Source organism: Gossypium hirsutum, chromosome A11 (assembly GCF_007990345.1).
Source record: "Gossypium hirsutum isolate 1008001.06 chromosome A11, Gossypium_hirsutum_v2.1, whole genome shotgun sequence".
In the NCBI taxonomy this organism is placed as follows: domain Eukaryota; kingdom Viridiplantae; phylum Streptophyta; class Magnoliopsida; order Malvales; family Malvaceae; genus Gossypium; species Gossypium hirsutum.
In genome coordinates, this window is record NC_053434.1 from 108,195,983 (window position 1) to 108,268,071 (window position 72,089).

Sequence of the window (72,089 nt, forward strand, 5' to 3'; positions counted from 1 at the left end):
TTTTTTGGTATCACGCAATTTTTAATAAATAGATATCCATATGTAGTTGTCGTATTGGTAGGTGATTGGGGTAACTTTTCGTGTTTTTCAGAGCGTTTTTTAAGTACACGAAACATTTGACACCGATAAAACGGAAGTTTAATTAATGATTTATACTACTCTTTTTTTTTCATCAACTAAGAAACTCTTTAAAATTTTCTTGCCAAAACTTTTCCGGAGTGTTTGTTGTGTTAAGACGATTTAGTGAAGCAAGGTTTTCTTGTGAGTTCTTTGCTTTGCTTTTCTTCTTTTCTTTTTTAAGGTTTGATTCACTATTTTAGTTCGCAATGTGTTTTTAAGGTGTGGGTCTTTGCTTTTTTGTTTGTAAGAGTCTTTTTTGGTTTTTATTTTGTACTTGAGAGTTGTGGTGGTTGACTTTTGGGTAGAATGGCTAGTGATAGTAAGATAAAAAGAAAGAGAAAAGTTGTAAGGAAGGAGGCAAAGTAGGCATAGAGTTTTAAGGGAATTTGATGTTTTCATGGTGAGAAATATATTTAGCTGTAGGGCTAAAGATGAAGTGATGAGGAGTATGTTACATGTAAGGGGAATCATAATGCTGAGATGCAAATTTTAATTTTTGATTCTTTAATGTGAGCGTGAAAAATAAAATGTTGGTAATAACAATATATAGCAACGAAAAGAGAAATAAAAATAAAGAACATACAGATTTTTACGTGGAAACCCTTTCGGGAAAAAAATCACTGGCAGAAGAGAAGAAAATTCACTATGTCGAATTCGAATAATTACAAGAGGAGTAGACTATGTCTATTTATAGGCTTGTAAAACCATATTCTAATAGGAGTGCAGTAAGATTAAAATACCTTATTCTAATCAATATCAAATAGATAAAGTTTAATTAGGTTTAAAAAACCTTATTCTAGAATAAAATAAAAGAAGTGTAGTTTTATATGGATTTAACTTTTATTTTATTTTACCATTGTACTTTATTTAAATAAGGATTCGGGTCACTTAATTCTAGCAATCTCCACCCTGACACAAATTCTCAATGAACAAGTTCTTCATCGTGAACTCTCAACGAACAAGTTCTCCACCTCTTCCATAAAACCCCTTAAGGGTTTAACTTCAACAATGAACACCAACCAAGTTTAAGCAATGCTCAAACTTGGTTATAGGAGGTGACTTAGTCATCATATCTGTAGGGTTTTCATGAGTACTAATTTTGCTCACAACAATATCACCACGAGCAATAATACCACGAATAGAATGATACTGAACATCAATGTGTTTTGTTCTCTCATAAAGCATTTGATCTTTTGTAAGGAAGATAACACTATGACTGTCACAAAATACCGTATTGATTTGAAGGTCTTCATTACCTTCAACCAAATAGCTTCTTTACAAGCCTCAGTAATCAGATGTACTCAGCTTCATTGGTAGACAAAGTGATTGTAATTTGCAAAGTGGCTTTCCAACTGATTGCACAACCTCCAATTGTAAAGACATAACCTGTGAGAGATCTTCTTCTATCAAGGTCTCCAACAAAATCAGCATCAATATACCCAACGATTCCATCTCTAGTTCTTCCAAACTGTAAGAAAACATCAGTAGTACCTCGTAAGTATCTTAAAATCCACTGAACTACTTTCCAATGTTCTTTACTGGGATTCCCCATGTATCTGCTAACTGTATTGACTGCATATGATAAATCTGGATGTGAACAAACCATAGCATACATGAGAAATCCCACTGCACTAGAGTATGGAACATGTGACATGTACTCAATCTTATCATCTGATTGTGGAGACAAAGCCGATGAAAGTTTGAAATAAGATGCTTAAGGAGTACTAACAGGCTTAGCACTCTGCATATTGAACCTGCAAAGAACTTTCTCAATGTACTTCTTCTGACTTAGGTACAATTTACTTACTTTTTTATCTCTGAGAATCTCCATACCAGGTATCTTCTTTGCTGGTCCCAAATCTTTCATATCAAATTCTTCACTTAGTTGGGCTTTAACATTTCTTATCTCTTCTTTATCTTTCGCTGCTATCAACATGTCATCAACACAAAGGAGTAGATACACAAAAGAACCATCACTGAGTTTCTTAAAGTAAACACAACTATCAAAGCTACCTCTTTTGAAATCATGAGAAGTCATAAAGGAATCAAACCTCTTATACCACTGTTTTGGTGACTGTTTCAAACCGTAAAGGGGCTTTTTTAGCAGGCAAACATAGTCCTATTTTTCTGAGACTATAAAACCTTCTAGTTGTTGCATGTAAATATCCTTCTCAAGTTCTCCATGCAAAATTGCAGTTTTTACATCTAACTTCTCAAGCTCCAAATCATGCATGGCTACAATACCAAGCAAAACTCAAATTAACTATGCTTTACAATGGGAGAGAACACATCTGTGAAGTCCACTCTTGGAATTTGACTGTAACCCTTTGCAATATGCCTTATTTTATATCTAGGTTCTTCAACTCCTAGAGTCCCTTCTTTCTTTTTAAACACCCATTTACAATGAACAATCTTTTCCCTTTAGAAAGTTTCACAAGATCCCATGTTCTATTTTTGTGAAGTGATTTCATCTCCTTTTGCATAGCAAACATCCACTTTTCTGAGTCTTCACAGCTAACCGCCTCAGAATAATTAGATGGCTCTTAGTTTGCATCTATATCTTCAGCCACATTTAAAGCATAAGCAACTAGATCAGCCTCGGTATACTTCTTTGAAGGTTTAATTTCTCTTCTAGTTCTATTTTTGGCGAAAGAGTATTGTGGTGAAGAAGCAACTTTATTCTAAATTTTGTATTGGCTTAAAGAGTCAAACCTATTGTAGATTCTAGATTTATATGATGCTCCACTTGCTTTTGATTTTCTTTATTAGAAGAGTCTTTAAGAGATAAGTTAGGTAACATAGCAGTTTCATCAAAAACATCTTTGCTAATTACAACTTTTCTATTTTCAGGACACCATAGCTTATACCCTTTTACACTAGCTTTATAACCAAGAAAAACACATTTAATAGATCTCAGTTCCAATTTTCCATTATCAACATAAGCATACGTAGGACATCCAAAGATCTTTAAATCAGAATAGTTAGCAGGATTACCAGGCCATACCTCTTGTGGAGTCTTTTTCTCAGTGGCAACAAATGGAGATCGGTTAATCAAAAAACATGCAGTAGAGGTTACTTCGGCCCAAAACGAATTTGGTAAGTTGGCATTTGAAAACATACATTGAACCTTCTTTATGATCATTCTATTCATTCATTCTGCAATGTCGTTTTGTTTTGGAGTATAACGAACTGTCAAGTGTCTCACGATCCCTTCTGACTTGTACAATTTATTAAACTCATCAAAATAGAACTCTAAGCCATTGTTTGTGTGGAGGTATTTTATTTGTTTTCTGATTTGTTTTTCAATCAAGTTTTCCAAGACTTAAATACGAAAAACACATCGCTTTTCGGCTTCAGGAAGAACGCCTAAACTTTTCTGGAAAAATCATCAATAAAAGTTAGCATACAATTAGCTTCACTTCTCGAAGGCACTCTTGATGGCCCTCATAGATCAAAATGAATATACTCCAACATTCCCTTCGTGTTATGGATTCCTCTGGTGAATTGAACTCTCTTTTGCTTCCTAAAAATGTAGCGCTCACAAAACTTCAGTTTGCAAATTCCTTGCCCATCACGAAGTCCTCTTTTGCTCAATTCTGTCATGCCATTCTCACTCATATGCCCTAGGCGCATATGCCAAAGTTTAGTAATATCATCATCTGACAAGAAAGAGGAAGCAACAACTGCATCACCAATAACAGTAGAACCTTGCAAAACATATAACTTGGCAATCTTTCCCTGCCCTTTCATCACAACTAGGGAACCTTTGGAAATCTTCAAAACCTTACTTTTAGCTGTGTATTTGTAACCTTTTAAATCAAGAGTACTTTACAAAATTGAATTTCTCTTCAATTTTGGAAATTTCGTATGTCACTAAGTGTTCTGACAACTCCATCAAACATCTTAACTTTAATTTTTCCAACATCTGCGATTTTACATGAAGTATTATGTTCCATCAAAATAACACCTTCAGACACTGTTTCGTAAGTTGCAAACCAATCCCGATTGGGACTCATGTGGAAGGTGCAGCCCAAATCAAGGACCCACTCCTTGCTCACTTTATAATTTTTGACAGAAGCGACTAGAAGTTCACCATCTGTATAGTCTTCTACAGCATCAACTTCACTGAAATTTTCTGGTTGTTTTCTCTTTTGATTCGTAGCCTCCCTTTTGATATTGTTCTATAGCTTATAGCACTCAGATTTAATGTGTCATTTCTTCTTGCAGAATTTACAAATATTATCTCTGTTTGAAGACTTCGATCTACCCTTAGATTTACCGACAAAGATTCTGTTCCTGTGCCCTTACACAATCATCATCAGCATTCCAATCTTATCTTCCACGAATAATGAAACCCTCTCCTTGAGAGTCAATTTGAACCACAAGATGCTTCATCTTATCATATGAGGTTAAAGAATCATAAACCTCATCAACTATGAGAGACTCACGGCTATATAAAATCTTGTCTCTAAAGGTTGAATATGACAGGGGCAATGAACAAAGTAGAATCAACCCTAGATCTTCCTTATCATACTGAACCTCTATGGCCTCGAAGTTTGAGAGAATTTTTTTAAACATTGTTAAGTGTTCATGTACAGATGCACATTTCTCCAAACGATGAGCAGAAAGACACTGCTTCATATGCAACTTGCTGGTTAGAGTTTTCGATATACATATTTGTTTCAGCCTCTTCCATAATGTAGCGGCAATCTTCTCCTTCATCACATCCTGCAAAATTTTGTTAGACAAATACAGATGTAACTGTGTTAATGCCTTTCGATCCTTACGCTTCTTCTCTTAATCCGTTAATGTCAAAGGCATCTTATCTATCCCTAGCAGGGCATCCTCCAGATCCATCTGAGTAAGAACTACTTGTATCTTAATCTGCCACAATGCAAATATAGTGTTGCGATCCAATAGCGAAATTTTATACTTCAAAGACGCCATTACCGTGATCAAGATGAACAACCCGGAAGCTAGGATACCAATTTGTGAAAAATAAAATATCAGTAATGACAATATATCGCAAAGAAAAGAGAAATAAAAACAAAAAACACACAGATTTTTACGTGAAAACCCTTTCGGAAAAAAAATCATGAGCAGAAGTGAAGAAAATTCACCATGTCGAATTCGAATAATTACAAGATGAGTAGACTATGTCTATTTATAGGCTTGTAAAACCATATTCTAATAGGAGTGTAGTAAGATTGAAATACCTTATTTAATCAATATCAAATAGATAGAGTTTAATAAGGTTTAAAAAACCTTATTCTAAAATAAAATAAAAGAAGTGTAGTTCTATATGGATTTTACTTTTATTTTATTTTACCATTGTACTTTATTTAAATAAGGATTCGGGTCACTCAATTCTAACAGTGAGAATTCAATGAGTGATGTGGAAGAACTTAGTCATAGTTTTCTTTCTTCCACTTTACATGTTTTATGTGCCTTTTCATCTACCATTGAACCAAATTCTTTTTGCAATGCCCTATATGAATATGAAATAACATTTTCCATCAATTATTATAAGTGAAGGGAGCCACCCATTTTATGTGTCTTTTGAAATATTTATTGGCTTTATACGACAATGGGTAGGTACCAAAAGGGGATGGTGTTTTTTTTTTATGGTTCATCAACTAAATGACCTATATTAGTGAACACTACAAGCAACTTTCACCTTGATAAAACAAATTATATTTTTATAAGGCATAAATTCTATGAAGTAGTTGGCTTTCAAACAAAAATTGACTTACCTTTTGGCTTATCCATGTTAGATGATCCTTAATTTAAAGGACAACTATGCCAAAAAGCAATATATGAGATACTACAAGGGAACCCTTTGAAAACTGATTAGGTAAATATGCATAATATTTGTCAATATTATTTAGGACAAAGAAATCCAAATGGTTTGAGGGTTATTAACATATAAAGGGGTTTTGCTAACCTTAATGAATGACTTATGTATGACCAAGCTTAACCCCACAATGACATAGATAAAGTAGGTGGAAATCTTAACTAGCAAAGAGCTAGAGTCTAAGGATTTTTTCTAAGCATATTGTAAGTGTTGTAAAGAAACTAGAAATATAGGGAACCCCATGGTAAGACTTAGTGGTACTAACATGATTTAAATCAATAATACTAATAGAAGTAAGATGTCAAATACAATCAAAATGTAATCTAGATATCAATTTAATTAAACTTGCATTTGAAGTCTCATGTGTCAATCTTCAAACCATATTTCATTTAGCATATCATATATCAACATATAATATCTTTTATCATCAAATCACATTTACATATGTTTCATATCATGTAACTAATTCATTTCATATTCTCTTTTTTATCTTGAACCTATTGATTCATTTCTTATCCATATCAGCCCTCAGGGCTCATTTAACTGGTTCGCATGATCTTTCACATGCCATCATTTGTTACTTAATATTAATGTGTAAAAGATACATAATTTACTATTAACACTTCATATCAAATATCGGTTACAAAGGTAAATTTTTTATTGTTCCCATTACCAGACTCAGAATCAAGATGAAGACACAAATAATCCAACCATCACACCAGTATATTTGACACCTAGTGCCTCATCGAAACATTAGAAGTATAATTTGCACTTTGCGCCTCATTGGTATAATCAAAGTAATGTGTGCTCCGCACCTTATCAGAACGTCCAAAGTATAATTTGTGTTCCTACCTCATCACTTAAACCGAAGTATAATCTTGTACACTAATCCTATGACATGCCAACTATACCCGACTCTACCCGATACTGCTAATAATGTAATTAATATTTCAAGCACACATACACTCATGTATATTCATGATCACATATCATAGTTTCACGTAATACCAAGTATATCATGCTCAATTCAATTCAATTCAATCCATATCACTGTATATTTCACAAGTTACTAACCATGTAATACTTACCAAGTTCATGAGACAAGTAAGGACATTACCTTAATCAAGCTAGTTTGTAAAAGGTCATATAAATATAAATATAGGGGTTGAATTTAAATCATTGTAGCATAAATAGTATTATATATTCGTCTACGAATCTCACATTTCCTTTCTCTTAGGATGACCCAAAAATGTCTTTAGCTATGCTCAATAATTCAATTATAAAAATGGTATTAGTTCCCACTCAATCATATGAAAAACATATAATCAAACATAATTTGCATTTTATTCATTTTAGTCATTATATATGAAATACTCATATTTTTTCGATATTTAACATTGGATCAAAATCCAACTTCATATCCTTTTATTAGGAACTTTATACTTTTAATCTATAGTATAATTTATTAACAAATTTTATTTTATTCAATTTAGTCCCTAATGTCACAAAACTAACTATCAAGCCTAGTGAAATTTCTAATCAATTCCTTCAATTTTCACTACTTACTAACTTAGTCCTAACATGCTCAAAACTCATACTTCAATTTCTCGTCCAAATTAAGTTTAGTTTCATTAAATACCCTTTAATGGTAACTTGATAGATATTTAAAAATTGAGAAATCTAAGACATGGGTAAACTTAATCAAGCTTAGATATCATGAAAACATAAAAATTTCAAAAAAAAATATGTTTCCCTTAAGCTTTTGGACCGGTTTGTAAACAAATAAAAAATGAAAGTTTTCCTCCTTTCTTCTTCACTTGGACAACAACAATGAAGAAAAGAAAGATGAATACTTTATCTTTTCCTCTAACATTTTCTATAAATACTTAATAGTGGTGGTGTAATTAAGCTTAATTAACTTAGATTATTAACTATTAATCATGCTTACTTAATAATTAACCTTAATTAATTAAAAGCAAGTACGTGTACATCAAAGTCCACTAATTCATTTCACATTAATGGTTAAATAACCATTTGGTCCTTTGGTTGATTGCTAATTGGGTCCTTATGCATTTTTTAAATTTAAAATCTATAGCGATTGAAATTTTACAATTTAGCCCTTGAAATTTAAATTAATGATTTTCCCTATTTAATTACTTAACCGTTATTTTTTCATACTACATAAATCATTCTATTCTTAATATCACTGACTCAATTTACAGAATTGAGTTCCGAAACCGCATTTTCCTACACTATCAAAAATTTATGTCGTTATAGAATTTATCAAGCAATCAAGATGTCTACAATAGTATCTTCCTTGACTCATGTTGTCTTTAGCCAAAGATTTGTTGTTGCTTGGTGTAACAACCTGATTTTCAGTGGTACATAAAAGGTAGTTTTAGAATCCCATTTTTGTAAATCGAGTTTGTAAATATCAAATACAAATATTTACTAGGTTAATATAAAATTATATCAATCTTTGGTCCATCAATTTTGCTAATTAAATAGTTAATTTAGATACAGGGACTAACCTGTAAAAGTTTAACTGTTATAAGTTTTTAATTGGCCAAAGACTTAGGGATTTAAATTGCAATTAACCAAAGGTTCAAATTGGTAAACTAACCATTTTTCAATATGATTTAGTGAAATATGATAACATATTCCACTATTGTTAATTAAAAGCTTAATTATGTTAATTAAAGTATGGTTAACTTAATTAAGCTAGACTTATTAGTAAATAATCATGGTATAAAACGAAAGTTAGTGGACAAAGTGACTATTTTCCTTCTTCCTTAACTGTCCACCAATTTTCTAGCCTAAGAAAAACTCTCCCAAGCTTGTGAAGCTTTCGACCACTATTTGGTTAGAAAAATTTAGTCATTTTCTTGTAATTTTTATAGATTTGAGGTCATAGGAGCTTAATGAAGTTCTTGTTAGTAAAAAGAAGGTACCTCTTACTTTTACATCCATTAATGATTTGTTTAACATACCTGATGTTGAAGAACATGAGTACTTTGCCATGATGATAAATATCAATTGGGATTTTCTTCAACAAGTACTTAATGTTGTCACAAATTTGGGATCCTAATAGTTAATAAAGAAGCACGGCATTCATTCTTGCAGAAGGGAATATTTAAATCTAGTGGCTAAGGTATGGTTCTATTTTATTCGATATAGCTTCATGCCTATCTCACATAGTTCCACCATCTTGATAGAACGAATGTTGTTGTATGCAATTATGACAGAAAAGTCTATCAATGTTAGGAAAATTATTCTTAAAAAAAATCAAGATTGTGCTTAAAAGAGGGCAAGAAGTGTCTACTTCCCATCATTGATTACTTTACTTTGCTTCAGGGCCCAAGTTAAAACAAAAGCAAACCTGAAGGGTCATTATGTTCAAGGTTGCATCACAAGACATGATCTTGAGGGGTTAGTGGAAAATGTTGGACTTTGAACCAATTCGAGCCAAACGAACCAGAGACTGATGAGTCATCAACCAAATCTGAACCAGAAGCTAACTCAGTTAATGAAACATAAGAGGCAAAAACTAAAGAGGAACCAAACCCTGAACCGAGGGTGGAGCCTAATATTGCTGAACCAGTGGAGTCGAGTTTTAGTCCTAAGTTGACCATGCCAATGCCTACTTCTTCAAACACTATGAAGAAATCAAAATTTTCAACTATGATGGATATGTTGAAATTCATGTAACCAACAACAAGTCTATTAGAAATATGCAAAAATTAGAGATGATTCAATTCGAAATACTTTTAAGAATGTCTCTAACACTTTTTTTTCTTGAGTTTCAAAATTAGATTTTTGAGACATGGCAAGAAGAGCTTGTGGGATCAAGTGCAACTTAGAATGAAAAGGAGAAAGACTTAGAGGATGGATCAAATTAACAAGGGGGAAAAATTTTTTCTTAGTAGTTTTAGTTATTTACTTTCATAATTAGTATTTTGCTTTCGCACAATAAAAAAATTGCAAGCATGAATAAAATAAAGCCTATTCTCTAGTAACAAGCTAAGTAGTGTGGTAATGTGAATGAATATGTCTAGGATTGGATAGTTGAGAAAGACTTGGTACTTAAGCAGTATTTATGACTCACCTCTCTTTCTTGCTATCCTACCTGGTGTTAAGTTCTCATTCATTACTTTGCTTACACAATGAGGACATTGTTCTTTTTAAAGGTGGGGGTAGGGTAATATTAGCATGAAATTTATTTAGAGTAGTAGTAACATGAATTTTAAATTTTTTTTCTTAAGTATGTTTCAATGATTACACATAAGTATACTAAAATAAAATGATGTTCAGAGAAAATTTTTGTTCATAAGTTAGCTCAAATGCAAGTATGTTTTTTTGATTTTATCTGAGTCTTTTTATGCTATCTTGAGTGATAGAATGATTTTATGTTCTTTGGTCTTATGTAGCCTTTTATCATGAAAATTGAATTTCCTTATAGATAGACATCCATGAAGGTTTAAGTCTTTAGAATTGACTTAGTAACTTTCTTGAAGCGAAATCCTAGGAGGCATAAGAATCTAAACTTGATTTAGGCACATTTTCTTTGGACCGTTTGAGCCTTTCAAGCCTACCATATGAATTTGACCATTGTAACCTTAAATTGAGCCTTTGAGCCTATTTTTGATATGTATCTACATCTTAAGCCATGCTACCATCTTTTTAAATTTTATCTTATTTTTGCACCTATCTTAACTATACTTGTCTTGGTAAGAAGAGATCAAGGAAAAATTCAAAAAGATGTGCATGTTCTTCGTTAAATAAAAAAAGAGCAAAATAAATACTCAAGACATTGAGAAATTTTGTTGGGAATAAAGCTTCAAATTAAGTTTGTGGTGGTAAAACCTGTTAGTAAGAAGGATGTACCTCGAAAATAGCCAAGGCAAAGCTAAGGTTAAGATTACTGAACCTAAAAATTCACTTCTCTTTTATCCTACATTGAGCTTAGCCCCATTACAACATTATAAAAGACCAATTTATTTGAATAATTGCGTCGACTACATTAGTGGAGAGGAATTGCTAAGTTCAACATATAGGACCGTTAATTAAACCTTGTGATTGTTTTGTTTAATTGTTAAAGAGACTTTGATTGAATGGTGAATGATATGTAAAATCTTGAAAAGCATGCACCCTATGACTTATGCTAGCATTTTTCTGCACTTAGAATAAAGTTTTGAAATAATGTTTGCATATGAGCGACTTATCAATAAAAAGGGTTTGTGAGCATGATTTTGTTGATGTACGCTTATGTGTAAAAGTTGATGCTACTTAATAATTTTATTTAAACTGATTACAAGAATGCTCTATCTGAATTTTTGCTTTACATTACTCAGGATGAGCAATGGATTAAGTTTAGGAGTCTATAAACTATAAATCATATAGGTTTTTTTTCTAGTAAAATTTACCACCTTTTTACTTAAAAGTAATACTAATCCCGAGTATTTGTCAATTTATTTAGTGAATTTTGCTTAAATCTTGATAATGGACATGAATTTATAAAATATGCAAATTTGTGCTTTATTATATGAATTTTGTGCATAAATTAAATTATTTCATGTTATTTATTAATGTGTTATATTTAATTGTGAAGTGGGACCATGAAGATGATTTAATAAAGAGCTTATTATAAAGTTGCATGAACATGAGCTATTTATTGCCTATGTTGGACTGGAAAATCATGCTAAAAGGGTCACTAAGATGTTATTTTGACCTGGTAAAAAAACACAATACATGATGGACAAGTCTGCAAGCTTAATGGGTTATGAAACCGTCTAACCAAGGAGAAGAGAGGCCAAATCGGCAAAGACATTTGGGCAGCTAAAAATTAACTTTTGGGACAATTATTTGGAGGTCCCTACATTTGAAAAATCATTAAAAATCAGGACATGAAGTTTGTTTAAGAAACCATCCAACCCATGCCTAAATTAAGCATGATTCCATGCTTGAATTAAGCAACCAACTCACCCTCATTTCCACTTGTTATGGTCGGCCATTAATGGGAGAAAACCAAGGGATCTTTAATGCTAGTTTTAGTAAATTCAACCACCAACCTCAAGTATAAACACCACTTCACTCTTACTTTATCCCTCCTCCCTCATCTCTCCATTCCTTACTCATCTATTCATTCTCCTATTCTCTCATTTCCTTTCTTCTTTCAACACCTAGCATCCCATATTTCCTTTCATTTTTAGCTAGCAAAGTCTTGATAAGGTTATCTCTTGGTCGGCCACTATGAGGAGCCATTAGCAAAGGAGCAACACAATGATCAGAGGAAAACATCTTCAATCGGAGTTCGTGATATTACCGACTCAAATAGAGTTTATTATGCCTTTTACTTGTTATTTAATTTTAATCATGTTTGCATGTGCTTTATTATCTTGTCATCAACAATGGTAGCTTAAATTTGTTTAGCTAGGATAATTGCATTAATTCAATGAAGTTTGTTTAAATCATGTTTATAGTGTTTGTGCCTCAATTATTCATGTTTTCAATTAAACTCAAGTATGTATTACATTCATACATGATTGGATGCATTTGAATTAGTTGAGCGATCCTGACCAAATGATAGCTAATGGATAAAATAATTGAAAAGTGCATACTTAATTTAGATCTTAACCCGACTAAATTAAAGGTTCATAATAACTTTGACGAGTTCTATTATCTTGTATAGTTTTTAGATTTATGTGATTAATATTGTTTCAAACTTGACTCGTCTCTGTTACTTCACATGAATTCTAAGAAACTCTTAGTTTAATATGGTTAGTAAAATGCATGTTTTACTAAGTAAAAGATTCCAAAAGGACTTAATTTGGTTTCTAAACTCATGAAAGATCAAGTTGCCATAGAATATTTTCCGAACATTATTAAACATGAGAAGAATGAACTAAGTTGAAAGATATAATTAATTATCCTAGCCTATTCATGTTATTGATTGTTGAATTTTGTGTTTTTGCTGCTAAACCCATTTCATACTTTGCATCTAGATTAAATTGCATTAGGGATCATCATACATTTAGTTTAATCATCAAACATCTTAATAGTATTGTGTTTTTATTACCAAATTGTTAACTTATAATTTTACATAGTCCCTCTGGAGACGATAACTTTTTTACTTACTTTATTACTTGATCATGACTATGTACACTTACACAAACCGAGCATTACAAGGGTCGGATATGAGGTATGGAAAATTTATGGCACTATAACAGTGCGAACATAGCTAAACCCCAAAAAAACCACATAAGGACAAAACACATTGATATAAAGTATAAGGAAACGATAGTGTTTGACGGAATAGTGGATGCAGTCATAGACCGCATCTAAGGATAAACCCTAGGGATTTTTTTTTTCCTAGACTCCACTAGCTTGAAAGCTCTTAAGGAAACATATAAATGGCATAGGAATACGAAACATGACTATCTACTTAAGTAGGACAAGTGGGGGACTATTGGATATGATTCCCTAAGTGTAGTATTTTCGTTTTGTACACTTGTAATTTTTTTGAGCACATTTAATAATAAAGTTATTCATGAATTACATTAATACTTTGTATATTGTCCTCACATGAAAATGGAGAAATGTAATCATTTGGAAATAAATGTGGCTTTCTCCAAAATAAAAATAAAAAATAACCTAAAAATGAATTTATGTTTTTTAAAGTTTGAAAATGAAAATAAATTATTTGGTCATAGTGAACCGTTAATTGTGGAAATACTAAATATATTTTCTCATAGGTTCTTTTACGATAAAGTCGTCATGATTTTAACGGAATTAGAATTGGGTTAAGGAAACTTATTTAATTAGAAATATATTGAAGTTTATTTTGGAAAACAGAAAAACAAATATTGGGTTAGATCGAATTATAAAGTATTGAGTAAAAAGCTCAAAAAGTACTTGTATTTGGACCTTATATGGAAGAGACCCGAAAGCCCTTTATGTAAAAAATGATGGACAACAAACCCTAATAAAAATAGTTAGGGTTGCTCCCACTTATACTTTTAGTTAGAATAGAAGTTCGTTTTTCTAGTTGAAATAAACTTCTACAATTCAACAAGGGTACTACGTTCTCTCCCTATAAATAGATTACATCGATAGAGCTATAAAGATAACTTTCAAATATTGTTATTTTACCCAAAAATAGAGAGATTTTTATTTTTTAAGAATTAAATATATTTTCCAGAATAATGATTCTGCCAGTTTCTATTTGATAAGAGATTTTCGTTTTCAGATTTAAGAAAAGAAAACTATTTCAGTTTTTGTGTTTGATTCAATTCGTTTGAGCCTATACTTGAAGCAATTTGTGGTACAAAAATAGTGGAAAAGATCACTTGGTTGAAAGTCGGGGAACGATAAGGATCTGTGTAACTAAAAACACATGTGCGAATTCGATCTAGGGTTTATTGCTATAAATATCACAAACCGAGTTAGCTTTCAAGATTTTATTTTTCGGATATGCAAGAACATCGTTATTGAACTAGATGTTTTTCCAACAAGTTAAATTTATACCAAAATGTGCATTTTGCCAAAAGTAGGGGCCACATCTCGACAACCGGCATTTCTCGTTGTGACGTCGACTGACAATAAGTGACATTGCGATGTCGAATTACATGAAGTTGCAACGTGACTTACTGTGTTGGCGATGTCACGATGTGGAAATGATGAAGTCGTGATGTTGGTCCAAAAATTTTCACTATACAATCTGGTCATGTTTCATGCTCGGGTTAGTAAAAGAGTTTCCGTAAACTCATATAAGACCCAGAAATGATTGTATAATATAATTTGAATGTGATTGATACTTATTTACGTGTAAGAGTGATTAAATATTGTTTAATGGGCTACAATTGCTTTGGAAACAAATGTAGAATTCTACAACTTGAATCCGACGATCAGATTGGGCGAGGACTGTTACCCTTCTAACTTGGACGCCACCTGTTTAGGGCATACACAAATTGGTTCAAGTTTTGATCCTACTCCATGCAAGATTAAAAAAAAAAAAAGAGGCCATGAAGAAGACATTACTACTCATTTGGCTCAAAGAAGCTCTCACGCCCATTCATCATCTCCTGAAACTTCTCGTATCTATTATTATTTTCTATAAAAGCCCTTTTTATTAAATATAAATTACATAACCGGTAATGTCCTGAGACTAGCACGATGCAATCCAAGCAAATCGCAATACTGTAAAATTGTGTATAATTCAATAAGTTTCCATTAGAGCAGCTTTGGAGGAATATGTAAAAGCTCAAAGCTACAACAAAGCAATTAGCTTTAACAATTTGATTTATTCAGTCTATCAATTTATTTTTTTAACAGTAACTGAAAAAATTGCAAAGGCGACAACCCTATCAATGGAGACTTCACATAAAGCAGCAATAGTGTTGGCAATGCCCAATGAAGAAACTAGCGAGCTAATAAGGTGATTAAGGGGTTAGGTAAAGGTCACGGGTAAATGTGCGGCAAAAAAGTAGCGACAATTTGCCTTAGTAAATTTTATATAGCTAAAGCTGATGCTAGAGCCTATGATGAAGCCGTGTAGAGATTCAAGGGGAACAGAGCAAAGCTAAACTGAGAAAAAAATTTACGTGGATGGCTAACTAGGCAATCCGTTAAGTGAAAAACAAAAAATATAACGAAAGTGTTATTTTGCATAATTATTTTAATTGAATAACTAAATGGAAAAAAATAGAATGACCAAAATAAAATAAATTTTATTCTAAAATAATTATCATTATCCTTCATATAAAATATAATTAGTTATTTTGGTTGAAAATTTATTATGGGATCAAGTATGGTCAAAATGTCAAGACATTAAAAGAATCTCTCTCTCTCCCTCAAAAAGGCGCTACTTTAAATTTAGACCATAATTAATTCATTTTATTTTTTTGTGTTGAATAAGACTAATTGCATCATTTCCAACTTATTTTGGTTAATTTATGCAATGAAAAGTTTTTACTTCAAAAATATTTTCATGTTAAATATTAAATAAGTTGTTGAACTTTTTAAATAAATATTATATTTTTATCATATCTAAATAAACTCTTAATCTTCAATATTCATTTTAAATAAAAAAATAGTAATCTAAATATAAATTAAAGATTACAAAATTATTTGAGTCCAATCAAATTCAAGAACTTATATTTAAATACAAATTAAAAACAAAATTTTATTTCATTATAATAAAAGGGAATTTTATTAGTATTATTATTTGATCTTATTTTTATTAAAATTAAGTGAAACATAATTACAACGCAAATATTTTAAAGTTATTAAATTTTACAAGTAGAATTAAAAAAATAGTTAGTGAAAAAGTTACTAGAAAAATATATGAAACATAAAATTGGAAGTTCTTTTATTAGTATTATTCTAAATTAAGTGAAAAATAATCACCATAATGAAATCTTTAGATTTTACAAACAAATTTAAGAAATTGAAATATGAATATAAAACTTAATTAAAATAAAATATATAAAATAAGTATACACCCTTCTTATAAAGTTAATATTTGTATAAAAGAATTACCTAATCGTAAAATATACAGTGTATACTTGGCCAGGCCGCCTAGGAAATGCATCTCACAAAAGAACCAAGTTGCTCCTTGCTAGTATGTGAGGCAACAATCGGTCAGTTTTCATATTTAATTAATTTGTACTTTAGTATGAAATTTTCATGTAATTATTGAATGGGGAGATAGGTTTTTGACGACAAGCTTAATAACTTTAATTTCAAATTTAAAATACAAAAAAAAGAAAAGACATGAGGTTCATGCACATTCCCAAAACAATATTAATTAAAAAGCATGGGCAATAATTTATGGAAAATAATATATTATTTATTGGAGCTCTTCAATTGAACTTTTTCACTGTTTTTCTTGTTGGGGTACCTTTAACACTTGTTCAAACCCTCGAAATCTCTAGGCCACTTCAGTATTTAGATGTCCCTTACAAATTAGAATTCATGCCCACTTGTTGTTTTAGCTAAGAAGATGAACTTGGACAATATTCTTGTTTGTCATATGATTACAAGACTTTACCAACTTTTAATGTAAATGCTTGAGTTTGAAACAAATCAAGTAGGGTTACCAAAATGTTGAATGGAAATTAATTTGACCAGACAACAATTTTCTTGTTGACCACTTCTTTAGTTTTGTATTTCTGTCTAAATCACCCCCACTCGTGCAATATGGTGGTGCAAAAGTTTTTTTTTTTTAGTAAAAAAGCTTATAAAATAACTTAAAAAAAGTTCAGCTTTTCAATCATGGGTATTATTTAAAGTTTGGAATTGTAATGCTTTTGAGACCACATAGATGAGGCTAATCCACAATGGAAAAGGTGAAGTTAAGATTCATGGTTATTAAAATGAGATTTTTAATTGAGGTAGATTCAGTCTAATGGTAAGACAAAGTTGGTATGCTTTTTGGTGAATAAATTGTATTTAATTATCCAAAAAAAAAGAAAATCAAACTTGAATTGTGAAAATTCTCAATTTTGATTTGACATTTTTCAGTCGTTCTACATTCAGACTTATCATCTGTATCTTCCAGAACCATCGCAAAAACTATTAACACTGGACTATATAGGCATTTAGATGAAGTAATTAACATGCAATCCCACCATTGTCTTGCCTTTGCTAGCTTCTAGTATCAAGTGGGCAAAAGTCCCCTTTAGCCCTTAGCTACTAATGAAATCATCAAGCTGACGAAAGATACTGAAAAAAAAAATTGCTCTGACCTGGCCGCCATGGCCCCTTTTGGTGCTTTGACTCACGTGTAGCTTCCTCATTTGAGGGTCCGATTAACGACCCAATAATGTTGGTTTGAAACCTTTTGTATATTCATGTATTTTACCACTTTTTCACCCTTCATCTGCCTATATAAGGTATCTCTCAAGCTTTGAAATGTTTCTCCTATGACCACCAAATATAACCAAATACAAAGAGTTGCATAAATGGATTCTTCATATTTCCAATACCCATATTCTCATTTCTCTCCTGAATCATCTTCTTCCTATATTTCACTAGACTCATTCAATTACCCCCATAACCAAGCTCTTCCTTTCAATGAAAACGACTCTCAGGAGATGCTTCTTTTAGGACTGCTAAACCAAGCTCCGGCAAGCTCTAGAGATGATCATGAAGTAAGCTCGAAAGCAAATGAAGAGGAATCGTCTACCAGGGAGGCTTCTTATAGAGGAGTTAGGAGAAGACCATGGGGGAAATATGCAGCTGAAATAAGGGATTCCACAAGGAATGGTGTTAGGGTTTGGCTTGGAACCTTTGATACAGCTGAGGCTGCTGCTTTAGCTTATGACCAAGCTGCATTGGCAATGAGAGGTTCCATGGCTATTCTCAATTTCCCAATGGACAAAGTCTACGAATCACTTCGAGAAATGAACTATGGGTTTGAACAAGGTTGCTCACCTGTTTTAACCATGAAGAAAAGATACTCCTTGAAAACCAAGAAGGGGTCGTCCATGATGATGAAGAGGGCCAAGAAAGAAAAGGAAATTAACAATACGGAAAATGTAGTAGTGTTGGAGGATTTAGGTATTGAATACTTGGAGGAACTTCTTACCATCTCCGAGAGTTCTAATATTTGGTAAATTACTTTAGAATAACTTTGATTAATTCATAATTAAAAAATAATAATAATTGTATCAGTCAGTTAATCCTTTTTCCTGTTTAGATATCGAGGAATGAGAATTTTTTCTTGATTTTGGCTTTTTGTAAATGCAAGAAGGATTAATGTCTTTTGTTGGATATAGAGAGGTATTTTTTATATGTCAACTTGGGCTAGTGGACAATATCATTATATGGTACCATCGTTTTCAGTTTCCATTAAGCTGGAACATGATGATGACAATTATTTTCACAGTTGTTGAGCCTTTGCAATTAGAAACTGTACTTAAATTTATAACTGATTGGATTTGTCTGGCTAATTTTGAAGACCATATTAATCATCCATATATATATAAATTATTGTCAATTTCTTTTTCCTATACCAACCCAACAATATGCATTAATTAAAATATAGATATAAGATATTGCTCCACAAGTCCCCACAATTTAGTCCCAAAAATCATTGATATATGCATTTTGAATCTTAAAATCTTATAAAATATAAGATGACATTGAAATCATATTGAGATCTCATAAATTGAAAATCAGCCTCCTTCAAACAAAATATATGGTTTTTGCATATATTAATCCAGTCATAACTTACTTGGAACCAGAAGATGGAAGAAATTAATACAAGAAGGGACAACATTTAACAATTACTGCACAACTGGTTGACTCGTGATTCATCCCAATGCTTTTAGATATTCTCACGTAAACAATAATTATTGTTATGTAATTTTAATTTCGTGTGATTTTATACATAAAATTTTAGTTTAATATAATTTTTACAAATCGCTAATATAATATTATAGAATTAACACAATTTTATATTGATATATTGCATACACAAATAATTATATTAATCCAATATGAAAATAAATGTGTGTATTCATTTCTTTGAACGTATTCAATTAAATCAAAATCAGAATTTCATTTACATATATGAATGGCAATTATAGTTTTATGTTTACAATTACACCAAAATAAAATTCATATATCAAATCATATATTAAACCAAAATTGTTATATAAATTTAATATTTATATTCTTTTATGGTGAATAATCTTATGCTTTTTTTTTACGGAAAGTAGAGGCTTTCATGGAGGGTTTGGAGCCTGTCATGGCCCATTGAGCGAAGAACCTACCACCTTGGCTTCAAGAGTAAGGTTGTGGTTAGTTAGGTGGTGAGTTATTACACCTTTAATCTTGTATAGTTAATGTGAAATCATTCGATTAACTAACCCCTATTGAAGAGTGTTTAAAGACTATCAAAGACCACACAAAATGATCAAAGGATGAAAGTGCACTAGGTCTTACTTAAATTGATGCATGATAGAATCAACCCCTTTTAAAGAGGGATAAAGTAGTAGATAAGTTTTATCCAAAAATTACAAATCCCATTAATAGTTACAAATCAAAATCGTCAATATTTATCCGATTGAGTCTTAGTTTGATTGGCATGAACATTGTTATTAATATAGGAGAACGTGAATTCGAGTGCGTTGAAGCACATTATCCTTCTAATTATGGGTTAGGGAGGAGAACATTGTTGTCAATACAGGAGAATGTGGATTCGAGTGCATTGAAGCACATTATCCTTCTAATTATGGGTTGGGAAAGAGCTATAGGTAGTTCTAGACATTATATAAAAAAGAGTAGATATGATCAGAACCTATAATGAAATTATTCAAAAAAAATTGTCACTCTAATAGCTATTATTAAGACACTTTGGTTATAGGTAATTTATAAAGTTGATCATATTACTAGTAAAAAGATTACTTTCAAGTGCTTGGAAGGAGAGTCAAAAAGAAAAACTAGCAAGGAATTGGTTAGTTAATATAGCCAACAAACACAAAAGGGGAGAACCACGTGTATTTGAATTTATCCCCAATTCTCCTATATGATCAAGCTATCATTTATTTTCCAGGATTTCTTTAAGATCAATCATTAACTAAATTTAATGGTCAATCTTCTCTTGTTCTTATGTGGCTATATTAAGAGTATGGTTCAGCAATGATCTGGTCCAAGTTGAACTCGTTATTCACAAGAGGCTTATGAAAAATAAAAAGAGAGAAGATACCCCATGAATGCTTCATGTATTTTGACCGAGACCAAAGGCAGCTGATTAGTATAAAGTTCAGGTTCATGCGCACGTAAGAAAAGGACAAAAGGCCAAAATGGAGGGAAAAAGCTAGTTTTAAGAAAGTAATGCCACTTAGCCAAATTAAAAGCATGTTTGAATAGCTTTGCGTAATGGATGTTTGGTGAATGAAAAGGTGGAAAATGACATGTTTTAATGGATTTGAAAGTCGTTTGAGTACGTTGGGTTGGGAATGGGCCTTTTTGAAGAATGGAGGAATCATTTATAACTAGAGAGTAGAGACTAGTAGGGATTACCAAATTGCAAACTTTCTTTGAAGCGGAGGAGACAATAGATACTTTCTTTGGGCCAGAATCGTTGAGCTATGATGGGTCATGAAAAGCGTATAATCGGCCTTGTTAAAGGACTTTAGTTTTAAGGTCTTTATCTAGGTGAAATGGAGTTACAAGTGAAATGGTGACATATATTTATTTATTTTAGGTATCTTTCACGTCTGGTTTCTAATTCATGTTTAGAGTTGTTCCATAATATTATCTTTAAGTTTCGAATTTATATTCTTTTTTTGGAATATGAAGTGTCTTGTCATTGCATCTAACACTTGTTAGTGGTAAAATATTTATTTTCATACATTTTCATTAAAAAACATAATATATTTTCTAAATGTCTCAAAAGATACTAGACTATAACATACCCACGATATGGATAAAAAAAATACTTATATAACTTAAAAGTTTATATAAAAAATAAATAATGCTTTAATTAAAATGGTAAAATTGAAAGATTGAAATTTTAATGTTTTTTGTTCAAATTTTATTATGTGTAAATTTTATTAATTTAAAAAATATAAAAAGGTAAAATTCATTCATAATAATATAACTTACTTTATAAAAAGATTGAGTTTATAATAATTTTTAAATTGAGTTGACATCGAATTGATGAGTGATTAACTCAATCAGAAATTTTATTATAGTAAAAATTTTTCCAATAATAAATATGTGAACTAAACAAAACATTAATTTTTAACCACTTTTAAATTTAGTAAAAATGAATTAAAAAACCTACAACTTTTCAAATAAAAATAATAATAATCAGGCTTTCCACTCAATTGTGCTATCAATTTAAAATTATATGAATCAAGACTTTTGACAAGCAAAAACGATCATTGATAATTATTTTATTGAAATGGCCATTAACAGCAATTGACTCAATTGTTATAATGTTGACATGGCAGTCTAGGGGTGGGTTTGGATGGGCGATTGTGTGCGGTGCGGTGCGTTTAGCTTATTTTTTATCTCACGCTACAGTATCGCTACAGTATCTAATCACACCGCCACCACTGTTTTTACACTAACCGCAAGTAAACGCACCGCCCATCCAAACTCACGGCATTGTTAAATCAACAAAAAATAAAATTTTCAAAATTTGAAATATATATAATTTAATATCACAAAAATACTGTAAAAGTCAAAAAGTTGTTGCAAAAATAAATATTCTATTAAAAATTGTAACAATGAATTAGAAAAATTATAAAAATTTCAAAAAAATAAAAATATTACTAAAATATTATAAATTTTCAAAAAATTTATTCGAAATTATAAAAAATTAAGAAGTTTAAAAAATATAAGAATTTCAAAAAAATAAAAAATAGTAACCCAATTTTTTTTTTTGGAAAAAAAAACCCCTAAAAGTATGGTTGTAAATTGGTATAGGTTGGATTTTCATAGAATATTAGAAAGCCGACTATGAGGATTAAAAACATCTTGTTCTAACCCGTATGCTAAATAAATTTATTATTGTACAGGTCAATAATCATCCACAAATTGTAGATGATTTCAATGATATCTAATAGTGGGGAGGGTTGAATTTTTGGTTCCTATAAAAGGAATAATCCATATTTTTGTTTCATTGGTAAAGAGGCATGTCCTAAATAAATAATCTAGTGATTCATCGTCGTTTTCGCATAATGGGCAATGAAATTCTCTGATTATGCGGTGATCACAAAGGGCCTTTCGTAGAGGGAGATTATTGTGGTAGATCTTTCAAAAGAAACATAAGGATCTTTGGGGGAAGCTGAATTCTCCAAAGAGCCTTTCAATTGATGCTATATGCATTGTTGGTGATTCTCACCTGACCTTGGTCTAGTAGAAAGTGATTGCAGCCTTAATCGAGAATTGACCAGAAAAGTTGAATTTCCAAACTTATCTATCTTGGTCTTGGAGCTATTGTGAATCCACGGAAGTTGAGTTCTTAGTTCCAGTAATTCCCAATCCATTCTCATATGTGGTGAGTGTCCCACAGTTATGAGGCTAGTGTACCTAGTGTGCTCGTCGGTGGTTGTCTATGTAGCGCTAGATTGTTCCCAATGATTGATACCCTCTTCTCGTTCCAAATTTGAATGTCCGATCCTTGGATGCATATATCCTGCCCTTTTAGGATGCTTTTCCAAGTCCAGGAATCTGTAGAGCGTGCTTGCACAGATAGGAAGTCTTGGGCAGTGCAGTATTTATTGAGTAACATAGATTGTGCTAGGAAGTGGGGTTGTGTGAGTATACGTCAAGCTTGTTTGCAGGGGAGGCTGTCATTCATGAGTTACGTTTTTCGTATGCCTAGGTCTCGTAGGGTTTGTGTTGGCAGAGTTGAATTTTAAAATCTTTAAATCATCTTATAAAATTAAAATAGCAATTAAAATGATATATTTTTCATTCAAGAAATGGAAAAAAAATTGCATAGTAATAAATTTGTTTAAGAGCACAAGGTTCTTGATCATATAGTGGTGCGTTTGAGCCTCACATTGTGCTTTTGTTTTTAATTAGTTTGTGAAAATTTAGCTTGTAACTAGGACTTATTTTTGGTCTACAGAAAAAAAATTTAAATTTTTATTCCTTTTCAACTTTTTATATTTTTATGATAATAAAATTTGTAAGTTTTTATAATATTTTGAATTTTTATTATAATTTAGTAAAATTTTTTATTTTTTATAATTTTTAAATTTTTAATATTTTAAAAGTTTTTCATAGTTTTTTAAAACTTTATAATATTGTAGTAATTTAAATATTAACGATCACGTTAGCGTATTATCAATCAATGACTGTTTTTATTGGTAAAAGAACTTAATTGATGCAAATTTCAAATTTGAAGGTTTAATTGGGTTACTTTTTGTGCAAAGGCTTGATTGGTTTCTTGGGAAAAACTTTTGAAGTATTTCCCAGGAAAAAAAAAAATCTCCTAGCCACCATTGAGTAAAAGTATGCAAGTTAATAAAAATCCACTATACTTTCTTAGAAAGTTGTGATTAGGGATGATATCAGTTTGGTAGAGTATTTTGGATTTTCTTTGAATGGTTGTTCTTTTTTTATATTAAATTTCAATTTTTAATTTATAAATTTTATTTTTAACAAAATGAGATTTGTTGTATGGTTTTTGAATATTATTTAAAGAATTTTTAAAGTTGTATTCATAAATATTACTAAAAATTAATTTTTCAAAATTTTTAAAATTATTTTCACTATTTTAAATATAAATTATTTATTTTTATATCATAAAAATTGAATTAAATTACATATTAAATAAAAATAAAATTCGATTCAATTTCGGACAATCACAATTTTTTTAACTTGTATTTTATAAACTATTCAATTAACTCGATTCAAGTGGTTTTCTAATTTTGATTGTTCTTGCTCTAACCCTAGCTGTGATGGTTTTAGTTTTAGTTTTAGTTTTAATTTAAGTTTACTAAAAAGTGGGGTGATTTTAGTTTAGTTTGCTAACAAGCGTCATCGAATCACCTTGTCCAGATGATATTCGTGCGACAGAGAAACTAGCTTTCCTTCAAACAATGAGAAGTACCTTGAGTGGTTTGTAATTGTAATTGCTTTGGATGTAAAAACCATTTCATACGGTTAATAAAATACAACTTCTGATTACCCTATTGTTTTTCTGGGTAAAACATGATTTCAGTATAATCTCTTTTTGTTTCAGAAAACAACAAAATCACGTTGAGATGCATAGTAGTACATATTGAACAGGGCTGTAAAATATAAGATCAATCACGGTGTTTACCGGCAAGGCGACCTCGATTGTCTAGCCTATCTTGAGATGGATTGTTGGGTCTTGGGCTTGGTGGTGTCGACCGATTCCTCTTTGAAGTTTCCGAAGGAGGATAAGTAGACACACTAAGGTTCTCAAAATTAGATAAACCTCTGGAAGCCTCAACCATGGGAATATTACTTGAGAAAATTGAAATTAGTCCCCGGAATATCAACATGAGAGTAACAAAATATGAGATGGTCGCCATTTGGAACAAAATTATTAACTTCTTTAATTGAAGTCATTGAATTCCTGAATCATCCATATATTTATATAAGATTGTGACCCAAATTTTGGTTAAGAAATCAGAGTCAAGATCAAGGTCGCCTCCCCCAACGCGTAAAATTATAAAGTCAAGTATTTACACTACTAAGAAGCTTTGCCAATTAACTTGTATTTTCCTGACATTCAAAAGGAAAGACACTTATTATAGTGGGTTGGTGAAACACGAGCTTGACCAAATGATACACGTCCAAGGGTGAATCAGTGGTGGTGGTTGAAGTTGCAAGGTTAAAGAGTTTAGTGGAACATAGGATTGGACCGGATTTTGCGTGGTATTGAGTGTCTATGCAGTTGACAGACGAGGAGGAGATGCCATAAAATAATGAATGAAAGCACAGCTGTTTCTTCCATGAATAGATTGCATCATCATTTTGAGCCCTATATCAACAACCATTTCCACCGCCATCCGCCACTGCCTTTGGTGAGGGGGAGGGCTCCACCACAGCCATTGTCAGCTCCTCCACTGTGTTGACTTGTAGAGGTAACACACTGTCACGATTAGAGAATACTTCTGACTAAAAAATTCTTGACAATTTGGAAATCAAAGTATACTTCATTTACTAATAAAGCGTCGTAAAGAATTTAAGTTAAAATTCACTATTAGGTTATAAGTTTGAGTTCAATTCTAAGTAACTCTAACCACTACACTCAATTATAATAAATTTTTTTTTAAGGTAAACTATATTGCAAGTAAAGCTGATCATGGATCAAAACGGACTGTATAATATTAATATATTTTATATTTACTTATAGAAGTAAGCACAACTTGATTCGATTCGAAAAAATAATTAATTAATTAAATTTCTAGTTAATTGAATCGAATTATTCGAGTTCCGAATTCAAGTTGAGTTAAATTTTACAATTCGAATAATTTGGATAATTCGAATAATTCGAATAACAGATTGGTGTAAATACCCTTTTAGTCCTTGTCAACTTTGAAAAAAAGCAAATTGATCTCTTTAGCAACAAAAATTACAAAATAAATTCAAAATAAATTTACAAGATTCAAAATAATTTTTAAAATTAAAAATATTTATAAAAAATTCAAAATTCATATTTTTAATTTTTTAAAAAAATTTAAAAAAATTCAAAAAAATATAAAAAAGTTAAAATTTTAAAATTTTTCTAAAACAATAATTTTAGGACCTATTAATGATTCAAATTTATCATACTCAAGTGTCTTATATTTTTTTATTATTTTTCTTCGAAATTTTTTTCAAATATATGTGGTTTCAAATTTATGTACTCAAATATGGAATTAGTTATACTGTAACAAAATTTTTATGTGACATGTTTATTTTTTTAATTTAACTCAAACAATTTCACTCTATTCAACATGACTCGAATTTTATTTCACTTGACTCGATTTGAAAAAATTTCAATTTGAGTTAGGATGATAAAATAGGATTCTTGAACTTGATTAACTCGAAATTTTTTCACTCGATTCAATCGAACGCTCACCCCTATTTGCTCAAGCTCAACCTAATTCAAATATGGGTTAAAATCTTGTCCAATTTCGTCTATATTTGTTATTAGATAATCCAAGTCCATTTTAAGCTTTTAACAAGATATTTATATCTTTTAATATAACATTAAAGAATTATATATATTTTCATTTGTTAAAGTTTTATTTATAGATAATTTAACCTTTTTTTAATGTTTACATTATGATATTAAATAACTTTCATAATGTATATGGATGCAATAATATAACATATCGCAAAATTTGAAAATTGGTTAAGTCAAGCTAGCCTAAGGCTTTGGATGCTTAAGTTTGAGCCCGACCCATATTTTAGAGGGGCCTAATTTTTTTCCAAGTTTATTGTTCGTGTTTAATATTTTTATCCAAATTCTCTCAAATTTTGAGCAGGCATTTGAACTTGGATGGATATTCCAATCCTTAAATAGATCTAATCATCTAATTATGATTAAGGGTCTGTTTGATTGTGGGATTTGGTTTTCCGAAAATTATTTTCCGAATTTTCCGGCGTTTGTTTGGTGGAAAATGAATTCCACAAGGAAAACCTTTTACAAACACGGGTAAAATCACTTCCTTAGTTTTGGAAAACGTCTTACCGATTTTCCTACCGTAAGACATTTTCCATTCCCTTCTCTACACTCTCATCGCCTCAGCTTCAAAATTTTCTTTGCAGACTTTCTTTAGAAAGGTATGTTTTCTATTTCCACTTTCATTTCTACACATTTTCTGTGGCTTGTAATTTTTTAGACTGTTGTGAAGGAGGAAAATGAGAGACTGTTTCTGGAAATTTTTGGAATGGAGGAGTTGGAAAGATTTTGAATTTTCTCTGTATTTTAATAATGAAAACTCTTTCCAATTCCTCCCATTCCACTGATTTCTAGCACTTCCTCTCCATTTTCTTACCTTTCTTCAATCCTTTTTGTTTCATCATTTCCTGCAGTTTGTAAGTGAAATCGATAAACCTTACCTAATTTTCTTACTCTTCTGTTTCATCATTTCGGACGTTAGCACTATATTTGTATCGCTACATACTCCTCCAACCAATCTTTATATCTCAATCTTAATTAAGTATGAAAATATTCTCTTTGTTTGTTTCTTACGAATTACTTGATTTTTTGCTATTCTTGGCAACGAGTACCAGTCTCTGAAATCAAATTCCTTTGATTTCAGCTTTCGCTATTCTTGCCTGTTATGTGTTTGTCATAAGTTCTCAACTAGGAGACTATAAAAAGCTACTTCAAAATGTCGATTCTCACCCTCAAAACCATATTAAAACACCAAAATCCGTGTCGGGTCATTGGTAGTCAATTCAAAACATCTTCTGTCCAGTATGTAGCTTCAAAACATTTTCAGTAATGTAACCATTCCTAAGTATTTATCTCAAACGGTTCCTTGTTTTGTTTCTGTTTCAGACACATGGTATTATCAACTATTTCTCTTATAATTTTGTGATCTCATTCGATTCCATATTTGTTATATCTGTGCATGGCCAGAGTTCACCAACGAGAATGTAAAGCTTTTTACTTACAATTCATTGAGATCAGCGACATCAGATTTCCATCCATCAAACAGAATCGGTGCAGGTGGTTTCGGAGTTGTCTACAGGGTAATGAAAGCTCTCCGACCGTTCTTTTGGAACAGAGCATCCATGTCTTCTGGGCTCTTTGGCATGTATTATGTATATGTCTGCTTTTGTGTGTGTGTGTGCGAGGGAGAGAGCAGGTTTTCTGGTTTTCATATGGCACGCCTATACTAGTGTCTATCAACTTTAGAATTAGTTGGGAAACACTAACAAAATTTTACTGTTATTGTTTGCAGGGAGTTTTGAGGGATGATACTCAAGTAGCCATCAAGAAACTGTTTACAGAGTCTAAGCAAGGATCTAATGAATTCCTGATAGAGATCAATATGATATCAAACATACGACACACCAACCTTGTTGAACTAATCGGTTATTGTGTTGAAGACAGCCATCGGGCCTTGGTCTACGAATATCTGGAGAATAACAGCCTTGCCAGTGTTTTACTTGGTAAATACATCAGTCCAAGCTCATTGAACTCCTAATTCTAATTGAGGTATACTGATGTCCAGAAATCCTAATTTCAGGTTCAAGAAGTAAACATATTGCTTTGGATTGGCCAACAAGAGCTGTTGTTTGCTTAGGTACAACTTCTGCTATTGCGTTTCTTCACTATGAAGCTGTACCGCATATTTTCCACAGGGATATTAAAGCTAGTAATATACTCCTGGATGGAAATTTTCATCCTAAAATTGGGGATTTCGGGCTAGCTAAGCTTTTCCCGGACAATGTCACTCATGTCAGTACTCGAGTAGCAGGAGCATTGTAAGCATCATTTTCATTGCATCTCATCCTTAGTCAGCTGCCTAGGCTGTTTAACTATTTCAATATTTCATTGATGTTTTTTAAGGACTTTTAAAGGAGTCATCCACTGGCGATTGTGTTTTGTTCTTTACCTTTGCTTAATCATTGTGTTTCTATTTGCATCTCAGTTATGATATTGTATTTTGTCTAGTGGATATTTGGCACTAGAGTATGCGCTTTTAGGACAACTAACCAAGAAGGCAGATGTGTACAGCTTTGGGGTGCTTCTGCTTGAAATAATAAGTGGTAAAAGTAGTAGTAAGGCAGCATTTGGAGTGGAGTTCATGCTTCTTGTGATGTCGATGGAGGAAGAAGGATTTGATGATGACTTCTTGTGTTCTGTGTGTGATTATCTAGGGAGTCATGAATCAGAGGCCAAAATGTTTTTAGTTAAAAGTAAGAAGCATAGAAAAATTTGGCTTCAAAAATTTTCTCAGGATTGAAGATATTGATACTTTTATGTGGTGTAATATTATGCACTTCGACAATGTTGTTACTATGTGGTGTACTACTAATTATGTATTTGGATAATATTATTTTTAGTACTCATTATGGTTTCAAAGCAATTTATAATTATTCAATATTCTTACTAGTACTCATTGTGGATAATATTTTTCCAATTTATAACGATCAATATTATAGCTTATTATTGAGTATTATTATAAATAAATCATTGCAATATATGTAAAAATAATTTAAAATATAAAAATTTATTAATATATTAATATATGTAAAAAACAACTTTTCCGGAAAATATTTTCAGGAAATCTGTCAAACAGCAGAAAATATTTTACACAGATTCAATCAAACACCAGAAAATATTTTCCTGTAAGTCATTTTACAGAAAAGTAAAACATTTTCCAGAAATCATTTTACGGAAAATATTTTACTGCCAATCAAACAGACCCTAACTTTTATTTTTCCACCCAATTATAAAAAAAATAATTACAAGCTAGTCACCTAATTAATTGTGTTTCTTTTGTCCAATTTCATTAACTTATATTAAATTGATAACAAAAAGAATAAAAGAATAATTTTAAAATTAGTGAAAGATTTTAAATAAATTCGATTATGATTTTTTTGGTAACACAATTATGATTTTAAATAAATTAACCCCAACATTGCTTTTGATTATAAAAAAAACCCTTATTTTTTTTTCTTTCTTAAAACCTAAAAAATCTAATTTTCCTCTAAACTATAAATTACCGTTGCCTCTTTTCATTGTCATTGTTGTTATCGAAGCAACAATCAGTCCAATCTAAAATCTAACGTAAAAATCCAATCTGCGCAGGGGAAAAATCAACAAACTAATGTAAGAATACCCACAATAAAACACCAATGAAATGAGAAAAAGGTTAATACAACCTAAACTTGGAAAATGTTATATTGGGGTTTGAATTTTTTTTGTCTAAGCTAGTCATTGAACTTCATAATTGTTCATGCATTGAGGCTTGAACTTTTTTTGTTTAAGTTACTCTTTGAATTTGTCAGTTGTTCTCACATTGGAACCTAAACTCTTTTATTCCAATTTAGGTCTTGAACTTAGTAATTGTTCCTACATTAGAGCCTGAACTTTTTTTTATTCAAGTTAGTCCCTAATATTTCCTTAAAAAAAGTTTATGCCCTAATGTTAGAACAATTGCGAAGTTTAGGGATTAACTTGGAACAAAAAAAATGTTCAAGCCCCAATATGCGAGAAATTGCTTAATTCAGGCCCCCAACATAGGTATAAATGTCAAATTCAAGAATTAACTTAGACAAAAAAAGTTCAGGCCCTAACGTGAGAATAGTTGTCAAGTTCAAAGATTAACTTAGACTTAAAAAAAAGTTTAAACCTCAATGTGTGAATAATTACCAAGTTCAGACCCCAACTAGTGAATAAGAAAACATAATGGATGGATGGAGAAGGGAGTAGAAAAGTGGAAAGAAAATAAATTGAGTATACTTGGTTGGAAAGAAAAGTGAGAGGAAATAAAATATAAGCGGTGATCATTTTCCATCCTAATACATAAAAACTAATCCTTCTAAAATTGGAATGATAAAGAAGAAAGAAAATGAGAGAAATGTGTAAGTTAAAAATTATGCATTTTTAAAATGTTTTATTTTATTTCCTTCCATTTTCTAACTCTACCAAGCAAAGGATGAAAAGAGAATTGGAAAAATAAAAAATTGAAGGGATAGAAAGATGGAAAATGTACTTTTTCTTTTCACAAGTGTGCTTGGTAGGAGAGATGAAAAAAATGGAAAGAAAAACCATTGCTTGATAAAGTTGAAAAGTGAAAAGAAGAAAAATAAAACATTTGAAAAATGCATAATTTTGAATTAATGTGTACATGTCTCTCATTTTCTCTCCCTTCATTATTCAAAATTGGAAGGATTAACTATTATGCATTAATATCTAAGACTTGTAAATTGTTAATCCAATATTTTTAAAATCCAGTCTGTCGTCTGGCACATCTCTGTCTGCCGATTGGCACGATTTTTTATTTTATCTTTTTTCATCTTTGACTTTCTTTTTGTTGCCTTGCTACTGGTACTTGTTTATTCTGTCTAGTGGGAAGATATTTGTCTTTGTTGTGGAAAGTGATGGAACGTGGTATTGCGGATCTGAGTTTGGAGGATGGTGAAGAAGAGGCTTTTTTTTATGTAAGATGAGGTAGAAGAACAAAGTGTTGCGTATGGCTTTTGCTTGGTGGGATGTTTTTTACTACTAGTGTGGTGCATTTTCCAGCCATGAGGAATAAAATGGCTAATATCTGGCACCCCTTGGAGGGTGTGCAAATATAGGATCTGGGTGAAAAACGTTTTCTTTTCAAATTCTTTAATGAGTTAGATATCTCCCGGGTTATTACAGGCGCTCCTTGGACTTTCAATAATCATCTATTGATTTTTCATAGGGTTCAGGAAAATGAATATCCGATGTTTATTCCATTGGTGTGCTCAGATTGGTGGGTCCAGGTTCACGACCTGCCACCAAGGTTTTTTAGAGATTCAATGGCGGTGCAATTTGGAAATTTCATTGGCAAATATCTAGAATATGATATGAAGCAGTTAACCAATGGTTACAAGAATTATCTACGTATTTGTGTCCAAATTGATGTTCGAAAACCTCTGAAAAGAAGAAAGAAAGTTATGATTTCTGATTCAAAGTTTACTTATGCAAAATTCAAGTATGAAAATTTAACTTTTTTTTGTTTCCTATGTGGCTGCCTTGGTCATGGTGATAATTTTTGCTCGAAGAGGTTACAATATGGAATTCAGGAAGTGAAGATAGGCTGGGATTTGACGTTGAGGGCTCAGGCAAGGAAGGCCACCACTGCTAACAGTATCTGGCTGAAGGAAAATGGAGAGAGTAATTTTTTTGGAAAGTTACGGTCCAAGCAGCATCTGACCAAAATTCAAAACAAAATCAAGGGCACGGATCATGGGAAAACATTAATCCTATCATTGGAATTAATTTGAAAGGTTCCAAATTTTCAGATATTTTGAATAGTGTCCAACAATGAAAGGAATCAGGTCATAATGATAGGAAGGATCTGGTGTCTAATAAAAGTCAACTGTTGGGGACTTCTCTGAATGGTTATGAATTAAGAAAAGTTCCAAGTGAGATGGGCCCTACTAATGGATTGGATTTGTCATATATGGAATGTGAATTAGAAGATGATCCAATCATCAATGAGGAAGGTAAAAAACAACAGAGGTTTGATTCTTTGATCTCTAATGTTTCTACTATTCAGGATTCGTTGGAGGTTATTGGTGGGAATTCAACTCATCTTAAATAGATATCGACAGCTACCAATAGACATGCCGTCCAGAAAAAATAAATATTTTTTGCTGGAATGTTCATGGATTGGGGAGTCTGTAAACAGTAGGAAGACTTCAGCATATGCTGAAAATTTATCATCCCCAAATTGTCTTCTTTATGGAGACTAAATTGAATGCTAATAGAATGGAGATTGTTAAAAGGCGTTGTGGATTTTTTAATGGTGTTGACGTTCCTACTGAAGGTTCACAAGGGGGTTTAAGTATAGGGTGGAATGGGGGACATTTAGTCACTTTGAAAAGTCTTTCAAAGAATCATATTGATGTTGAAATTCCAGAAGATGAAGGAAATCCACGATGAAGGTTTACGGGTTTTTATGGGGCATTGGATGTAAGGAATGAACCAGAGATATGAGATTTATTTCGACGATTGGGGAGAAATAATTAGCTACCATGGCTGGTTGGTGGTGACTTCAATGATATTCTTTTTGCTCATGAAAAACAGGGAGGATTGTAAGGGATGAGACTAGAATGGAGGATTTTCGTCGACCATTAGAGGATTGTCAATTGGAAGACATAGGTTTTTCTAGAACGTGGTTTACTTGGGAGAGAGGTCAAATAATGGAAAGAAACATTAGAGAAAGAATTGATAGAAGAGTTGCTACAAATGCTTGGTTACAACTTTTCCCAACTTACTCTTTGCGGCATCTTTCACACTTTTTCTTAAATCATTATCCTTTGCTTATTGAGACGATGGCTGAAGGGATGGGCAAAAAACCTATAAGGTTTCATTTTGAAGCTTGGTGGGCTTTAGAGGAGTCGTGTAAGGAATAGATTAGGAAATTGTGGGAAGGTAGCTCGGGTTCCTTTCTAAATCATATATCAACTCTTGCTAATGGGTTGAAGTATTGGGCGGGTAAGATTGAGTACAAAAGAGGATGAGATGTGAAACGATTAACTAGGAGACTTGAAGAATTGAATAGTGATGAGAGATCGGAGGAGAATTTGGCTGAGCTTGTTGAGGTCAAACTACACCTGAACAAGGAGATGGATAAAGAGGTGAGATATTGGGAACAATGAGCAAGAGTGAATTGGCTGAAAATGGGTGATAAGAATACTTCATTCTTCTATAAATATGCTTCTCAGAGACGACGTATTAGTCGGATTCAAGGATTATAAAAAAACAATAGTTCTCTAGCTACGGATGGTATGGAGATTGGGAATATTGCTCGTAACTATTTTTCAGACCTATTTGCTTCTAAAGGAATTAGAAACTTGGAGCATATACTCTCGGGGGTTCATTTATGTATTTTTGACAGTATGAATCAAAGTTTGATGGCTACTTACACAAATGAAGAAGTTGTTGAGGTGCAAAAAAGAATGGGGCCTGTAAAAGCTTCAGGTTCTGATGGTTTTTCGGTAGTATTTTACCAAAAGTATTGGCAAATTATTGGTAAAGATACTTGTGCTTTTTGTTTGGATATTCTGAATCATGGTAAATCTATGGAAGAAATTAACAGAACTCAATTGGTGTTAATTCCAAAAACTGCTAATCCTATTAATCTAAAATTTTTTTACCCTATTAGTCTGTGTATTGTTATCTATAAAATTATAGCCAAGACTGTTGCCAATCGTTTACAAAAGGTTCTGGATGATTGTATCTATGACTCTCAAAGTAACTTTGTACCGGACAGACTCATTACTGACAATGTGTTGCTGGAGTATGAGATACTTCATTCTTTTAAGAATAAAAGATCAGGGCAAAGAGGATTTATGGCTCTAAAACTCGATATGAGCAAGGCCTATGATAGAGTGGAGTGGCCTTTCCTTAAAGGTATGATGTCAAAAATGGGTTTTGCAAATCTGTTCATTGATTTTATTCTCTAATGTATTAATTTTGTTCAATATTCAATTTTACTTAATGGCGACGAAGGCTCAAGTTTCAAGTCATCGAGAGGACTGCGTCAAGAGGATCCATTAAGCCCTTACCTATTTCTGATATGTGAAGAATGGCTTTCTACGTTGATGAGACTAGTAAGTCAAGAAAGAAAAATTTGTGGTGCTAAGGTATGTAGATCTTCCCCACCAATCACCCACCTCATGTTTGCAGATGATTGTATACTGTTTGGAAAGGTTTTGAATAGAGGGATTAATGTGCTTAAAGATATCTTAAGTGAATATGAGCCTTGCTCAAGGGGAAATGTGTAAATTTTGAAAAATCCAAAGCTTTTTTCAGTTCGAATGTGAATGATCAGGATAAGAACTTGGCTTTTCAAGTTCTTAATGTTCGATGTTCGACTGATCCAGAGAAATACTTAGGATTACCAAGTATGGTAGGTCAAAAAAGGAAAATGGCCTCTCAAAGTTTGAAAGATAGATTGAAGCAGAAGATTAACAGCTAGAGAATAAGGCATATCTCACAAGGAGGCAGAGAGGTATTTATCAAGGCTATTTTGCAAGTAATTCCTACATATACAATGTCTTATTTTTTTTCCAAAATCTTTTTGTATGGAAATGGAAAACATAATAGGGTCCTTTTGGTGAAAAGGAAAGCCAAGGAAAGAAAGGTATGCACTAGTGTGATTGGAAGTCTTTATGTGCGCTTAAAGAAAAGGGTGGTATGGGTTTTCGTAATTTGAATCTTTTTAATATCGCTTTATTGGCCAAACAGGGTTGGCATTTGTTACGAAATCCTAATTCTTTACTAGCACGTACTTTGAAGGCCAAATATTATAAAGATTCCGATATTTTAAATTCCAAGATGGGAAATTTACCTTCTTTTACTTGGCAGAGTTTATAGGCTGCAAAAGGGCTCCTTTTGAAAGGTTTGGGCTGGAGGATTGGTGATGGAAAACAAGTCTTTATCTGAGGAGATGCTTGGGTTCCTAGAAATGATAAGTTGCAGATTTGATTGATGCCAATACAAGAAAATAGAAAGCTGAGTTGATTTGTAATACCTTTACGGAGAAGGATGCAGAGAGGATTTTATGTATTCCTTTGTCCATAATTTCGTATGAGGACCATATCATCTGGCGTGGTGAGCCGACCGGGGAGTGTTCGGTTTGTGGTGGGCACAAATATCTTTTACATAACGGTCAGAATCAAGTACAGTCTAATTACAAACAATTTTACAAGAAATTGTAGAATTTAGATCTACCCCTTAAAATCAAATTTACAAATTGGAGGTTTTCATGTAACTATTTTCCTACTTATAGTAATATTCACTATCAAAGAATGATGGGCTCTACCTCTTGCCGAAGATGTCAAACAGGAGCGAAAACGAGAGAGCACTTGTTTAGAGAGTGTCCTACAGCAAAGGAAACATGGGAGAAGTTAAATATCATCTGGCCTATTTCAGATGCAAATACTGACTTCGAAGATTGGATAAAAAACATTTTTGATTCTCATTCCATGGCTAAGTGCAAGATGATAGCATGTGCATTGTGGGTGATTTGGTCATCCAGAAACAAAATTCATACATGAAGGTGAGATGAAACCGGGTTTTCAAATTGCAGGTTTTGTGATCAACTATCTAAAGGAACTAGATGGGTTGAATATGCACTTACTAGAAAGAAGGATTCATACGGACAGATGGGTTGCTCTGTTAGGGCTGAGGGTAGAAATAAATTTTGATGTAGCTTTCAATAGACAAAGGAACGAGTCATGTTCTGGGTTAGTGGTTTGAAATGAAAAAAGCAGATGTTATTTGTTCGAGAACAGTTATGCATGTGAATATACTATCTGTTTTTGCAGCTGAAGTGATGGCGTGTCTTTAGGTACTCAATCTCGGGTTACATCTCAGGCTGAGGGAAGTTGAAATTGAAGGTGATTCTCAGCCAGTGATTCGCAAACTGTAAGAGGAGAAAGAAGACAGATCTGATATTGCAACGTACATAAAACACTCTAAGTAACTAAGTTTAGGTTTCAAGTATTGTATATTTCGATTTATCCATAGGGAATCTAACAAGGTTGCTCATGTCATAGCTTCAGGAGGAATCAAGAAAAGGGAGACAACTTATTTGATGCATATGGTTCCTTCTGGCGTAGAGGAAGTGATGGCTGATGATTGAAGTTGGATGAAATCCATGAGGGAGACAAGCGGTCGGAGAGGTGAATTTAAGGATGGAAGTGGTTTTGAATTGTCTGAAAGTCGATGTATTCAAGAAGGTTTGGTGGAAAGGAACTGTTTTCTGATGGAAATTGATGGAGGATAATTATGAAGCAGATGCAGTTTCCCATGTGGTTTTGTTGTTTTTAAGAGTGGGGTTAATTAAGTGGAGAACAGCTAGGATGCAGAAGTCTCTAGAGCTTCCCTATCGTTTCAAGCTGGATATTTGTTTTCGGCTTTTTTATTTTGGTTTCGTTTTGTTTTGTCTGCTTTAGGTTTGTTCTTTGGGTTTTTCTGTTTTGATTTATTTTTTGGTTGTTTGTTGGGTTAGTTTTTGGGCCTTTTTATGAATAAATATCCAGACATTATTTCCAAAAAAAAAAAAAAAATTATTATGCATTAAGATGAGAAATGATCATTTCTTATATTTTCTTTTCTATCAATTTACTTCCCTATCAAGCACCTTCAAATTTTATTTTCTTTCCACTTTTTCACTTTCATTTCCTCTTCCCTTCATCATGGTAATGTTGCTGATTATAGTATTTTTAATGGTGATGTTCATGAAGTGGATTGGACTCTCGCTGACGTTGTCAGCATGGTGAGATATATCATCGGATACCATGTGATTTAGCCACATGGGGTAGTGTTTTTCATGTTCATGGAGTAATGGTGCTAAATATGATTTTGGCTTATCTTTCTTAAGATTTACATAATTTTGGACCCTTTTAAGTCCATTAGGCTTATCTAAATATATCTACTTGTTTTAATAATATTACTAATGCTACATTTGGTTGGAGCATTAGTTTTTTCACATGTTTCAGTTATTGGTTAGATATAAACTAATTACAATTGGTAACTTTTAGCCATGACTTGTTAATAGCAAAGAGAAGAAAAACTTTTCGCGTATTTTGAATAGATTTTATTTTTTATAAGAAATTTTATTCATCTTTCTAATTGCATGTTTAAATTTGTATTAATTATTATTTATTGTATGTCTAACTATTTTAGAACATATTTTATGTCTAACTATTTGAGCAATATGAGTTTGTTCACGATGTTTTTATTACTTAATATATTTATACATATAAGTTATTATTATTGTTGATATTAATGTATCAAATATCATTGAAGTTCCTAAAGAATTTTCAAGAGAAATAAATATTTTATAGATAAACTTTATAATGAAAGTATATTTAACACCCCATACTCGGCCTAGAGGACAAGACCAAGTTTGGAGAGCCACATCAAATATTTCTCAAAACATAATTTTTAGAACTTTCTTTCAAAGTCTTCCAAACTAAAGGAATTCAAATAAACATAACATTTACTTTGGAAATTATCATTTAGAAAGTCAAGTATCTAGAAACTATTGAAATTAAACTAATAATTATAATAATTGATAAAAAGTGTGACCGAGCTCCCGATCCACTGACTCGATCAAATCTGTGGGTTAGCTGTAATTCAGTCAGCAAAAAAAATTTGAATTAATAACTCAATAAGGAAACAATTATATATTCAAATAGAGTTAAAGTTAAACCAATAAGGTCCCAAATTCAGATTTGAAATCAGATACAGAAGATAATCTGTTTAATTCAATAGATTAGAACAGATCAGTCAGATAACAAGTCAACTTATTCCCAGACATAGAACAGATCTAACAGATGAAATTTCCTACCCTCATCCGTTACACACCATCTCCGACCAACCCAATACACCAAATTGAGTATTTAATACTCATCCAGACCTACACACCACATAGTGTCAGTATGACAATTTTTTATAACTGCAAACTAGCTGCTAGATCAAATTACGGATATCGTTGGCTTAGCCACTGATTCAGAACAAAATACTTCCTCATTTACACAATTCCCACCCAATGCAGATGCAAATTTCAAATGCCAGTTGATAAAGATGCTTATACGATCATTCATATACAGTTTATACTTAGATAGAATACATCAAAGTTATTAATGATTGTTAGATTCAACACGTATACTGATATTAAATCTTTAGCCTCATATCACAGAATAACAGTTTTTACAATCTATTTTAGTTCATACAGACCCTACGGAAGACCAACATTCATTTTAAATGACGAACGCAGCCTAAGGGTGAAGTTCAATTCCTGATCTACACGCCCATGTGGTTCCACAAGACTTGGATAGCTGGCCCGTGTGGCTCTACACTGCCTGACACACGTCCGTTTCATCTGCGCTGTGGTCCTATCACACAAACAGTGGGTCACACAGCCTGGACACTCGCTTGCGTCTCTGGCTTGTGTGTCTCTAAGTCGTGAATCAGTGAGTTACAGGACTTGGAAACACGTCTGTGTGTCTCTAATTTATGAATAGTGGGTTACACGATCTGCCACACAGCCTAACACACGGCTATGTGTTTCACATGGTCTACCACACGACCTGGCGCATGGCCGTGTGGCATCGACAGCTATGTTTTCTGGCGTCCAAAATTCGTAGAAGTTCAGCTTTTCAATACGCACCTGAAGTAGTTTCGAAGTAGGATCAAGGTAGAGTACTCTTGAGACCTAAACGAATATTCAATAATGAATCAAACAGCTAAAATGACAAAAATCACATAATTTAATACTCAACCACTTATGTCAAAACTTTGATGTGAACTTCCAACAAGACTAATGCTTACAGACAACTCGACAGAACTATCTCGAAACAATGCGAGGAGGATCCAACAAGACTAATGCTTACAGACAACTCGACAGAACTATCTCGAAACAATGCGAGGAGGATTACTTCCCTCAGTATTCTCGCCTAAAGAAAAGATATCAACAATCACTTAGCAGAGAATTCAAGTGAAACAAACATAGAAACCATATTTCTACACATAAACGAAAATTTAATAGAAACTTAGCGAAACCGTAAGAATTCACGACAGAACTTACACAGAGATCTTCCAACGACACAATGAACAACTTAAACCCTCAATTAGTTTTGATAGCCCCTTCACTAACGCAATCAAAAGGAAAAATAAAGGAAAAGAGAAACAGGAAAGAAAAAGAAAGAGAACAGAAATGGAGAAGGAAATGAATACGTTAACTTTTATTTTAACCACCAATCAGACTTCTAACATTTAGTAAAATATTTGTAACGCATACACTGTGACTCAAACACAGGACTAGAGAAAATACAAAAGCTTAACCAATGAACCAACAGACTCATTCTTGGCATAGATTCACACAGAATTAAACTTAAGTCAGTGGCTCAGGATTAGAGGTTAATCTAAAATAAAGTAGCAAAACTTCTTAAAAATATTACTCGAACCCCTGACCTCAAACACATATGCAGAGCACATAGCCACAGATACAAAGACTTAATTACAAAGAAATTAAACGGCGATACATTCAAATTTTTGGGGTGTTATAGTATATCTAAAATGAAATTTTGTCTCGACTTGAAGATCGAGTGTTCAATAAGGACAAATTATTACACAATGATATTATAAAGAATTACTATTGAGTATCTATCCAATAGTGTTATATAATCCAAATTAATTAGGCTAAATTTTTATGTAAATTGTAGATATAAAAATTAATACAAATGGTCAAACAATAATGTTATAAAATGATGGTCCTGAAGTACTATTTCTTTATGTGTCTAATGCACTCATTGTGTTGGTAATAGTGAATGATACAATATGTCATTCTTTATAAAGTTGTTGGCGACATCTAAAGTATGAAAATTTTATTGAATTTTATTACTATATTGATACGCATCAACAAAATTTGTTGTATATGTTGATGATTTACTATTGATAAATAATATTGAATGTCTTAATATTAGGTTATAAAATGATGTTCAAATAAGGGGGACTAACATACATAATGTACTCTTTTTTGCTTTACGTATAAGGTTTTTAATGAGGCAGGTTTGCCAATTCACATAAATATGAATATTGTATTCCTTTTCCTTCACTAGGATTTTTTCCCCACTGGGTTTTTTCCTAATAAGGTTTTAACGAGACATAATCATTATTTGTTAATGGACATCCAAGGGGGAGTAGTATAAAATTTTACTTTATTATGGATGTTCATAACTCTTAAAGTTGTAGCCTCCATTGTAGTAACCTCCAATGGAATTATGAGGGTTTTATATTGTAATTAAACCTCTATTTATTTATTGTAACTTAAGGCATTGTATTATGTTAGAAAGTCTAAAAATAGTGGCATGTATAAGGCTTGTAGATATACACATAGTTTATCTTTCTACTATATTACCTCTTTGTATTGATACTTTCTCTTTAGTTTGTCATAATATTTGTATTTAAAAAAAATTAAATTTATATGTTAATATAATGGTTAAATTACACTTTAACTCTAAAATGATAAATTTCAATTTAATTCTTTTAAAAATTATGAAATAATATGTTAATATAAATATAAAATTATACTTTAACTTCCTTAAAAAATATAATTTAATTTTAACCTTTAAAATAAATTTCCGGTTTCGTCATTCTTTCGCGTTATTGAATTATTACTTGGAAGAGATCTCCTTGATTATTTTTAATAAAAGAATCACTTTCTTTAATTCAATTAAATAAATTTTTATCTTTAAAATAAAAATAAAAACTACATATTTATTTTTTTAAGTTTTAAAATTTGATTCACTTAATTAATAAATTCATACATATTTAAAATTTATATTAGAATATACTGAAAAGTCTATTTTTAAGCATCCATTACATAAATTCCACGTCATATATTTAAAAGAATCTTAAATAATATCATACAATCTATATCACTCAATAATATTTTTAAGGCATAAAAATAAATTGTCATTACCGTTTACTCATTTTTTTCATTTTGGCCTTTATTTTTTTGAGGTTATTTTGATCCTCAACTTTTAAAATTTAGTCAATTTGCTTGCTTTTTTCTTTTATCAAAAAATTCATTGAACTGTTAAAATTTTAATGGCATTGACGTGACAACTCATATGGCATTTTATGTATATTTCATTGCTAACATGGATAAATTTTCTAATGAACTTTTTTAAAATTTGTTTATTTTTTTTTTTACTTTTATGAATTATACAAGGATTACCATGCTAGTAGCCACATCAACGCCTTTAAAATTTTAATAGTTTAGTCAAATTTTCAATCCAAAATAAACAATTTGACTAAATTTTAAAGGTTGACGGTCAAAATATGCCAAAAAAAAACCAAAATGACAAAATAAGTAAATATTAGAGGCTAAATTTATCTTTAATACTATTTCTAACAACAATTTAACCTCAATTATTCTAAATAGTTTTACCAGATTTCAAATATTTTTTAGTAAAAAGTAGTAGAAGAATGTTTTAGTTTTCTTTCGTCAGCCAAAATTCATATTTCATAAATAAAAGAAGCTACTGAACAATCAACAGCATTACAGGAGGTTGCACATAAACACAAGGCAATATCGACACTAAAACAAGCATATATCGCCAAACAAAACAAAAGAATCGAAACAACATTAAGAACTAAAACGCAGCAGCAAATCCCAATTGCAATAGCAATTCAAAGAGAATTCAACAAAACTCCAAGCTTGAAACAGGCACAGCTTCTCACTTCCAGCTTTCACAACAGAATCGCTTTCCCAATTGCATCTAACCAGCCAAGCACATAAGAACACCAATTGCATCTAACAAGTTCCCATGTCCCAGTAGCTTTATTTAGACAAGACTCCACTTTGATAAATATTTTTGACCGTAAATGGAACTTTCAAATTAATTAAAATACTTTTATGGTTCCATTTTAGGATATCCTCCCTTGTTCCAACGACCATCATCACCTGGGCTACGTCTAAAGAATGGTATCGGTTTCGGTGGTAGTGGTGGCGGCGGTGGCGGTGAAAGAGATGGCAGCTGTAACAATGGAGGAGGAGGAGGAGGTGGAGGCGAAGGTGGATGTGGTGACAGTGATGGTGGTGGGGGCGACCCGTACCGTCTAGATGGTGAAATTGTAGGATGAGGTTTTGGTGCCGGATACATCCTACGCAATGGAAGCTTTCCAGAAATCAACCTTGTAATTTCTCTACCATGACATATTCTACCACCCATTCCGTCAATAATTTCAACCATCAACAGGGTTACTATTATAACCAAAGATGCCTTCATTCTACTAGTAAGATTTAAATTTGCATATATTGTGGAACCTTAACACCAATTTTGACCCTTATATAGAACAACTTGATTAATTTCTAAGCTAATAAACTTAAATTAATCAGAAACTTCTTAATATTCTCTTGGAGAGTTTTTGAAAACATTTAATAATGTTTCATGTTGATTAGTTTATTGGCAACTTAACATTTTTCAATTTCAGTCTCATAACGTCTATTTAGGAGAGACATTTCTAGGTAAGTGCTACCAGCTACAAGTTGTGTAATGTTTACTATTTAGCTGTCTTATGTTCATTTTCCTCTCTTTTTTAAACCATACAATAAAGAAATACATGATTTGCAAATTCTACCCTATTTATAGTATAAGCACGTAAAATTAAGAAATTCATACATAAATATTGGAAAAAAAAATAGAATCTAAAAGTTTAAGTTACTGACTTTCTGAATCTTCCATGAACGTATGTTATATTTACATCACATGCAACATCATTTTTTAAGTCATATTGGTGTTCAATTTGTAAGGTCAATGGCAATGGAGTGGCTAAATAATTTGGATATTGAGTTTGAATAAATAAGGATGGTTGCTTTACATTATCTTCTTTTTAATGCTATACTTCACCTTTCTAATATAACACTTCAAATCCGGTATAGACGTTATGGCCAAATCTGGAAATTTTACCGTAAAATGGTTTGAAAATCTAGATTTTGTATATTTTGAAAACGTCATAAACTCTATCAAACAATAACCCAGTTCATTTGAAAACATATCTTACTCAGCTGTTTTATTGAAAACATTGTTTGTTTACGTTCTCTAAAACCGTAAGTTTGCAGCAGAAATACTTTAGAAAGTGATATTTTGGAAAACACTATTCATTGTTTGAAAACCATTAAGTGAATATTGTCGATAAAAACATTTAAACAATATTTTTCGAAATACGGAAACAAAGTCCTAAACCCAAAACAGTCCAAAATGTCCAGAGAGTCCAAAATTTACAAAACTCTCAAACCGAAATTTAAATAATTCAAATTTACGATAATATGATTATAACCGAGCTCCTGTCATACTGACTCGTCTAAGTCTGAGGGTTACTTGAAAGTGATAAACAAACAAAAAGTGAATTTTCATAACTTAGTGTATAACGTTAAACTAAACAGAATTACAGTTTTATTTCAGTTTTATATCACAACAAAGCAGATACAATACACATATCATATACAGAATCAGAATTAGATGCAAATTTGCAATCCTACCCCCATCCGCTACACACCAACTTCGACAATCCTTACATACCATATAAGGTATTAAATACCCATCTAGCCCTACACACCACTTAGTTTTGATATGACACATTTTAGAATATTTGCACCAAAGCTGCCAGTGTATTAGGTGCTCTATCGCTATTTACAGAATCATATATATATGTGGCTAAGCCACCAAATACGGTAGTTTAATACACTGCCTACACTTCCTCCATACATCAAACCCAACCAAAATGCAACTGCAATACTAACAGATAATAGATATATTACGAAGTGCATGCTCAGAATAACATATACAGAACATGCATAACATTTTCAGATTATACATAGCATGTTACAAATTTTACTTATCTTATAACATTTCAAACACGCATAATTATATCAAATTTCATGCTAACGGATGACCAGAATTCATGTTTAATAGCTTAATTATAATATACCAACCTTATAGTAGGCCTATGTTCGGTCCAAATGATACTTACGGCCTTTGGGAAAAATTTAGAATTTTGGGCTCACACGTCCATGTGCTCCACACGGCCAAATTGGCCAGCACGTGTAGCCCACACAGTCTTACACACGCCCGTGTGGTTCGCACAGCCTAAATAGCCCAAACCATGTATCACACACGGTTTATCACATACTTCGTCACATGGCCGTATGTCACACATGGCTTGCCACACGGCTGTGTGGCATCGATTGTGCAGTTTTTCGACTTTTACCGTTTGCTACTTTTTGTGTTTTTCGTTACACACCTGATTTGACTTCGACACCAAAGTAACCACGGGACCCTCAGCACCTAAAAACAGGATTCAATTCATTAACTTAGCGATGATTCACGATATTGATTACAAAGAAAAGTATAGTACACAACGCCCTTAATCAACTCCCGAAATACAATCGAACCCTTACCAAATGACGAACAACAATCACACGATTCAAGTTGTTAGAGAAGCTTCAATCGTCTCACAATTCTCCCCTAATTAAACATCAAAGCAATTAATGCAGAATAAACGTACCACACACACACCCCTTTTTACCAAAGTCAAAGAACGGAACAACCCCCACAACGAACAAAAAAAAGAAGGATAGAAGAAATATAACTGACACAGAACAGAGCAGCAATGAACCAACACACAACCACCACAAAAATCACAAAACATAAAAGACAACGAATCAAAAGAATATAGGAAATTTGGAATAGATAGATGAAAATGAAGAAAGCCAATTCTTGAAAATCCTTCCACTTGAAACCAACGTGCAAATCGAATAAAGAGGTGAGGGAAAAAAAGTTCTGGAAATATGAAAAAAAGGCAGGAAATCTTGGGATATTTCCCTTTTTAAAAAAAATTAAAGAATAAAACAGATAAAATCAGATATCAAGATAAATCAAAATAAATTGGATTTACCCAACAACCCAACTAACTTACACAACTAATCATTATCTAATAGCTTAACCTAATTCAATTTAAACCCATATTCTATTAGCCAACAACTCACCAGACCATTAACAAAAATATTACTAACTGTTCAGACCAAGACTCGAACCCATGCCCAAAGAGCACGAGTCACTTATCCACTGGACCAAACCAACTACTTCATTAGAATTTAACAAATCAAACATTTAGATTTTTGAAGCGTTACAACTCTCCTCCTAAAAGAAATTTTGACCTCGAATTTACCTGATTCGAACAGATGTGGATATTACAGACGAATTGAATCCTCAGGTTCTCAAGTGGCTTCCACAGTGCCATGATTCCGCCACAGAACCTTAACCAAAGGGATGGACTTCCTCCTCAATACCTTAACATCTCAATCCAGAATCTGAACCGACTCCTCCTTAAAGGTTAAATCTAGTCTAACCTCAATCTCTTCAACAAAAACAATATGAAATGGGTCAGACTGATACCGCCTCAACATGGAAACATGAATTACATCATGAATACTGTCCAACTCCAGAGGTAGCTCTAACTAATAGGCAATCGGTCCCATACGTTTCAGAATCCTATACGGCCCAATGAACCTAGGGCTCAACTTGCCCTTACGTCCGAACTGTAGAACTTTCTTCCATGGAGATACCTTCATAAAGACATAATCACCCACAGAATACTCGATATCCTTATTTTTCAGATCCGAATACAACTTTTGTCTATCAGAAGCCACCTTAAGACGACCGCTAATCAATTTAACTTTATCATCGATGCTAGAAACCAACTCAGGACCCAAAATCTGTCATTCACCCAACTCAGTCTAATACAACGAAGTATGACACTTACGATCATATAGAACCTTGTAAGGTGCCCTCTGAATATTGGACTGGAAAATGTTATTATATGTGAACTCGAGTAATGGCAGAAACTCCTTCCAACTACCTCGAAAGTCGATTACACAACTCCGTAACATATCCTCTAGTATCTGAATTACCCTCTCAGATTGTCCATTTGTCTGAGAATGGATGCAGTATTGAAGTCTATTTTAGAACTCAGAGCCTAATGAAGATTCCTCTAGAACTGAGAAGTAAAGCAAGGATCTCTATCAAAAGTAATCAAGACTAAAACTCCATGAAGTCTAACGATCTTGGAAACATACAACTTAGCTAGTTTTTAAATGGAGTAGTCTGTTCTGACAGGAATAAAATAGGTAGACTTGGTCAAACGATCCACGACGACCCACACTGAATTCTTCTTAGTGGGTGTTAATGACAACCCACTAATGAAGTCCATAGTTAAAACACCCAAAACCTGACCTAGACGTTATGGCCAAATCCAGGAGTGTTACAAAGAAGAATTTTGAAACTGTTTTTATTTCGACAAAAAAAAACCCTTATAAAGCTACTTGTTATAAAGTGTTTAAATTTTACAAAACATATTTATTTATTTCTTTATTACCGAAACCATCGTGAGTTTATTCATTTGCCAAAATGTAATTTGCAACGAAAATCTTAAAAGTTATTATATTTTAAAAGCTTAGTTCGTGTTTCTAGAAAAAAATTGTTTGCGTAAAACTGTCATTTTCGTAAATCGTTTCGACAAACAACTCAGGATAAAAAACAATCATAACCAAAACCAATAATTAAAACCATACAGTCTAGAAAGTCTCAAAAATTAAAAACTTTTAAATAAATCAAGAATTTTAAAAATACCAAAAACTCAAAAGTAGTTTTAACTAATAGTCACCGCTAAGCCTCCATCACACTTACCTGCTTATGTCCTATTGGTTACCTGTACAGAACAAACAAACAGATGTGATTTTCATAAACTCAATGCATAACCCAACAGAGATAGACATGTAAATATACACAGTATTCTTATATGCAGAACAAATACAAATATGGATCTAAGTCCTTAGCAGATACATATATCAGAATCAGATAATCCAAACAAATATACAGAATCCAACCCTCATCCTCTACACATCATCTCCGTCAATCCTATCACACCATGTGAGGTTAAAAATACCCACCTATCCTTACACACTCATGCAGTCAAGCTACTAGAATATAAGCAAAAGGTCACCGTACAGATCACTTCCTCCGTAAATACAAATCTCACCCTAAACACAGATATAAAAATAACAGATTTAACATACTTAACATGCTCTTATACAGATAACATACATACTTAAACCGTATAGTATATCAATTACCTACTCAGATCAGACATTAGAATATTAGATCACATGAAAAAAGGTTTGATTAGCCCTTATCGACCCTACGGTAGGCCTACATTCGATCAAAAAGACCCGTGTGACCTAGGGAAAATTTTAGAATTTTGGGCCCAAATGCTCTGTGGCTTGCCCATGTGGGCTCACACGCTCATGTGGCCCACATGCCCAAATTGGCCTTATCCGTGTGGCCCACACGACTTGGCCCAAATCTCATACTCTTATATGGCATGTCCGTATAGGCCTACACGCCTAATCTAGCCTAGCCTGTGTGGCCCACACGGCCACACATTCACCATCACACGGCCATGTCTCACATATGGCCACACCCTTGATAGTTACACGACACACAGCCAGCCACACGTTTGACGTTGACAATCCTAGTTTTTAGCTTTTGTCGAACCTCGTTTTCTTTATTATTTTAGGTACACACCTGGTTCGATTTTGATGCAACTGCAATCCTGAGACCTCAAAACCTTAAGAAACAATATTTTAACAACAAAATTCTAATTCACAAATTCCCCAAACTAAATCGAAAAATGCACAAACATTTATCGCCAACTAATATGACCGCACACATAATTTGGCAGTTGGAGCAAAATTAGTTGCTTCACCAACTTCACCTACACAACAGATTTGTAAGAAATTAACTTCCCATACAACACTACTATGCCAATCTAAAAGAAAAGGAAAACAAGCAAAATAAAACGTCAAAGCTTACCAAAATAGATGGGGAACCACCGGAATAACAAATCGAATGATTGGAATAATCAGTTGTCGAACAGAGTAGAGAGAATAACCGAAAATAGGAAAAATCACAGAGAAGAAGGGAAAAGGGAAGAACTAACATCAAAAAGAATAAAAATTGAGTAAAGGGAGAAAAAACTAAAAATAAACAAAATAGAATTTAAACCCCACAATATCTTAACCCCCATTATCCCATTAACTAACCCACTAACTCACAACTACCTCAGAATTTTATTTCCACACAAGACCTCTATCTCATAACTTAAGCAAAAATATCATCCACGCTCTCGTATGGATTCGAACACAAGACCTCCAGCAAGTTAACTCCTTACCACTCGAACCAACAGGCTCATTCTAATGAGTTTACAAACAATATATCATAAGCCTACCCATCAAGGATAAAGCTAGGATAAAAAATAACAAAATTTGCCAAAACTAGGACCTGAACCCAAGACCTCACACACACCCAGAACACTTAGCCATTGAAACAAATACACATTTGTTTTAAGGTTTACAAAAACATAAATAAATTATTTAGGGTGTTACAACTCTACCCCTAAAAGAAATTTCAGCCTCGAAATTTACCTGACTCGAATAGATGAGGATACTATTGACGCATCGAGTCCTCAGGTTCCCACGTGGCTTCCTTATTGTCATAATTCCACCACAGAACCTTAACTAACATAATGGACTTCCTCCTCAGAACAGAACCTTAACTAACATAATGGACTTCCTCCTCAGAACCTTAATATCTCAATCCATAATCTGTATCGGCTCATCCTCAAATGTCAAGTCTAGTCTAACCTCGATCTCCTCAACAGAGACATGTGAAATGGATCATCGAGACGTAAAACACATCGTGGATACGGTCTAACTTCGAAAGTAACTCTAACTGATAAGCAACCGGTCCTACACGCTTCAAAATCTGATACAACCTAATGAACCTAGGGCTTAACTTGCCCTTACGACCGAACCGCAGAACTTTCTTCCATGGAGATACCTTAAGGAATACGAAATCACCCATAGAATACTTAATATCCCTCCTTTTTCAAATCCGTATAAGATATTTGTCTATAAGAAGCCGCCTTCAGATGATATCGAATCAGTCTAACCTGATCTTTAGTCTCGAAAACCAACTTAGGACCTAAAACCCGTTGTTCACCCAACTTAGTCTAACATAGCGGAGTACAGCACTTACGACTATACAGAGCCTCATAAAGTGTAATCTGGATACTAGACTGCAAAATATTATTGTAGGCGAACTCAGCTAACGGCAAAAACTCCTCCCAACTACTTCGGAAGTCAATCACACAACTTCGAAGCATATCCTTCAGTATCTGAATCACTCTGTCAGATTGACTATCGATCTGAGGATGGAACGCAATACTGAAGTCCAATCTCGAACACAGCACTTCATTCAGTTTCTTTCAGAAACGAGAAGTGAAACAAGGATCCCTATCAGAGATTATCGAACCGAAACCTCGTACAATTTTACAATATCAGAAATGTAGAACTTTGCTAGCTTTTACAGTGAGTAGTCTGTCTGAACCGAAATAAAATGGGCAGACTTGGTCAATCGATCCACGATGACCAATACAAAATCCTTCTCAGTGGGTGTTAAAGGTAGCCCACTAACGAAGTTCATCATCACACGTTTCCATTTCTATAAGGAAATTTTAATGGGTTGGAGTAAACCCGAAGGCAACTGGTGTTCAGCCTTAATTTGGTAGCACGTCAGGTAACGAGCAGTAAAATCTGTTACTTTATGTTTCAAATCCAGCTACCAGTACAGTTCACGGAGATTTTGATACATCTCATTACCATCGGGATTCATAGCATAAGTGCTACTATGCGCTTCCCTCAAAATCGTCTAGCTCAGATTAGAATCGTTTGATACATAAACCCGTCTTCAGAAACACAGAAGTCCATCCTTATTCAGTCCAAAATCATAAGTACTACCATTCTCAGCTTTTCAAAAACGCAGAACCAGAGACTTATCCCCTAACTGCATTTCCCGAATCTACCCAATCCAAGTCGGGTTAACTTGTAACTCGGCTAACAAACCCTCATCATCAAACAAACTGAGACAAGTGAACATCACCCTCAAATTAGACATTGCTCTACGACTGAGAGCATCAGCCACCACATTGGCCTGACTGGGATGATACTCTATCGTACAGTCATAAGCTTTAAGCAGCTCAATCCATCGACGCTGCCTAAAGTTCAACTCCTTTTGAGTAAGGAGGTGCTTGAGGCTCTTGTGATCGGTGTAGATGATACACCTCTCACCATATAGATAGTGCCTCCATATCTTCAACGTAAACACCATGGTAGCTAACTTGATATCATACTTCGGATAATTCCCCTTGTGTAACTTACGTTGTCGAGATGCATAAGCCACAACCTTACCATCTTGCATTAGTACACATCCCAAATTGACGTGCGACATGTCACTATACACTACAAACTCCTTACCAGATTCAGGCTATATCAGAACAAGAGCTTGAGTCAAAACAGACTTGACATTTTTGAAACTCAATTGTTGCACATGTGTCCAGATAAACGGAACATTCTTGCGTAGAAGCTTAGTCAGAGGAGCTGCAATAAGCGAGAACCCCTCAACAAGCCTTCAATAGTAACCCCCAAGACCCAGAAAACTGTGGATCTCAAAAACGTTCTTAGGTTGTTTCCAATCAAGTACAACCTCAATCTTCCTAAGATCAACTCGGATCCATTCAACAGAAATTGCGTGCCCCAGAAATGTTACTTTCCGTAACCAGAATTCACATTTCCTCAACTTAGGAAAGAGCTGTTTCTCTCAAAATATTTGAAGCACTACTCTAAGATGCTCATCATACTCATCCTCAGTCTTAAAGTATACCAAAATATCGTTGATGAAGACTACAACGAACTGATCCAAATACGGTTGAAAAACTCAATTCATCAAATCCATGATTGCAATCAGTGTATTCATAAAACCAAAGGGGATAATTAGGAACTCGTAGTGCCCATAATGAGTCCTAAAAGCCGTCTTATGAATATCAGCTTCTTTAACCCTAAGCTAATGATACCCAAAACGAAGATCTATTTTTAAGAATACTAAAGCCCCTCAGAACTGATCAAACAGGTCATCGATCCTTGGAAGTGGGTACTTATTCTTCACTATCAACTGATTCAACTATCAACAATCGATACACATCTTTATGGTACCGTTATTTTTCTCTACAAATAGAATCAGTGGCCCCACAGAGACATACTAGGATGGATGAAACCACAATCTAAAAGCTTTTAAAGTTTAGCCTTAAGCTCTGTAAGCTCTTTCAGTGCCATACGGTATAGAGCGATGGACACCGGAGCTATGCCTGGTAGAAGTTCAATGCGGAACTCAACTTCTCGATTTGGAGGTAAACTCAACAACTCATCAAGAAAAACATCCGACAATTGCCTCACTCTTTTCATATCCTTGACAGAAGAGTCCCTAGAAACTGAAACACTAACATAGGCCAAATACGCCTCACACCCTTTTTGAACCAATTTTTCGGCCACCAGAGCGGAGATCACATTAGACAGGTAATCTCAACACTCGCTGATCACAACAATTTTCTTATCGTCTACAGTTCTCAAAATGACCCTCTTGGTCGCGCAGTCCAAACTAACTCAGTGCTCTACTAACCAGTCCATACCCAAAATTAAGTCAACTCCTCAAACAGTAGCTCCATCGGATTTGCTGAAAACACAACCCCTTGTACTTCTAACGGAATATTCCTATAAAGTTTATTTACCAAAATAGATTGCCCCAACAAACTCAGTATAGTAATCTCACTAGAAGTACACTCAACAGTAATCCCCAAGTTTTCAAAAACAATACTAGCTATATAGGAGTATGTAGGACCTATGTCTATCAAAGCAGTATATGGGGCATCAAAAATTAAAAACATATCCGTGATCATATCAGGGGCATCTCTGTCCTCTCGGTGTTTAGCAATATAAACCAGTGCAAGCTGCCTCGCCTCAGTCTAATTAGCACATTTTCCTGGTGCTCTTCGTCCTCGGTCCAAACCATTACCACCCCTAACCGGTCCACGATCCCTAGGTGGCTGTTGTATTACCCTTTGAGGCTGAACAAAATCCAGTCCCGTAGCTTGCATCTGATCAGCACGATGTAGACACTCCCTTATCCGGTGCTCTAATGACTCACATCGTAAACAAGCCCCCAATCTCTTCCAACACTCACTCGGATGACGCCTACCACAGTCACTATAAGGCTGAATCTCAGTAGAAGTAACAGGGACTCTGTGACAGCCCTAAATTGACCCTAGTCGGAAAGTGGTTTCGGGACCATGAAACCGAGTCTTATAAATAATTAAAAGTTATATTCTGTGTTTATGATGTGAGTAAATGCATGTGTGAAAGTTTCATGCATTAATTTGATCATTTTTATGTGAATTTATTAAAATGGACTTATATGAAACATTGTTGGAAAGTTAGAGGTTAATCTTACAATGGTCTAATAGTACATGCATTGAAAAGAGTGGTTTTGCATGTCAATTAGACCATTTTTGAATGTAAATGGCCGGCCAACACATGCATGTAACAATGTGTTCTCTTGTCTCCATTTTTAATTGGTGGGAATTATGTATAACAATAAATTTATAGTAGTGGTGGTGAAAAAAAAAACAAAGTCCCATCATCTTTTTTTCATCTTGCCGAAACCATAAGGAAAGGAAAAAGAAAAATGGAAGGAAGAACACCTAAGGCATTCGGCCATCTTGTATTGGGAATTAAGGTATGATTTCATATGTTTTTCTTTGGATTTTGAGAAATTTAAATTGGTTTTAAAGCTCCTAAAATGACCCATGTATGTGATTTTGTGTTTGGGATGCATGAAGCATTCGATCATGAGCTCAATGGGTTACATTGTGTATGTTTTGATAAATTGTGAGGAGAAATGTTTCTAATTGAGTATAAACAAACTAAATTACTATATGTGGCCCAAATGAGCTTGAGTAGTCGGCTAATGAAGTTAGTTGAGTTATAATACTTGCTTAATAATGAAAAGAACATGAGCTTAATGCTCAAATAGCATTCGGCTTTGGACTAAGTTAAATTAGTTAAGAAATGAGTTCCAAGATAGTGAATTATGTGTTAAAAGAGGGATTTAGGTTGTATATACGTGTTTAGATTGAAAACAAGAGGCTATGTTAGCTAATTGAAGGATTCGGCCATGGTATTATAGTGAATAAAAATTTGAACAAGGGTTTTAATTGTATGATAGGTTTTCGGATATGGTTGATTGGATAATAAATTGGTGTGGGTGTTTTGAATGAGATATGTACAATTATAAGTTAAATTTAAGGTTTGTTAAATTTATCCTTATCATTGCCGAATGAGTTCAATGGCTAAAGAAAATTGTTAAGTGCTTAGTTAATGTGCATTCGGTCATTTAGGATGAGTATACATTTGATAATGTTTTGATACTTTGAAATGGAATTTAATTATTAATTAGTTATAAGCTTGTTGAATTTTGAGATGTAATTGGGAGTAAATTTGATATGAGCATATTTTGTTAATGACATATTGATAAATGTTGAGTTAAGATACCATGATATTAAACTTAAAGGCATTCGATCATGAGATGGATTAAGGTGAACTAAATGATATTCGGCAATGGTACTTTTTACATGAGAAATTCGGTGTTAATTGTATTAAATGAGGTTGAGGTAGTTGCTGAATGTGTTTATAATTAAGTAAGGTTAATAATAGAGCAATGAGTGGCTAGTAGAATCTAGTTAGTCCTCTTGTTGTATTCGGCCATGAGTTTGTATAATTGGTTTGTAATAGATTAAATTTGTTTATTCAAGCTCAAGAGCTGAGGGAGTCTAATTCGGATAAGAGAGAAAGCTACCTAACCGAATAGTCGATCTGTAATCGTTCGACAACTTCCGAGGTAAGTTCTTAAGTAATTGAGTTTGATTCCTATGTAAGTTTAAGTTTTAAAACGGGATGAATATGAATTATGTATATACGTTAAGGTCAATGACCTTTCTAAATGACGGCATATATGATATTATGTTTTAAATATGTGAATGAGAACTTTACGGAGTAAATTGTATAAATCTGCTAGGGACAGCAGCAGTAGCGTGTTTTGGAAAAATTACCATAAATTGTGGGAGTTGAGTTAAAAGCTGGATAAATTATGTAATTAAAGCTTGACGCGTCTAGTTTCGTATAAAATAAATCATGTAAGTAAAGGGGTTGCCGATAATGAGATTTTCAAAGTTGGGCGAGACAGAGTCAGAATGGCTCCGAAATCCTCTGTTCAGTATTTGGAAAATCATTATAAATCGTACAAAAATGATTATAAGATAAAATTTTATGCTTAGACTCCTTAATGAGTCTAGTTTCAAACAAAATAAACAAAAATATATTTTGAATTCTGTACAATGAGAAATTAAATTCTTAGTGAAGAGTAGTCAGAGTAGTCAAGCAGTAAAATAGGGGAAACTTTAAGAAAAATCTGGTATTGAAAATTTTGTGGATAGAGGATATACGAGTATATTTTCAGGGAAAATTAACGGCACATAATTTGGAATTTCGTAGCCCTAGTTACAAATAATTTAACGACTGTTGCTCAGGAAAACAGCTTGTAGAGAAATTGTGGTCATGTTGTAAACATGGATAAAACTTGTTTTAGTTGCTCATAAGCTATTGATTAAACTCATACGTGAATTCTAAATTGTGATGTTATAAAATGATATATGAGTGTTAGATGGATCTTTGATATTAAAATTTGTGAAATTTGTAAGTTTATAAGTATTCGAATATGAAATGATAGTATGGCTTGAAATTGAATTACTCATCGGAAAATGATAGATGTAGATTCAGCCAAGACAAAGTGTATACATGAAAGTATATGTGGTATGTGAAGTATATTTGGATAATTGTGATGTGAATACATGAAAATTTATATTTTGATTTAGGATTTTATGTGATGAATGTGAATGTGTATATATGAGATAAGGCCGAATGGCAAATATGATGAATGTGAACCTGTATATATATGTGTGATAAGGCCGAATGGCCAATGTGATGAATGTGAACATGCATATATGAGATAAGGCCGAATGGCCAATGTGATGAATGTGAACATGCGTATGTGTGATAAGGCCGAATGGCCAATGTGATGAATGTGAACATACGTATGTGTGATAAGGCCGAATGGCCAATGTGATGAATGTGAACATGCGTATGTGTGATAAGGCCGAATGGCCAATGTGATGAATGTGAACATGCATATATGAGATAAGGCCGAATGGCCAATGTGATGAATGTGAACATGTATATATGTGGTAAGGCCGAATGGCTAATGCGAAATGTGTATGAGATAGATATGAGGTAAAGCCGAATGGCTAATGCGAAACGCGTATGAGATGGATATGTGGTAAAGCCAAATGGCTAATGTGAGACATGTATGAGATGTGTATATACATATATTGTGGCCAAATGACAAACGGTGGATGGTGTGTTTTATTAGATATTTGATAAGGTAAATGAATTACAAATATGATAGTCGATGTGAATGTTGTAACATGTGAATAAATATGCATGAAACTCTATGATGTAAACCTGGGATTAAAGACCAGATGACCATATGTGGTGACTATGTCCGGGTAAGACCCGATGACTACGTGTGGAGATTTTGTTCGGGTAAGACCCGATAACTTCGTGTGGAGATTTCATCTGAGCTAAAGGTTTCGCCGATAATCCGAGTAGAGGTTAAAGCTATAAGACTTCGTAATAAGAATTGCTTATAAATATATTCAATGTGAAAGGTTAAACAGGTATGTACTCCAAGTTTATATATGAGCTTGATTTGAACTAAATCATAAGGTAGTCATGTGATGCATACGTGAGCAATCTATGAGACTATTCCTATGTTTATGTGACATCGGATCAGTGTGAGAGGTTATGTGAAATTATACAATATATCTATGTCACATGAGCTCACTTTTATGTGAAAGTTTATCTGCCTATTGTATATGATGAGATGTGCATATTCGGTAAAAGGGATGGTATGCCCGAAGGAAGAGTGAAATAAAAATACGAACAACTATGTTATAATTTGATTGTTATCTGTTGACACTGCTTAAAACTTACTAAGCATTGTAATGCTTACTCCGTTTACTTTGTTTCCGCTGTTTTATAGATCTCATTTCGAAGCTACAAGCTCGGGGATCGTCAGCAACTAGTCACACTATCACTATCCACTATTTGGTACTGCTATGTTTTGGATTATCTTATGGCATGTATAGAATAGACTAGTAGTGGGAGGATATTTTGGTTAATGTATACAAGCCATGCGAAAATGGCATCTTTTGAATGTGTACTTATAGAAGTTTAAATTGTATCCCTGACTGTCTTTAGTATTTACCCAAAGGAATGCTCCTTATTTCAAAAAAAAAGAAATTTACTGTGCTGATAGGAGTTTCAAGTCTGGTAATGCCCCTTTACCTATTCCGGCGACGGATACAGGATTGGGGTGTTACAGACTCCCATGTTAATTGGCCCATCAGGTCTGGCCCATTTCTTAGGCCTCTGAACAGAATTAGAGGGCTCTGAATCCCTCTTATTCTTTCCTCTCTCTTGGCCTTTATTCTAGCGCTTCACATGTTTAACCTCTTCGGTAATCTTCTCCTTATCTACCAAAACAGCAAACTCTCGCTCCCTCTGCAAAGTAATCAATACCCTCAAACTATCCTTCAAGCCGTCCTTGAAACGGACACATTTCTCATACTTGGATGCCAACATGCCTCGAGCGTAGTGGCTTAGTCTCAGAAATTTGGCCTCATACTCGGTCACAGACTTATCACCTTGCATGAGATTCATGAACTCACTCCTACGAGAATCAACATAGCCCATACCTATATACTTCTTATGAAAGGTAGTCTTGAAATAATCCCAATTTAGATGATTTAGTTGAGTACCTTCCTCAACCGATAACTACTACTGATATGCCTTGTCGCAAAGTAAAGAAACTGCACCCTTCAATTTCTGCTCAGGAATGTAGTCGATGTCGTTCATTATCCTCTCAGTGGCCTTCAACTAGTACTCGGTCACAGTAAGGGCAACTCCAATGACAGCCTTAAACAACTCAGCTCCATTGAACCGGAGTTGTTCAGTTACAAACCCACGGCCCCCAGATCCAAAAAGGGGTCTAGCGACCTTCTCTAAAACTCTCAACATGGCTTGGGACAGTGCATCGTCCCCAGCCGAGCAACTTTGAAACCCAGTCTTAGTATCAGGTGAAACTGGTGTCTCACTTGCATCTAAATTTGGCATACTGCCTATAGAGGAAGACTTAGCTCAAGCTCTTTACGGCACCCGCCGCGCCTACGAAAACCTCAACCAGGTGTTCTTCATGCACTCATCGTAATTTGAATTTTATCTACATTTTAAAATTTTATGCATTAGTTTCAGTGTTTATTAGCAAATGTTTTATGCTTCAAATGTTTATCAGAAATTTCAAAAATGTTTTAGAAGTCGCAATTTCTAACTAAATTGGTATAGTTTCAAACAACTCAGAGTTTGCTAACTACGGTATTTTTAAGTTTAGGAGTAATTACAAGATCGACATCGGAGACTTGGTGTACCACATACTTTACTCGAAAGAACAAATTTGTTTGAAAACCATTTCTTTTGAAAATTAAATTTTGAACACAAAATTCACAGCCCGAGTTTTGTAACTTGGCTCTAATACCACTAAATATAACACTCCAAACCCGACCTAGATGTTTACGAAGAAGGATTTTAAAACTGTTTTTATTTCAACAAAAAATTTATAAAGTTACTTGTTATAAAATGTCAAAATTTTACAAAAAATATTCATTTACTTATTTATTACCGAAATCGTCGTGAGTTTATTCATTCGCCAACACATAATTTACAGCAGAAATCTTAAAAGTCATTACACTTAGAAACCCAATTCGTGTTTCCAAAAAAACATTGTTTGCGTAAAATCGTCATTTTTGTAAATTTCATCGACAAACAACGCAGGATAGAAAACAATCAAATCCAAAACCAACAATTAGAACTATACAGTCCAGAGAGTCCCAAAAATTACAAACTCTCAAATAAATCTAGAATTTTAAAAATACCGAAAACTCAAAGGCAGTTTTAACTAGTGGCCACTGCTGAGCCTTCATCTCACCGACCCCCTATGTCCGAGGGTTATTTGTACAGAACAGACAAATAGATATGAGTTTTTAATAACTTAGTATATAACCCAACAGGGATAGACATGCAAATATACACAGTATTCTTATATGCAGAACAGAAACAAATACAGACCTAAGTCCTTAGCAGATACAAATATCAGAATTAGATTATCCAGACATATATACATAATCCTACGCCCATTCTCTACACAATATTTTCGTCCATCCCATCACACCATGTGGGGTTAAAAACACCCACCCTTCCCTACACACCATATAGTATCGATGAGACACAAAACAGATAATATGCAGTCATGCTGCAAGAATATAAGCGAAAGGTCACCGTATAGATCACTTCCTCTGCATATACAAATCACACCCTAAACACAGATACTGAATATAGATACAGAAATAACAAATTTAACATGTTTAATATGCTCGTATACAAATAACATACATACTTAAACAGTACAGTATATCAGTTACCTACTCAGATCAGACTATCAGAATATCAGATCAAATAAAAAAGGGTTTGATTAGCCTTCATCGACCCTACGATAGGCCCACAGTCAATTGGAACGACTCGTGCGACTCTACGAAAAAATTTCAGAATTCTGGGCCTACAGGCCCGTGTGGCCCACACGACTTGGTCCAAATCTGGCATGCTTGTGTAGGCCTATACGCCTAGCCTATGTGGCCTATATGACCACACATTCAACATTAGACGACCGTGTGCAGTGACAGTCACACGGCCATGTGTCGTACATGACCAGCCACTCGCTCGTGTGACGTCGACGTCCCAGTTTTTGACTTTTGTCGAACCTCATTTTTTCGTGTTTTAGGTACACACTTAGTTTAGTTTTGATGCAACTGCAATCCCAAGACCTCTGAACCCTAAAAAGCAACATCCCAACAACAAAATTTAGCAACCAATTCATGAATTCCCTAAACTAAATCGAACAATGCGCAAATACTTATCGCCAACTAATACGATCGCACGCACAATCAGGTCGTTGGAGCAAAATTCGTTATTTTACCACATTTACCTACACAACAGATTTGTAAGAAATTAACTTCCCTAACCACACCACTATTCCAATCTAAAAGAAAAGGAAAATGAGTAAGATGAAATGTCAAAGCTTACCAAAACAGACGAGGAACCACCAGAATAACAAATCAAACGATTGGAACAATTAGTTGTCGAATGGAGTAGAGAGAAGAACTGAAAATAGGGAAATAGTAGAGAAGAAGGAAAAAGTGAAGAACTAACGTCAAAAAGAAGAAAAATTGAGTAAAGGGGGAAAAACTAAAAATAAACAAAATTGAATTTAAACCCCACAATATCTCAACACCCATCATCCCACTAATTAATCTACTAACTCACAACTACCTCGGAATTTTACTTCCACGTAATCTCTATCTCATAACTGAAACAAAAATATCACCCATGCTCACGTAGGGATTCGAACACAAGACCTCCAGCAAGCTAACTCTTTATTACTCGAACCAGCAGGCTTATTTTGATATGAGTTTACAAACAATATAACATAAGCCTACCCAGCAAGGACAAGGCTAAGATAAAAAATAACAGAATTTGTTAAAAGTGGGACTTGAACCCAAGACCTCTCCCACATACCTATAACACTTAGCCACTGAAACAGATACACATGTGTGTCAGGATTTATAGAAACAGAGATAAATTATTCAAGGCGTTACAATAGTTACCTATTCTTATTTCTAAAGGGGAATCTTAATGGGTTGAAGCAAACCTAAAGGCAGTTAGTGCTCAGCCTTAACTTGCTGGAACGTCAGGTATTGAGAGACGAAACCCATTACCTCTCATTTCAAACCAACCACGAGTAAAGCTTTTGGAGATCCCAATACATATTATTTCCACCGGGATGCATAATATAAGGGCTACTATATGCTTTTTGCATAATAGATTACCTCAAATCAGAATCATTAAGCATACAAACCCGACCTCAAAAACACAAAACCCTATCATAGTTTAACCAAAAGTCAAGAGTACTACCATCCTCAACTTGATAGATTCCTAGAACCAAAGAATCATCTCTCAACTATTTAATCCGAATCTGATCGATCCAAGTCGGCTTAACTTGTAATTCAACTAATAGACTTCCATTATCAAATAGACTTAGGGAGTAAACATTGCCCTTAAATCAGGCATTGCCTAATGATTAAGAGCATCGACTACCACATTGGCTTTACCGAGATGATACTCAGTAGTGCAGTCACAATCCTTAAGCAACTCAATCCATCTACGTTGCCTAAGGTTCAACTCCTTCTAAGTAAGGAGATACTTGAGGCTCTTGTGATCGGTGTAAATGATACACCTCTCACCATACAAATAATGCCTCTAGATCTTTAAGACGAAGACAACCATAGTCTTTCATTTCATGTCACGTTGCCATGGTATCTTTCAACCATGGTCTTACACATTTTATATCATGTTGCCATGATATCTTTCAACCATGGTCTTACACATTTTATATCATGTTGCCATGGTATCTTTCAACCATGGTCTTACACATTTGAATCGCGATGCCATAGCGTCTTTCAGCTATGGTCTTACTCATTTATGGTATGATGCCATAGTCCAACTATGGTCTTACACGTGTATTGCCATGGCCTAGCCATGGTCTTACACTCGTGGTGCCATATCCTAGATATGGTCTTATCATCAGGATGCCATAGCCTAGCTATGGTCTTACACATATATTGCCATGGCCCAGCCATGGTCTTATCTGTCAATTCATCACTGATCACTGAATGGTCATACTTAATTCATCGTTCTGCTCCATTTGAACTTTTGATATGATTTCCATAATTTAACAATATTCATAATTCAATAGCAAACATATGAAATAATACATTATATCAGTCATAATTTAGCAAATAATCATGAAAGTTCAATCATATAAACTTACCTGGCTAAATTGCAGAAATACCAAAATTTAGGGGCATTTTAGAAATTTTTTATTTTTCTCTATTTTTCATCCGATATTTATCTAAATTGATAATTTCATTCAATTTATTAATTTAAATAATAAAATAATTCATTTCAAATTTCACTTTCCAACAACATACTATCAAATATTTATCTCAATTTCATTCAATTCAGTATTGATACTTACTTTAAAATTTTTACTTACTATACACATAAATTTAAATAGAACATTTATTAATACCTTTATGAGTTCGGACTCATCATAATCATCTTTTACTCATATACTTGAGTATCGCTTTCAACATTATCGGAATTAGCTCGGTTGGGAAACATCTCTATCTTTAAGTAAAACAAATCTCATCAGAGTTAGAAGATATCACACTATCACAGGTTATGTAATGTATTTCTAGGCTTCACATTTCACATGTGCTACATTTGGTCCGAGAACCGACTAAACCTTAGCTCTGATACCACTAAATGTAATGCCCCTAACCCGAATCCGTCACCGGAATAGAGTTACGGAGCATTACCGGAGTTACTGATTTATTTATCAGATATTTCATTTCATCTAACGTTCATATTTGGAATTAATTAAAATCAAACATATTGTCCCTTAACGTACTTATTTTTCTCGATATGTTTTACTTTAATTTATTACTCGTCTCAATTTACTTAATTTTCTTGTATCAACGTATCAAAGATAATCACATATTTACATGTCATGATAAATATCATTCTCTTGCCATTGCTCCATAAACATAAATCAGGTGATTTATTATATCAATATTTCATGCATTTAAAAATACAATTCAAGTTACACTAACTTACCTCGTTGCTTGTTCATGTTTATAATTTCATTAATCCGGTATCTTTTCTTTTTCACGTTCAAGTCTTGTATTCGAGTCATCCGGATCTTTTTAAATACATTTGATCATCGTTTTCATTTATTTCATGTTCTAATATATCCAATTAATGCTCTAAACAAAATTTCCATTTTACCCCTAAACTTTTAATTAATGACGATTTTATCATTGGGCTAAAAAAATTAAAATTCTTGCAATTTAATCTTTATTTCCAGCAATTATTCTCATACAAATTGATAACAACCCATGAATTCTATAAAATATCAGAATTTTTCATAATTTCAACACTTTTCAATTTAATCCTTAAAACATGTTTTTCCTCGATCTTGAGCTAAATTAATAATTTCATTCAATTTTGTAATTTTAAATAATAAAATAATCCATTTTATACAAATTGGTAATTTTTAACATTTTTACAAAATTATCCATAAAGTTTTACTTTTATTCAATTTAGTCCCTGAGCTTAAAACATACAAATTAGCCATACTAGTAGAATATTCATACATATTTTCCTCCTCCTCCTTTCCATTCCACATTCTTAATTTATATAACATGCTACAAGTAAAATTATCAATAATTTCACTATTTACTTGTATGTATATTCAAAACTGTCCATTTGCGTCATAGTCACTAAACTATTTATATCTTGAGCTACAGAGCTAGAAATTAATATCCACTAATCTTCCATGAAACTAGACTTACATGTATTCTTACCATAAAATTTTCAGAATTTTTGGTTCAGCCAATAAGTACAGTTTATTCTTTGAAGTCACCCTTAGTCTGCAGTCTGACAGTTTCGACCCTTCTTTACTAAAAATTAATTATCTCATTGTACAGAATTTGGATGATGTTATAATTTGTTTCTATTGAAAATAGACTCATTAAGGATTTTAAACATATAATTTTAAGAACCTAATTATGTTTGTCCAATTTTTTTTTTATTTTATAAAGTCAGAAAAGGGGAACCCGAAATCATTCTGACCTTGTCTCACAAAATTCATTATATCTCATGATTCACAATTCTATTGCCTACATGTTTCTTCTATAAGAAACTAGATTCAATAAAATTTAATTCCATTTTTTTTCATACTCTAATTTGATTTTAAAAATTTATGGTGATTTTTCAAAGTTAGCCTACTGCTGCTGTCTAAAACTGTTTTAGTGCAAGATGTTTAATTTACCATGTTTATAACACGCTTATTTTCTTTCTCTACACTATTTCTCATTACTTTTTCTTATTTTCTCTTCACTAACATATCAAGAACATAAGACTATATATAAGAAAACTCTACATTAACATCAACTTCATGCTTTTTCAATAATATTAATCTTAAAAATATATTGAAATATTAATGTTCTTACCTTGTTCCATTGATTTCAACTTTAACTTGATTTTCTCTCTCCTCCAGCTTCTATTTCTTGAATCCAACTTGATATTCTAACTCCCATAGTCTTCTTGTCATCTTTCTCTCTTGATGGCTATGGAAATTCTTTTGATTTCTAGGTGAAAATAGTAATTTTTTTGTGGAAGGACCAAATTGTAAGAAAAGGAAAACTTTCTTTCTTCTTCTTCTTCTCACGTTAGTTGCATGAGAAGGTGATCCCCCCTTCTCTTTCTTTCCTTATATATATATTAAATAAAATAATAATAAAATATCATTTAAAAATCAATTTAAAGTATTAATAAACTAATATTTATTTATTTAATTTATCTAAAATATCTCCAACATCATCATTGTCTCTATATTTCTCTCTCTTTCAATTGACCATTTTTCCCTTTGTGATCTTTTAAAATTCCATTCTTGAGTCATCACTTAATTTGGTAAACTTGCAATTTAGTCCTTCATAATTCTTCACCTATTCAATTTGGTCCTAATTCATCAATTTTCTTTGGTTTCTAGATCATTCCACCCTTAAAATATTTACACTATTAGTCCTTCAAATTTTCATATTTACATTTTAATCCCTCAAATTTTAAGTATTTACTCTTGGGCCACAAAACTTTTCTCACTTGTACAATTTAGTCCTTTCTTGAATCAATATGTCATAATATACTTCCTAGTGACATAACCCAATTTTTCCTCTTCTTGTCACTTTATTTCCTTATTTTACTATATTAGGGATAATATCTTACTGTAGAAATTTTCAAGGTGTTACAAATCATGTAAGTCCGTACGTTTATTTATACTTCTAATGATTTTTATATTCTTTGTTAATATAATTTTCTTAAATGTTATATTGTATAATGGTATGATCTTGAAAAGAAAAAAAATGGAATATTGGTTCTACTAAAGTGCTCAACGAGCAATATCTATTGGTTCTACTGAAAGTGCTCAAATGAGCAATATCTACTGATTCTTCTGAAAATTTTCAAACAATCAATATCTACTAATCATACTAAATGTGCTCAAACGAGCATTGTCTACTATTCTACTCGAAGTTCTCAAACGAGCAATATCTACTGATTTTACTGAAAGTGCTCAAATGAGCAATATCTACTGATACTACTGAAAGTGCTCAACGAGCAATATCTAGTGATCCTACTGAATGTACTCAAATGAGTAATGTCTACTAATTCTACTGAAAGTGCTAAAACGAGCAATATCTACTAATTCTACTGAAAGTGCTTAACGAGCAATATCTAGTGAATGTGCTCAAACGAGCAATGTCTACTAATTCTATAGAAATGCTCAAACGAGCAATATCTACTGATTCTACTGAAAGTGTTCAACGAACAATATCTACCGATCCTACTTAATGTGCTCAAACAAGCAATGTCTACTGATTCTACTGCAGTGCTCAAACGAGCAATATCTACTGATTCTATTGAATAGTTGCTCAAATGAGCAATATCCATTGATTATACTGAATGCTTGCTCAAACGAGCATTATCCACTAATTTTATTGAATAAGATTTTCTGTACCGATGATTGGACACAAACACTGAAATAATGCTTCAAATAATATTCATTTGATAGAAGTTTTGATTGGCAGGAACTCTATTCATTAATCTTTATTTGAATTACTATGTATGTTTGATTTGATAAACGTTACTATTCAATCGACGAACTTATTAAACTTTACGCAAGCTTACCTGTATTTGATTTATTTTTGTAGATTACATTTTTTTTGTAGACTCGGAAGATCAGATCAACACGAGAAATCACACTATCCAAGAATCTTTGGTAGATTTTAATTTTCTATGGCTTATATGGCATGTAATAGGACCCATTCTTTAGATGTATTAGTTTTTTTATTTTGTGCAAGTTTACACCTGAGCTTGAGATGTTGTATTTGAATAACTATGAAAACATGCATGTTTCACCTAAGTTGAGTTGTTGGTAGAACTAAAAATTTAGGCCCGTTTGCTAGGCTCGGGCCCGGCTTGGCCCAAAAAATAGGCCTAAAATTTTACCCAAGCCCGACCCGAATAAAAATGTTAAAACCTGGGCCTGACTCGGCCCGTTCATATTAATTTTTATATTAATTTTTATATAATTTTAAAAAATATATAAACAATAAAAAATTACTAAAAACATCAAAATAAATATTTCTCAACAAATTGAAAATAAATTTTTAAAAATATGTATACTTAAATAACACTAAAATAGATGCAACTTAACAAGCAAATACTTCTAAAATAATAACAAAATTAACAAATGTCTTTAAAATAATAAAAAATTAACAATAAAATAAGTTTTATACAATATCCAAACAATAACAACAAAATAGTAGCAACATAATAATAAAATAGTAGCAAAATAGGGAGAAAACAATAAGAAAATAATATTAAAATATAGATTTTTTGTCATGTAGTGAATTCAGGCCGGGTCGGGCTCGGGCCAAAAATGCCTTACCCAAGGCCTAGCCCGTTTTTTAAACGGGCCTTATTTTTTTGCCAAAGCCCATTTTTCGGGCCTATATTTTTGGCCAAACCCTCCCACATTTCGGGCGGGCCTTCGGGCAGGGCCGGGTGGCCTGACCCATGCACACCTTTAGTTGTTGGTCAAGCATGAAATACAATGATATAATGAAATGAAATAGAGGTAAGGTTTTGATGTATAAGTTGTGACTTGTATATAAAACTATGGAAGTGAATTGTTATGAAATATTGTGGTGTCAATGATGGCACATTAGTTAGGCACTTAGTTTGATTGTGTTAATTTGAGTTGAATGTATTTGAAGGTGTTTAATGACCTATGAGATTGTATGTTTGAATATGTTTAAGTACTTATGCATATGGGTGGAGAAAGGAATATGATTTATGTAAATTTTGGGTACATACGGTCTGGGACATGAGCTGTCACACAACCATGTGTCTCACACGAGCAACCCACATGAATGTGCGCCCTGAGCGTGTTTAGGTGTAGTTTTCATACAGACTGACACACAACCTGTAACACAGTTGTGTGACTCAAGATCAAATGTTACACAGGCTAGCATACGACCAGCGACATGGCCGTGTGACGTTATTTCGAAAGGTACATGATCTGGCACACGGGTAGCAACATGGTTTTGCCCTACACCACATGATTTAGATCATGTCACACAGCCTGGCCACACGGCCATGTGACCCCTATTTTGAAAATTTACAAATTTTCCCTGAATATTCTAATTTGTTTCAAATTGGTCCATAATTGTTCTCAAACTAATTTTAAGGCCTCATAAGCCCGATTTAGATCCATAAGTGTATGTTTACTTCGATTTGCATTATTTTTTTAAAAAATAAATATTGTTAATTATTCTAGTGAACTGGATGCTATTGTTACTAAATGTTTTAAAATATAAAGTAATACTCTGTAACTCTAATCCGGCGACAGAAGCGGTTATGGGTGTTACATTTATTCTTTACCATCAATTTGTTCAGCTGACAGTAATCTATACACATCCTTATAGTACCATCTTCCTTCTTTATGAAAAAAACTGGTGTCTCTCACGAAGATACACTAGGATGAATGAACCCTTGATCGAGAAGTTCTTGAAGCAGAGCCTTTAATTCCATAAGCTTTTTCGGTGTCATGCAGTAGGGAGCAATGGACATCGTAGCTGTACCTGATAGAATCTCAATACGAAATTCAACATTTCTATCCAGAGGCAATCCCAATAGCTTATCAGGAAATACATCCAAAAATTCCTTAATCGTCCGAATATCCCCAACAGAAGAACCCACAGAAGTATAATCTCCCACATAGGCCAGAAATGCCTCACATCCTTTACGAACCAACTTTTCATCCATAAGAGTAGAGATCACATTAGAGGTAATCTAGATGCTCACTGATCAAAACCACTTCCATACCATCCCCAAATCTCAAAATTACCCTTTTTGCAGCACAATTCAAGTTGATCCGATGCTCTACGAGCTAGTCCATTCCCAGAATTAAATCAAATTCCCCGAATGAAAATTCTCTCAAATTAGCCAGAAATACAACTCATTGTATCTCCAGTGGTACTCTCATATAAATCCTATCAACCCAAACAAACTGACCAAGTGGACTGATTACAGTAGCCTTACTAGAAGTACTCTCAACCGAAATACCCAAGTTCATAGAAGTAGAACTAGCTATATAAGAATGTGTTGATCCTATGTCTATCAATGCAAAGTATGGAGCAGTATTAAGGAAAATCGTACCAACTATAATGTCTGCAGCATCTCTATCCTCACTGCGTCTAGCCGCATATACTATTGCAGGTTGCCTAACCTTAATATAATTAGCACCTCTACCCGGTGCTCTCTGACCTCTACCCATACCATTACCACTCCTAGTTAGACCACGGCCCCTAAGCGGCTGTTGAACTACTCGCTGAGGCTGAACTAAACCCAGAGCTAGAGCTTGCACCTGACCAGGATGCTGTCGACAATCCCTGATGCGGTGCTTCATTGATCCACATCATAAAAAACCTCCCAACCTCCTCCAACCCGGATGGCGCCTACCACAATCTCCACATGTCTAAACCACAGTGGAAGCAACAGGAACTTCAACCATCAGAGGCTTATCAAACTTAGCTCATTTCTTAGGCTTCTGAATAGAACTAGAGGGCTCTAAATCCCTCTTTCTCTTACCCCTCTCATGGTCCCTATTTTCGCATTAAGAGGGCTTAACCTGGCTCATTTCTTAAGCCTCTAAACAAAACTAGAGGGCTTCAAATCCTTTTTACTCTTACCCCTCTCACGGTCTCTGTTTTTGCATTAAGAGTGCTTAACCTCCTCAGCAATTCTCACCTTCTCCACCAACCCTTCCTCGAAGTGGATACACTTGTCATAATCATTCAACATTAACCTATAAACATATCTGCTCAATCTCAAAAATTCGGTCTTATACTTAGCCTCACAGGCCTATCTTTCTGAGTAAGGCTCACAAACTCGCGTCTACAAGCATCTATACAACTTACCCCTATATATTTGCTCTGGAAGGCATTTTTAAAATGGTCTTATGAAATCTGATTCGGTTGAGTACCCTCCTCAAACATCAACCACCACTGATGTGCCTCATCACAAAATAAAGATACTGCACATTCAATTTCGACTCGGGGGTGCAATCAATATCATTCATGATCCTCTCTATGGCTTCCAACCAATATTCTGCCACATTTGGGTGACTCTAGTGTCACTCGTAAAAAATTCAGCACCATTGGACCGGAGTCGTTTAGTTATCGACCCTCAGCTCCCAGATCTAGAAGGGGGCCGAGTAACCCTTTCTAAAACCCTCAACATGGCTTGGGACAATGTGTCGTCCCCAACCATCTGAGTCTGAGACCTAGTATTAGCAGTGGTTGTTCCCGACGTCTCACTTTTATCCAAATTAGGCATGCTACCCATCGAGGATGACTCAGCCCAAACCACTCTTCGGTGCCCACCGCGCCCATGGGTACCGTGACCGCGAGTTCCATGTGCACTCATTATGTTATTTACATTACAGAGTTTTATGTATCAGTTCTGATGTTTATTAACAGATATTTTATGCTCAGAATATTATGAAAAGAACTTACAGTGTTTTGTTTCAGTCTAACTATTTTAGAGTAGTTCTAATGGTTTAAGAGTTTTTTAAACTAAGAGTTTAATAAGTTAGAAGTGCTTATAGAATTGGCATTGAAGACTCAGTATTTCATAGACTTATTTTTCAGATCAAAGCAAAATGGGTTTTGTTCGGAATACAATTTTTACAAAATTTTGAACCTAAAATTTCACAACCTAAGTTTTGCGACCTGACTTTGATACCACCGAATGTAACACCCCAAACCTAGCCTAAACATTATGGCCAAATCTAGAGATGTTACCGTAAAATGGTTTGAAAATCTAGATTTTGTATATTTTGAAAACGTCAAAAGCTCTATCAAATAATAACCTAGTTCATTTGAAAACATATCTTACTTATCTATTTATTGAAAACATTGTTTGTTTACGTTCTCTGAAACCGTAAGTTTGCAACGAAAATACTTTAGAAAGTGATTATTTGGAAAACACTGTTCGTTGTCAGAAATTATTAATTTTGCAAAAAAGTGAATATTGTCAATAAAAACGTTTAAACGGTATACAAAATACAGAAACAAAGTCCTAACCCAAAAAGATCCAAAATGTCCAGAAAGCCAAAATTTACAAAACTCTCAAACCTAAATTTAAATAATTCAAATTTATGATAATATGATTATAACCGAGCTCCCGTTGCACCGACCCGCCTAAGTCTAAGGGTAACCTGAAAGTGACAGACAAATAGAAAGTAAGTTTTCATAACTTAGTGTATAACTTTAAACTAAACAGAATTACATATATAATTTCAGTTTTATATCACAACAGAGAAGATACAATGCACATATCATATACAGAATTAGAATCAGACGCAAATTACAATCCTATCCCCATCTGCTACACACCAACTCCAACCATCCCTACACACCATATAGGGTATTAAATATCCATCTAGCCCTACAAACCAGTTAGTGTCGGTATGAAACTTTTTAGAATATTTGCAGCAGAGCTGCCAGTGATTAGGCGCTTTATCGCTGTTTACAGAATCATATATATATGTGGCCAAGCCACCAAATATGATAATTTATTACACTACCCACACTTCCTCCATACATCAAACCCAACACAAATGCAATACTAACAGATAAGAAATATATTACGAAGTACATGTTCAGAATAATAGATACAGAACATGCATAACATTTTTCAGATTATACATTGCATGTTACAAATTTTACTTATCTTATAACATTTCAAACATGCATATTTATATCAAATTTCGTGCTAATGGATGACCAGAATTCATGTTTTATAGCTTAATTATAACATATCAACCCTACAATATGCCTACGTTCGATCTAAATGATACTTACGACCCTAGGAAAAATTTAGATTTTTGGGCTCACACACTCATGTGGCACACACGACCCAAATATCCCATATTGTGTGTCACACATGGTCCATCACACGACACATGGCCTGGCACATGACTACGTGGCATCGACTGTACAGTTTTTTGACTTTCGTCGTTTGTTATTTTTTGTTACACACTTGATTCAACTTCGACACCAAAGCAAACACGGGTCCCTCGGCACCTAAAAATGAGATTCAATTCATTAACTTAGCCACGATTCACGATATTGATTCAAAGAAAAGTATAGTACAGAACGCTTTTAATCGACTCCCAAAATATAATCGAACCCTTACAAAAGGACGAACAACAACAAAGCGATTCAAGTTGTAGAAGAAGCGTCAATCGTCTCAGAATTCTCCCCTGATCAAACATCAAAGCGATTAACACAGAATAAACGCACCACACATACACCCCTCTTAACCAAAGTCAACGAATGGAACAACCCCCACAACGAACAAAAGAAAAAAAGATAGAAGAAATATTATCGACATAGAAGAGAGCAGGATAGAACCAACACTCAACCACCACAAAAATTGCAGAACATAAAAGACGATGAATCAAAAGAATATAGGAAATCTGGATTAGATAGATGAAAAAAGAGAAAGCCAATTCTTGAAAATCCCTCCACTTGAAACCAACGTGAAAATCGAACCCAACTAACTTACACAACTAATCCTTATCTAACAGCTTAACCAAATTCAATTTAAACCCAAATTCTACTCCAACAACTCACCAAAACATTAAGAAAAATAATACTAGCTGCCTAGACCGAGACTCAAACCCATGCCCAAAGAGCACAAGTCACTTATCCACTGGACCAAACTAACTACTTAATTAGAATATAACAAATCAAACATTTAGATTTTTTTGGGTGTTACATCTATGTTCGCATTTTTTCTCTGTGTAACTTTGATTCCAAGTAGATGTAATCTTGGGTCGAGACTAAGCATGATATTAACACATTTAATGCTTATCCAATATTGATTCAGCTCGAAATATGGGCATAAAACTTTTCCCAAATTCACCCATACCTGTAAATAGCTAACCCAAGCCCATTTTAGACCTATAC

At 33.4% G+C, this 72,089-nt stretch overlaps 2 protein-coding genes and 1 long non-coding RNA gene across 4 annotated transcripts; 2 read left to right on the forward strand and 1 right to left on the reverse strand.

The window, feature by feature from the left end:
* The first annotated feature begins 17,866 nt into the window (after positions 1-17,866).
* LOC107904633 (ethylene-response factor C3) lies at positions 17,867-18,860 on the forward strand. The gene has a single exon (XM_016831070.2). The coding sequence runs from the start codon at positions 17,935-17,937 to the stop codon at positions 18,586-18,588; it is 654 nt and encodes a 217-aa protein (XP_016686559.1). The 5' UTR covers positions 17,867-17,934; the 3' UTR covers positions 18,589-18,860.
* A 1,203-nt stretch (positions 18,861-20,063) lies between these two features.
* Positions 20,064-29,580, forward strand: LOC121210047 (putative serine/threonine-protein kinase). The gene is made up of 5 exons (XM_041082123.1): positions 20,064-20,232; positions 28,047-28,159; positions 28,372-28,582; positions 28,660-28,897; positions 29,088-29,580. Exons 1-5 carry the CDS (start codon positions 20,064-20,066, stop codon positions 29,377-29,379), a joined length of 1,023 nt encoding a protein of 340 aa, XP_040938057.1. The 3' UTR covers positions 29,380-29,580.
* A 387-nt stretch (positions 29,581-29,967) lies between these two features.
* LOC107889185 (uncharacterized) lies at positions 29,968-37,173 on the reverse strand. 2 transcript variants are annotated; one of them, XR_001681675.2, is made up of 4 exons: positions 36,265-37,173; positions 35,656-36,005; positions 35,473-35,583; positions 29,968-30,219 (listed from the first exon to the last, which is right to left on the reverse strand). It is a non-coding gene; the product is annotated as an uncharacterized lncRNA (long non-coding RNA). The 2 variants fall into 2 exon arrangements; XR_005905007.1 differs by having other exon boundaries at positions 29,968-32,323.
* Between the last annotated feature and the right edge of the window lie 34,916 nt (positions 37,174-72,089).

Bases quoted from the DNA above. Each gene is read 5' to 3' on its own strand.
- LOC121210047 (XM_041082123.1), top strand. From the start codon at position 20,064: ATGAACATTGTTATTAATATAGGAGAACGTGAATTCGAGTGCGTTGAA. The intron at 20,233-28,046 runs GTAGTTCTAGAC...GTGCATGGCCAG, and splicing joins GGGTTGGGAAAGAGCTATAG to AGTTCACCAACGAGAATGTA. The intron at 28,898-29,087 runs GTAAGCATCATT...TATTTTGTCTAG, and splicing joins ACTCGAGTAGCAGGAGCATT to TGGATATTTGGCACTAGAGT.
- LOC107904633 (XM_016831070.2), top strand. From the start codon at position 17,935: ATGGATTCTTCATATTTCCAATACCCATATTCTCATTTCTCTCCTGAA.